Source organism: Helianthus annuus, chromosome 16 (genome assembly GCF_002127325.2).
Source record: "Helianthus annuus cultivar XRQ/B chromosome 16, HanXRQr2.0-SUNRISE, whole genome shotgun sequence".
NCBI classification, from domain to species: domain Eukaryota; kingdom Viridiplantae; phylum Streptophyta; class Magnoliopsida; order Asterales; family Asteraceae; genus Helianthus; species Helianthus annuus.
Genome location: NC_035448.2, coordinates 14,483,381 through 14,555,469, shown reverse-complemented (window position 1 = coordinate 14,555,469; position 72,089 = coordinate 14,483,381). Strand labels below are relative to the sequence as shown.

Here is a 72,089-nt window from a genome sequence, read left to right as displayed (position 1 = left end):
CCAGCCATACAGGCCAAAAGCTGCGGCCGAAAATTCCAAATTCGCCCCGCGAGTTGCCCACGCCCATGTTACCACAACAAAATTCCCATTCAATGTCGGGAAATACAACGGTTCATCCGACCCGAACGACCACATGAACGTTTTCATGGGCGCAGGGTGCAACGGCCTGTGGGACGAACCCACCTGGTGCAATTTTTTCCCCCAGACCCTCACGGGCCTGGCCAGGGCATGGTTCGATTCTTTGCCAGTGGGATCACTGGCCTCATTCGAGGACTTGCATGCAAAGTTACTCGCTCATTTCAGCCAGCAACGACGTCACGTACGTGACTCATTGGACGTCATGAATATCTGGCGAAGGGACGACGAATCTCTAGAAGCATTCGTCGTCCGGTACAATAAAGAGTGCCTAGAGATAGGTGACGTGCAAGACCAAATGGCACGGAACCATTTCATCAAGGCCGTTAGGGACAGGCAGATGGTCATGACCATCTCTGGCAAGGAGGGCTTGCCTAAAAAATGGGAAGATGTCATGGCCGCGATCAAGACATACGCCCAGACGCAACGGTCTCTCGAACCGCATGTGGCAAAGGCACAGCCCCAAGCCGACACCTCCCACCAAGGGTCCAAGCGTAACAATAAACGCAACCGGGACGTTGGAAATCCCGATATTTCCAAACCATACTTCCCACGGACCAACCCGTTTGACCCAACGAACTACAACCCCCAACGGGACAACCGGGCACCAAAGAAAGATTCTCGGGACCGCAACTGGACCGAGATCACTGTGTCGCCAAGCGAAGTCCTTCTTACAGACGCACAGCTCTTGCGACCGGCCCAACCGATGAAGTCCAAGAAAAATCAGGATCTCACACTCTATTGTGAGTATCACAAGGACTCGGGCCACACCACAAACAACTGCATCAGTCTCCGGTTGGAGATTGAGCGAGCCTTAAAAGAGGGGAAACTACAACATCTTTTGCCGGGTGGGCAGAAACCCACCAAGCGCATCACCCCTCATGGCAAAGGCACCTCCTCCGGGAAGAAGACCATGTACGTGGCCTCCACCCACATGATTAACGGAGGTAAAGGTAGGCCGCACAAAGCGGCGAGAAGGCCGGACAATGACTGGAAAGACGAGCAAGTCGTCTTTCCAAAAGTCCGAGGCGGACCGCGCGACAGGCGTGCCGTCGTTATTACAGGCCAACTGGCGCATTACTGCACCGAGCGTCTATTCATCGACCCGGGCAGTACTTCTGATATAATCTACGAACAATGCTTCAACCAGTTCGACCAGGAGGACAAAGATCGGTTGCAGGCAGTAGATTACCCGTTGGCCGGGTTCGCAGGGGAAATTGTCTTTCCCCTGGGCCAGATTACTTTTCCTGTGCATCTTACCAGCGGAAGGCACACAAGAACAGAAGAGGTAAACTTTATGGTTTTACCTCACACCTCCAGATATGACGTACTCCTTGGGAGGGAATCCCAAGGCGATTTCAATATGATTACGTCCGTCCCCCACTCTGCTGTCGGTTTTCCAACCGAATTGGGGGTCGCGATAATCTACGCATGTAGAGACGTCATGATGTCGGACGAAATACGTCCGACCAAGGTCGCAAGGCCCACCCCCAACAACCAACCAGAAAAATGGGTTCTCAACGCGAGATACCCAGAACAAAAGGTTACATTGGGTCACACCTTGTCCCCGACCACCAAAGCGCACCTGAAGCAGCTTCTCTTCAGGAACCAAGACATTTTCGCATGGACACCCGCAGACATGACAGGGGTCCCACGTGATATCGCGCAACATCACTTGAATACCTTGCCAGGTATCAAGCCGGTGATCCAAGGCCAACGCCACCTTAGATCCGCTAAAAACCAGGCGATGCAAGAGCAGGTCGAAGAACTGCTCTCCGCAGGCATCCTGCGGGAAGTTAAATACTAGACTTGGTTATCCAACCTAGTCATGGTAGAGAAACCATCCGGGGGCTGGCGCATGTGCGTCGATTACAAGGACCTCAACAAAGCCTGTCCCAAGGATTGTTACACACTTCCAGAAATCGACGAAAAGGTCGATAATCTCGCACCATTCAGGTGGAAGTTTTTCCTCAATTGCTACAAAGGTTACCATCAGGTACAAATGGCAATCGAGGATGAAGATAAAACGACATTCCGCACTCATACCGGGAATTACTGTTATACCAAAATGCCGTTTGGGTTGCGCAACGCGGGCGTAACCTACCAAAAACTGATGAACGACACTTTCCGCGGGCAAATAAGCAAAAGTGTCGAAATCTACATGGACGACCTAGTCGTCATGAGCATGGCGGAAGATACCATGCTCACAGATATCGAAAGAACATTCCAGACTCTGCGAAGCGTTAACATAAAGCTCAATCCAGGGAAATGCTCGTTTGGAATGGAAGAAGGCAAATTCCTTGGGTTCATCGTGACTAAAGATGGATTCAAGGTAAACCCGGAAAAAGTTCAGGCGATCGAGCGCATGCCATCGCCTTCAACAATGAAAGATATGCAGCGACTGGCCGGCAGGCTAGCCGCACTCAACAGATTCTTAGCCAACCATGCAGCTAAGTCTTACCCTTTCATCAAGACCCTGCGGAACTGTTTAAAGAAAGAACAATTCCAGTGGACCGCAGAGGCTGAGAACGCTTTCCGAGAAATGAAGGAGTGTTTGATACAACTCCCAACTTTAACCGCACCACGCAAGGATGAGCCACTCATATTATACCTATCTGCCGCGGACAACGCGGTAGGTGCGGTATTGATAGTGGAGCGGGAGGGGGTTCAAACACCCATCTATTACATCAGCAAGATGCTCAACGACCCAGAGACGAGATATTCAATAATGGAGAAGTTGGTATTAGCATTGGTGCACGCTTCACGACGGTTGCGACGCTACTTCGCAAATCATGGCATCACAGTGCTAACCAATTACAGGATCGGCCTGATCCTATCCAAACCTGACATCTCTGGGAGGTTAGCAGAATGGGCAATAGAGCTGGGCCCGCACACGCTGAACTATAAACCGCGCCCCGCGATTAAAGGCCAAATCTTAGCTGATTTCGCCGCCGAAGTACCAGTGAATCGCATCCAAGAATGCGAAGAAGCACAAAACCCTGCACCAACACCATCTTCCTCAGAAACATGGGCACTATTCACCGATGGTGCCTCCAATGAGGAAGGTGCAGGCGCAGGTCTGCGACTCGTCAGCCCTGATGGTCAAGAGCTTACATATGCAATCCGCCTCGATTTCAAAAGCACAAATAACGAGGCAGAATATGAGGCCCTACTGGCAGGACTACGTTTAGCAGTCAAACTCGGCGTGCAACATCTGGAAGCACACGTCGACTCTATGTTGGTTGCAGGACAGATACACGGCGACTATGCCGCAAAGGGGGATATCATGATCCTCTACCTCAAGCAAGCCCTGCAACTAACTTCAAAGTTCACTTCATTTAATATCCGACATATTAATAGAAGTGAAAACAAATCCGCGGATGCACTCTCAAAACTTGCATCCACCAGCTTCCAACACCTGGCAAAGGAGATACGCATCGAAATTCTACAAAATCCTTCAGTACCCCTGCGCCAGGTCAACGTCATCCAATACGGCACAACATCTTGGATGACACCAATTATTGCATATTTGCAATCAGGTGTGACTCCCGAAAGCAAGTCAGAGGCACGCAAGGTACAATACAAAGCATGCCATTATCAAATGGGAGACGGTATCTTATACCGCAAATCATACCTAGGGCCACTCCTACGATGCGTCAACCCCCAGGATGCCACATACCTCATCAGAGAGATACACGAGGGTATGTGCGGCATACACACAGGACCACGCATGGTAGTGGCCAAAATCATGAATGCTGGGTACTACTGGCCCGGCATGCACCTAGACGCCGTCAAAGAGTTGCGCAAATGTGTTAACTGTCAGCGACACGCTCCAAAAACATTGCGCCCCAATAACAACTTGATCCCGATCACCACCGCCTGGCCCTTTCAGAAATGGGCAATCGACGTGGTCGGACCCTTCCCAGACGCACCAGGCGCAGTCAAATTTATCATAGTAGCGGTTTATTACTTCACAAAATGGGTAGAGGCGAAACCGCTCGCCTCAACCACTGCTATGATAACACGGAAATTCATATGGGAACACATCATCTGCCGTTTCAGTCTACCAATGTGCATCGTTACCGATAATGACACTAACTTTGCTGCTGACGAATTTCAAAAATGGCTAGAAGAACTACACATTGAACATATATTCTCATCCGTGGCACATCCGCAAGGAAACGGCCAAGTTGAGAGTATCAACAAAAGTCTAGTCGAAGGCATCAAAGCAAGGTTGGGAACAGCCAGGCGTGGCTGGGTCGATGAACTCCCAAGTATCCTATGGGCTCACCGCACAAGCCCAAAAATGAGCAATGGGGAGACACCTTTCAGCCTAGTTTATGGCTCAGAAGCGGTGATCCCCGCGGAAGTAGGCCTCCCTTCACCCAGAATGTTGGCTATTGAAAAAATAGACAACAGTATAGAACGCAGGATTGACTTAGACCTCTTGGAAGAAAGGCGTGAAAACGCTGCCATCAATGAGGCTAAGTACAAATCCAAACTGGAAAAGTACTACAACTCGCGTGTCCGCGTTTGTACTTTCAACCCGGGAGACTACGTCCTCCGTGACAATGAAGCATCTAATGCTGAACGCCCAGGAAAACTTGCCCCCAAGTGGGAAGGACCCTACCTCATCAATGAGGTCTTGGGAAAAGGCGCGTACAAGTTGCAAACGTTAGAAGGCGAACCTATCGCACGTACATGGAATGCACAACAGCTTAGACGCTGTTACATGTAAGCCATGTTTTTACATTTTCATGTAACCTATCGGGCCGCAGGCCATTTGCAATTAAATAAACGAGCAATTCAATGCAATATTGTTTGTTACTACTATTACAAATGCGTGTTCCACTTTGCGGTATCCGCAAAAACAGATTGGCAAAATCTTCATTCGCGATACCCACACAAAGTGTCAACCACACACAAATATTGTAATAGGCCAGGAAAAGGTAGAATATTAAGTGTCTATCCGGCCGGATAGACAAGTTTTTACAAAAGTTACACAATTCCTAAACCCTAAAAAGGTAAACAATGGAATTGACGCGTACTCATACGACAAAGGTATGGAGTATACTTGACCCCATTCACAAATGGGTAGAGTTCCGGATATACAAGTTTTTACAAAACATACACAATTCTAAAACCCTAATGGAGCAAATGACGGAATTGACGCATACTTATACGACAAAGGTATAGAGTATACTCAACCCCATTCACAATGGGTAGAGTTCCGCATACATACGTTCAAACATGCAAGAAGTAAAAACACTTATACAAATTGAGCAGCAGTTAAACTTTATATTCAAAAAAATTCAGGCACCCACGCGGTGCACAACGGGTTTACATGAAGTTTCTAACATATACAAGAGGAAAACAAAAAAGGGGCACACAGGCCAACCTAAACCCTATTTTGAACCACTGGTACCCGCGCCATCTTGGCCGCCAACAGCAGGATTCTCCTCTTCTACATCGGCATACAGCATCCGTAACCGGTCTACGTAATCCGCAGCCTCTAAACATTCGTCCAACTTCTCCACGCAAGAGAGGGGCGTATCATAAAAGGAGGCAACAGCCGCGTTAAGGCGCGCTTTGGTGTCCACGTCACGAAACCCGGATCGCTCTTCAGTATAACCGCCTTCAGACATGACGTTTATGTGACCGATACAGCGGCTGTAACCAGCTTTAAAACCGGCATCGCGGGCACGTTCCTTGACCAAGTCCAAACCAGTTGCGGTTTCAGGTGCATCCATGATAGCCTGAACAATCTGCAATAAAAGAATGATAAGACTCGCATGCTAATCCAAGTAAACACAAAGGCATGGAGTACTTACACGTGCAATGCCGTGACACCGCATCCATTCACGATCAGCCTCAAGCTGGTTAAACGAAGAAGTCAGAGCATCTCTGGCTTCAACAGCAGCATTAGCCCGCTCTTCCGCTACAGTCACGCGGGCTGTGAGGTCTGTAACCGCGACCTCCCGGGTCTGAACTTCAGCCTTTCAAAGAGCAATAAACAGTTCACAAAATCAGTAAACATTCTCAAAAGGCGGAAAGAAAAATACAACAGGAATAACGAATCGTACATGAAGGCTGCTAACAACCTGCTTCAAACGGGTCTGCTCGGAATTCGCCTCTTGAAGAGCCTTCGAAGCATGGCTTTCCCTCTCTTTAGCCTCTTCAAGGGCCTTTGCAGCACGAGCCCCCGCTTCCTTGGCCTCTTCAAGCGCCTTTACAGCCCGGGCCTCCGCCTGCTGCGCTTTAACCGCAATCACCTCAGCTGCAGCCTTCTCTTTGCCCAAGGCAACGTTCGCTGCCTTGGCATTCGTCAACTCCTGACGAGCACGAAACAGATTGTCATTCTGCTTAGCCCAAGATTCATTCCACTTCTTGCGCTCATTGGAAAACTTTTCGTTCCAACTCTTGCGTTCATCAGAAAGTAACTTGGCAAGAGTACGAACCTGTTTCAGCTCAGCAGTTGCAGCCCACTCGGCAGTCTTTTTCTGCTTATCAAAAGCAGCGCTATCTCTTTCAAGCTGCTCCGTACCCGCACGTGCAGCCTTCACCAACTCTTCCGCTTCGGCCCGCAAACGAACAACTTCTTCTTCCCTGCGACCTAGCACCTTGTAATCTTCCAAAATGGCATTCGCCACAATGGAACTTCCTACTAACATCGTAGACAGTTGGTTGATGCGCAGCTCACGGGGTGCGGCACGGGCACGTTCAGTTTCAAATGGGGTGCCCAGACCACCCAGAATCTCCTTGCACGCTGAAGGATCGTTGGAAATATCATCCCCCTGCATAATCGTCCAGGGGGTCGGTGATAAACTGTACTTCGATCCTGTGTATAGGTGCGGTAATAATACTCCAATTCAGACTCCCCAGGCTGAATCGGAGGCCCATCATAACCCGCACCACCGGAAGAAGAACCGGTAACCTTCTCACCAGCAGAAGATTTCTGCGGCCCAGCATCAGTTTTCTGTTTCCCAGCATCCGAAAACATCAAGTCCAATCTATCGCCATCATTTGGCCTGATCAGATTGTTGGAGGAATCCACAGTATCAAATATCTGGGAAACAGTCTTCTCCACCGTCTTCTCCACTTGCACGGTGGGATCAGGGGTCACCTCAACAAAAGGTGTCGCGGGCTCCTTTGGCATCCCCGCATTCGCAGCAGCGGTACGCGAGGGAGACACAGGAAAATCAAAAAAAGAAAAACCTGCATCTTGTGGTTCTGCAATACAAAAAAAGGCAATAACTATCAATAAGCAAGTTGTGCTTACAAAACACTCGCAACAGTTATATACTTACCAGCAGCAACCGCAGGTTTCTTTTGCGCCGGAGCAGCCCTTTTAGACTGCAGCTTCCGACGTTTCAATTCACCACCACCAGCAGCCTTTTGCTCTGGTTCTCTCTTCTTACCAACAACGGGAGGCCCCGCAGCAGTCCCACTCGCAGCCGCACTACCTAGAACACCCAAACCCTCAAGGGTATCAGATACTACCACGTAATCGGTATATCTGCGATAACAAGATCGATAGGTACCTGCGGCCTGAGACACCGGAGGAGGGGCAACTGAGCCCTCAGCCTTCTCCTTACCACGACCCCGCGTGGTTTTCTTCACCTGCTTCCTCTCCACATGCTTCTTGGGGATGCGCTTTTCAAACTTCCCCAAGTCCGCAAGGACAGCCTCATTAGAGAAATCAAGCAAACAAATTACAAGGGTGAACTTGGAAAACAAATACAACTCAGAAAATACCTTTCTCTCCTTCTAGTACAGGTGCCCTCAACACATCACGTTTGGGTACACGGAAGTTGCCAACAATTTCTAGATTAAAACCTTCCCGTAACTCAACCGGAATCAGCTCAACTTTGCCCTCGAAATCGGGCTCAAACATCCTCCACAGACCAACCGCATCCACTGATACAACACATGCATGCATATTACTACAAGGATAATGAAGCAAGGAAAACAATGAAGAGTAACAGGCTTACCACCACTCTTTTCCCGCACAACGGGCCTTGCCTTCCTGTCCGGCCTAGTAAGCATCATCCGCAACACCCACAGCTGGTTGTTGTCTAACTTCTTGAGTTCAATAGGCCGCAGCCTAGAGAACCAGTCCACAGTCTTCGCAGTGGCAACAGGAATATCTTCATCAGTGACACCAATATTGACATCCCGAAAAGTCATATTGGCATATACTGCACAGGCTTTAACATAGAAGAATTTCTTCTTCCAGCGGTCACACCCTTAGGGGGTGTCATCAACTTCATACTCCCATGCCGTTGATTAAAAGAGAAAAATCCGGTGTTTACCGTCAACTGGTAAAACCGCCGGAAATTCTCAACAGTAATGGGCAACCCATGAGCACGAAAGGTATACTCAAAGTTCCTGATTCGGAACATCCCAAATGGACTAAGTTGGGAGATATGGAGATGATAGTACTCCAACACCTCCGCAACAAACACCGTCACCGGCAATCGAAGGTTGCCTTCGGTGAAAAAATCTGCCCACATGGTAATATAACCGGCCGGAGCATCGGCACCGGTGTCCCCCTCTTGTGGGTAAGTAGCCTTCCAGTCGTCGGCCATATGAATAGTGGTCATCAGGTTTTTAAAACCACTCTTTGACCACTTCAACACCGGTAACCCACCACCGGAAGCATCAACGTCATCATCTTCGTCTTCATCAGCCGCCACTACCGGCTGTTCAGGGTTCTCACCCTCCACATTGTGTGGATTCGATGGTTCAGCTATCAGAAATACAGAAAATGAGTTCGAAAAACTCAAAAAACCTCACCGGAAACTTCAAACAATTGATCGGAGAAGACAAAGTAACTTTCTTTCTCTCACCGGCAAATTTTTGAAATTTCGAATAAGTGAGGGGAAACCACGAACGATTTCCCCTTATATACCCATCGCAATTAATGCGGAGGGAGAAACTGAATCATCACGTTCAAAAAGAGCGAATTACGCGACACCACGTGTCAAGCGCCGTTTCCGCTGACGGTTACCACGCGCGCGTGGCCGCCCACGCGCCTGACAAGAGAGACCTTTACACTCCTTGCTACAGTGCATTTAATGCATCGGGCAGTGCAAATGTCCTTTCATTTCAGCACATGCCAGAATGATCTCACCAACTTCCACCAACTCACACGTGAGATCAGCCACGTATGCAACAAAAAGCGACTACATTATCTAATTATAAGCGGCATGCGGTTTCTCTGGTATACCGCACCATAACCCATACCGCATGTCGTTTTTTTACATACCCCATAAAATAGCCAAAAAATTATATCTTTCCATGGTTAAGGGGTATAAACATGTCCGCACATACCCACGAGCAAACGTGGAATATGCGGAGATGACACACACGAGCCCGTACAGGTGTGTCAGATACTCAGAACCAGCGTTGTTCTTTGGACTGAACCGCATCTCCGAAACAGGTAAACCGCATTGCCTTCATTCTCTTCAAGCTTCAAATCCCTCCTGTCCGGTTCACAACCACAGAGGGTGAATAAACAACTTCTTTAACGAGAAGAAGGAAGGGAATGTACGCGTACGCACATCAGCAACCCTGACTCCTGATCCTTCAAGAGCCATATCCGAGCAACACACCCGTTTCAAGCGAATATGGGGTGACAAAACCGCAGACACTCATGAGTCGCTGCGGACACAACCATAGCTTCCGCAAACGATTGCTACGGAAGAGCCACAACTAAGTCTTCACATTGAGGAACGAAACTACTTCAAGGAAAACTCCTCGGTATTGGAGCGTGAAGGAAGGTGCCTAAGGAAGAGATGCGGACGAGATCCTAATGATCATACGAGATCTTGTCGAACAACAAGCGATCGAATAAGCGGTAACAAGTCTGCTTATGACTTTGTTACCCTACTTGTAAGATGGATAGAATAAACAATGGTGGGCATCACCATACCTATGACCATGTTTATTTGACCATTATCCAGAATCACATTGTTCGACCAAACATGGCCAACAATGACGCAAGTACTCAACTTCCTCCCCACAACCGTGGCCAACAATGTCAAGCAACGAGGTAACCGCAAAGGACGTGCGGTTACTAGAGAGCTAATTGGAAGAACATGAACACCCCACAAAAGGGATCATCATTTGATGTCCAATCATGACATCAAGGAACTCTCTTCTTCATTCACCACTTCAAAGGTTGGTTCGAAGTTTGTGCATACGCCCAGCAAGGTCTCAGTTGGTTCGACACACCAACAGGTGTCACCCAACCCGAGGCTGAGAATTTCGCATCAGACGAATCATTCTCACTGGTACGGAAGAGGCATCAAATGACTCTTCCAGACCTCCAGCTTGATTTACAAAGAGCAAAGACCATCCACTTGGTCTAGAATCATCTCCAGACTCCAAACTACCTTCTAAACACCATAGTCCAGTACTCCTCCCACATGCAACTTGCATATGGCAGCAACACTAGACTGGGGGGACTTGAAGGGGTATGGTCCCAGATCTCGCGTCAGCATCGACCGCGAGTGACCATTACCCTTATCAAAACCCCCACTAGCTAACAACCTACTTGTGTCCGTGCGGGAACGCATCGACACAGTGGTTGAATCCAATCTGTCCAGTGATGGAGGAGGACTTACCTGGAATATGAAAACGGTATGGTGATGCGGCATAGCATCACATCTGGTGTATGAAAACGGAAGTATTCACAGCGATGCGGCCTGGCACCGCGTCCAGTGTCACGGCCCCCGTACCCGGTTTGACCCGGTCCAGGAGCCGCGGGACAGAAAACCCGTGGTATTCATGTTTACAGCGGAAGTCTTAACAGGCTCGTTTTAAACTTGAAAATGCCCGAGTATTATTTATTTACATTTCAGGATAAACCCTGTAAATTTCATAATTTCATTATTTTACAAACATGTTTATTTATTTATTTGAGCCACTACTTCAAGCTTGATAGTGCTCCGTAGCACGTGTACTTAATTCACAGTAGGTCACCTGAAACATGTTGTAAAAAGGTTTTGTCAGCGGGGAAATACTGAGTGAATCATTCATTTTGATAAAATGACACATAGTTATAAATTACAGCATAAGAGCGATTACTATGGCAGTATCTTATTTTATATCTGGCCTTGCCACCCGTGTGACGATGGTCATACCACTATTGGGTCCAGTCACCCAATTAGTGACGTTTTGTCACTGTTAGGTCTTATTAGCCTAACCCCTGTTAGGGCTTATTGCCTAACTGTGAAAAATTAGTAATGTGCACAATCACCACTAGCCAGCGGTCAAGATAACCACGACTTAATCCCTGTAATTATAACATTTTGAAAATAACTTGGGGTATTGTAAAACAGTTGATAAAAAGAGAATGACTCACATTGCAGATTAACGGGCAAGGTACAAGCCTACTGATTAGCCTTGATTACACCTAATTTGATAATAATGCACACACAATGGGTTAGTAACTTAATACAGCAGTTACGTCAATTCACGAGATCAAACCCTCACAATCGATTAACAAGTGCAATACTTAATAATTCAATCGGATTCACAACGAATAACAGAGCATAGTCCGAATTCGAACAGCACTCAAATATTCAAGTTGAAATCACGACGAATAATCAAAGTAGAAGCTCAATTTGAGCAGCACTCGGACAATCGTTGGATAGTTATAATCGATCGGACGTTGAATCGTAATAGCGATCGAGTTATTACCCTGACTGCGGCAGCACTTCGTGACCCGTGTGTGTTAATTTGAACGAATACTGATATAACTCGACGTAAAATCGGAATTTTAGCGTCGTTTTAACTTCCCAGATCAAGTCCCAAGGCCTGCTATTTATACACAAAATTGGCCATGCTTACGGACCATAAGCCTGACCCCTTACGGCCCGTTAGGGGTACGAACCGACTATAGGGTTGCCACGCGTGGGACTAGCCTAGCTGAGTCAACTGTTTTAACAAATAAGATTTCAACAACGGTTTATGTTGATAATCGTTTGCTAGGGTTTTACCCCCCTTGGGTTTTAGGGGCCCTGATCCTGATTCCGATGGTTCCAGAAATTTTAGGGTTTATGCCAAATCACTTGGGTGTCTCAATTAGGGTTTCCTATTGGGATAATTACCACCCTAATTATTGTTTTTAGTGAGAGTTGTTACATCCTCCCCACATTAAGAAAATCTCGTCCTCGAGATTTACTGGAGTAAATGAGAATATTTTGTCTGTATAATCTCAGGACCTGATAGTTGGCTTTCTCCTATTTCTGCCCAACAATTGGAGTTCTGTACTTGCGTCCGTACAGTGCTTCGAACGGGGCTGCTTGGATGCTTGAATGATAACGATTGTTATAGGAGAATTTGATTAAAGGTAAATGATCACCCTATTTTCCACCAAAATCTATTATACATGCTCTAAGCATGTCGTCCAAGGTTCTTTCTCTTTGTCCGTCCGTTTGGGGATGATAAGCTGTATTTAGATTTAGTCGGGTTCCCATTGCTTCCTGGAAACTAGTCCAGAAATGGGAAGTGGAGCGACTATCCCTATTTGATACAATGGAGAGTGGAACTCCATGTAAGGTTACGACTTCATCTACGTACAACTTTATTAACCTTTTCATGTTAAAGGTTTCTTTCATAGGTAGGAAATGAGCTGATTTGGTTAATCGATCCATAATTACCCAAATCGCATCATTGCCTTTTCTGGTTTTGGGTAACTTAGTAACAAAATCCATTGTTATGAGTTCCCGTTTCCATGCATTTCTAATTGTTGTAGTAGTCTTGAAGGCTTTTGGTGTTCTACCTTAATCTTGTGAACAAGTAAGACACTTAGATACATAACTAGTTATGTCCTTTTTCATTCTTATCCATCAGAAGTTATTTCTTAAATCCTATTGTTTCCGGGGTGCATGATATATCTAGATTTATGGGTTTCTTCTAAAATCTTATTTCTTAAATCTCCCTGTTTAGGTACCCGAATTCTTTTCTTGTGGAATCTCCAAATTCCCTCACTTCCTTGTTCCAATTCTTTTGTTCGTCCTTTCATTCCTTCAGCATTATCCTTAATTGGACTTAAGGTATCTGCAACTACATTTGCCTTTCCCTCGTGATATTGAATATCCTAGTCGTAATCACTTAGAGTTTCCATCCATCTTCTTTGTCTCATGTTCAATTCTTTTTGCCCAAATATGTACTTTAAGCTTTTTATGACCTGTATAGACTGTAAATTTTCTTCCATACAGATAATGTCTCCAAATCTTAAGGGCAAAAATTACTGTTCCTAATTCTAAGTTATGAGTCATATAGTTTTTCCTTATGCTTTTTCAATTGCCTTGAGGTATACGCAATTACCTTTTTGCGTTGCATTCGCACACATCCTAATCTTAGCTTAGAAGCATCACAATATACTTCAAAGTCTTCCGTTCCTTCTGGGAGTACTAATATTGGAGCATTGGTTAATCTTTGCTTTAGAATCCTAAAGGCTTCTTCTTGTCTAGGTCCCTACTTAACTGAACTGTTTTACATGTTAGCTTAGTTAATGGTACATCTATCTTAGAAAAATCTTTAATAAAATGCTTATAATATCCAACTAATCCTAGAAAACTCCTAATTTCTGCTGCTGATTGCGGGCCTTCCATTTGGTGATTGCTTCAATTTTGGAGGGATTTACGTGAATACCTTTATGATTCACTATGTGTCCTAAGAATTGCATTTCTTGAAGTCAGAATTCACATTTTGGTATGCAGCTTTTCTTTTCTTAACAAGGTTAAGAGTGCATGCAAATGCTTACAATAGTCCTCCTGATTTTTGGAGTAAATAAGTATATCGTCGATGAAACAATTACGAATTTATCCAAATACGGTTTACACATTCTATTTATCATGTCCATAAATACTGCTAGAGCATTTGTTAATTCGAAGGGCATGACTGTAAAGTCGTAATGTCCATACCTAGTCCTGAAAGCAGTTTTAGGTATGTCTTCTTCTTGTATCTTCAATTGATGATATCCGGAGCGCAAATCTATCTTAGAAAAATACCTAGCTTCCTGAAGTTGATCAAATAGATCATCAATCCTAGGTAATGGGTATCGATTCCTAATTGTAGCTTTGTTTAATTCCCTATAATCGATACACATTCTCATTGATCCGTCCTTCTTCTTTACAAACAACCCTGGAGCTCCCCATGGGGAGGAACTTGATCGTTTAAATCCTTTACTTAGTAGTTCACCTAATTATTTCTTTAATTCTATCATTTCAGTAGGTGCTAACTGATACGGTGTCTTAGCTATCGGTACAGTTTAGATGAATTTTAAATTCTATTTCTCTATTGGGTGATAATCCTGGTAGGTCTTGGGGGAAAATGTCAGGATATTCCGATACAATCGGAATGTCTTTTATTTTCTTATCTTTGGTATCAACAACTATCGATACCATATATGCTATTCCTTGAATAACTAGTCAACTTCATTACTGAAAAGAAATTGCAGTGACTTTTTGTGGTTTATCTCCGGTGATTATTACTAATTTTCTTGCGGGTGTATGGATTTCTATGAAACTTTTATCATAGAGAATTCGAGCATGGTTGGCCATTTTACCAATCCATTCCTAATACAACATCAAATCCGGCTAAATTCATTAGTAACAAGTTTGCCGAAAATTTATGTCCTAGTAGTTCTATCTTTGCTTCTCGCAAAATCTTATCTATCCTAACGGAATTCTCAGCTGCCGTTTCAACTGTAAAAGTCTGCCTAAGGTTAGTTAAAGGTAAATTAAGGGTTTGGCAGAATGAAGTGTTTATAAAACTTTGGTTTGCACCAGAGTCAAATAATATTTTTTTTTTTGCATAAACGTTTGTGAACTAAAACGTACCAGCTATGATGTCAGGAATTAGTTCAGCTTCCTGAGTAGTTAATTGGAAAGCTCTTGCGTTTTTCTTGGTAGTCCCTTCTGCAGGTTTCTTCTTTTCGTTTGCTGAGTTGCCTAAGTTCGGGCAGTTTGTTCTGAAATGTCCGGTTTCTCCACAATTGTAGCAGGTTATTGCCTTCTTTTTCCTGCAATCCTCTTCTCGATGTCCTGGAATTTTGCAGTAATTGCAGCATCCTTTGCATTTTCCAAAATGCTTTCCCTTGCAGGTATTGCAAAATGGGATAGTGGAAAATCGTCCGGTTCCTCTTTTTCTGAAATTGCTACCATTACCCATATGGAATTCTTGGTAGATTTTCTAGGCTAAATCCTTCCTTCTATTTTCTTCTCGAGTGCGTATCAGTCCGTCAGTTAGAGTGTTGGCTAACTCTACCGCATCGTCAATCATGCGGGGTCTCGCAACTTTGACAATGTCACGAATCTCGCTAATCAAACCCCAAATATAGCGAGAGATAAGTACCGGTTCCGGCGAAGCCAGAGTAGGTACAATTCTGGCATACTCAAAGAATTTTGAAGTATACCCTCGACAATCTACATCCACCATTCGGTGACTTAAAAACTTATTTGCCATTTGCTCTTTCTCATATTCGGGACAGAATTTTCTTTCTATTAATTGCTTAAATTCTTCCCAACTCATGGCATAGGCCACGTCACTTCCTTTAGCTTGTAACACTGTATTCCACCATTCTAACGCTTCTTCCTTGAAAAGGTGCGAAGCGTACATAACCTTATCTTCCTCAACACATTTACTTATTCTGATCACTGCCTCGGTTTTCTCTAACCAACGCAGTGCCGCAGTTGCCCCTTCATTGCCTGCGAACTCTACAGGTTTACAGGTAAGGAACTCCTTGTAAGTGCAACCAGGCGTTGCAGCTTTCCTTTTCTTAGGGAGGAGCTTGTCGTGGTTCCTCATCATGATTAACATGATCATTGCCTCCGTTTACGCTATTACTGAAGTTGTTTTCAGAAATACGTTTGCTAGGAACGATTTGTTGTGGTTCTATTGGATTTTTAACAGCAGCGACGATTGCTGGAATAGCGTTGGCGATCCCTTGAGCAATTATTGTTGGAATAGTGTTGGCTATTCCTTGAGCAACGATATTTTCTATATCCTGTCTAGTCATATATTGATCCCCTGATTGTTGCTCAGATTGGTTAACTTCGTTAACTGGTTCATTATTAGCGTTTTCCATCGGATAACTAATTTATAGATAAATAATTAGTATACTGGAAGTAATCCAATGTCACTCTTAATTGCACATAATTACGTAAACCAAAATTTGTAAATTTTCTAAAATTTTCATTATTTTATGCTTCTATATACAACCGTTTTATTATTTATTTCATAAATCCCCTATCCTTTTGTCAAATGGTATTCTAGTAACGGTGTTCCCTCTGATTGTATTTCCAGGAGATCTGTTTCTTGGATCCTATTCCCAACATTCATTAGTTCTTGGTCAAAGTGGCGAAGTTTAGCTATATTCTCGTTACTCATTGGTGGATTTGGTAAAGGTTCTAGATTGAACTTGAGGAAAAAGCTTATAGGGATTGTTTTGTAACTGTATTTCATTAGTCAACCATTCGTCTATTTCGAAAGGTCGCGAGTGGATTGAAGGGTTTGGAATAGCTGGTTCTAAGTTAATTGATAGTTGTGTTTCATTAACAGACTTAATAGTATTACAATCTATCAATATAAAATCTAACTCTTCCTGGGATGGTAACCCCTCAATTTGCCTAGAGCTTTCCCCAATTTCTATTTTCTTAGGCTTGGGTTTCTCGAGAGGTAAAGCGTTGAATTCTATAGGTTCCTTTATGTCTGGTATATATCTATTGAAATCTCTGGAAATCTCTATTCTTACTAGATAAAGATTTAAATTCTGAAGGGCGTCAGACAAGTCACTCATGCTGTTTAGCAAAATACACACAATTACTAAGTCAGAATTTATAACAAATTTGATAGGAAACTTTGAAATACTATTTCATACTGTTTAAATATCAAAACAACTGAAATTTAAAACACCCTAGATTTTATTTATAATTTTATTTATTTACTGAATAAGGCTTCTAGACTGTAGATAATAAAGGTACTAAAACTTTGGTCCAATTTATTTAAAAATTTGCATTTACTGGCTAGCATATAAAGATCTGTCTATACTGTACACAATTAGTCAGATAATAAAACATATATTCATAGAATGACAGTTAGAAAATTTAATTATTTTCTAAATACTTAATAGGTTTAAATCAGTGGCTTGATCAGTGGCTCTGATACCACCTTTTCCTGTCACGGCCCCCGTACCCGGTTTGACCCGGTCCAGGAGCCGCGGGACAGAAAACCCGTGGTATTCATGTTTACAGCGGAAGTCTTAACAGGCTCGTTTTAAACTTGAAAATGCCCGAGTATTATTTATTTACATTTCAGGATAAACCCCGTAAATTTCATAATTTCATTATTTTACAAACATGTTTATTTATTTATTTGAGCCACTACTTCAAGCTTGATAGTGCTCCGTAGCACGTGTACTTAATTCACATTAGGTCACCTGAAACATGTTGTAAAAAGGTTTTGTCAGCGGGGAAATACTGAGTGAATCATTCATTTTGATAAAATGACACATAGTTATAAATTACAGCATAAGAGCGATTACTATGGCAGTATCTTATTTTATATCTGGCCTTGCCACCCGTGTGACGATGGTCATACCACTATTGGGTCCAGTCACCCAATTAGTGACGTTTTGTCACTGTTAGGTCTTATTAGCCTAACCCCTGTTTGGGCTTATTGCCTAACTGTGAAAAATTAGTAATGTGCACAATACCCCACTAGCCAGCGGTCAAGATAACCACGACTTAATCCCTGTAATTATAACATTTTGAAAATAACTTGGGGTATTGTAAAACAGTTGATAAAAAGAGAATGACTCACATTGCAGATTAACGGGCAAGGTATAAGCCTACTGATTAGCCTTGATTACACCTAATTTGATAATAATGCACACACAATGGGTTAGTAACTTAATACAGCAGTTACGTCAATTCACGAGATCAAACCCTCACAATCGATTAACAAGTGCAATACTTAATAATTCAATCGAATTCACAACGAATAACAGAGCATAGTCCGAATTCGAACAGCACTCAAATATTCAAGTTGAAATCACGACGAATAATCAAAGTAGAAGCTCAATTTGAGCAGCACTCGGACAATCGTTGGATAGTTATAATCGATCGGACGTTGAATCGTAATAGCGATCGAGTTATTACCCTGATTGCGGCAGCACTTCGTGACCCGTGTGTGTTAATTTGAACGAATACTGATATAACTCGACGTAAAATCGGAATTTTAGCGTCGTTTTAACTTCCCAGATCAAGTCCCAAGGCCTGCTATTTATACACAAAATTGGCCATGCTTACGGACCATAAGCCTGACCCTTTACGGTCCGTAAGGGGTACGAACCGACTATAGGGTTGCCACGCGTGGGACTAGCCTAGCTGAGTCAACTGTTTTAACAAATAAGATTTCAACAACGGTTTATGTTGATAATCGTTGGCTAGGGTTTTACCCCCTTGGGTTTTAGGGGCCCTGATCCTGATTCCGATGGTTCCGGAAATTTTAAGGTTTATGCCAAATCACTTGGGTGTCTCAATTATGGTTTCCTATTGGGATGATTACCATACTAATTATTGTTTTTAGTGAGAGTTGTTACATCCAGTGAACACTTCTATCAATACAAGGAAGCTGCGACAGTCACCACAGGCGACGATGCGGCTGGCACCGCGTCTCGCGTATTTCTTGATCGCAAGCAAGGGACGCGGTAACATCAGATGTTACCGCAGGCAGTGATGCGGCTCGCACCGCATCCTATACGCCCAACAAGTGGGACTGACACCACAGTGCAAGTAGCACCGATGACAGTCATCTGTCAGGGCTACGTAAGTAACAGACTGACGTGGCGTAACCTCCACACCCGACAAGCCTGACACACCTGCAAAGGTGCAGCATGTCGTCAGTCTGTCCATCATCCTCCTCCTTCACTCCTCGGCTATAAATACCAACCCCAAACCAGTTTTGAGGTATCTCTTCACAACTCTCTCACTACTACTACTATCATACTTTGCTTCCCAAGTAGATTACTGATTCTCACGTCGGAGAGTGGTAACAAGGAGCACCCCCCACCCCATCCTCCTTGTTACGAGTCACGGTTTGTTCCGTTGTGCAGGAGATCAACCCACCGGTGATCCAGCCAGCGATCCTCGAGAGGTAGGGATTAACCCTTCTTGATGAGATCAGTGAGTTAACCCTGCATGGTTAACCATTGTTTCATCAACACCCCTTTGTATTACTCGGTTGCTAAGAGCATTCATAACATGCAAACCCTTCAAACCTCAATAAATCGCCAACTCAGCGACACATTGGATTCATAAACCTCACTAAAAAAACATTCATTTTTCCCATAATGTATAAACTCCACATCATCATACACTTTTTTATAACATATATCTTAACAAACCAATAAACTACATAAACTACAAAGATTGGTAATGGTGATATCAAGAGTCACACCTCAACTGATGGCGGAAACATCGGGGTGTGGCACTAGGTGAACCAGATTGCTCAAGAGAATTCATAACAACTATTAAATGACAATATTTAAAAGGTTAATTGTCCCATGCCAATCAACAAACATTCCACAAACAATTATTACAGACTGCGTGTTCTCAAAAGCAAAACAAGTCCGACAACCTAGATTTCTATTAGTGGAGTTTCTAGAATGCCTATCTTGATTTCCATCATAGCATAACATCAACCTGTCACATACGTTAAAATAAAGTCAATACATAGAATGTAAAGGTGAGTACACAAATTTGCATAGCATATAGTATAGAAAGCATTTTACGCATAACCAACATGTATCACGTAACGGGCGTAGCATGTAACTACCAAACAATGATTACAACTTAACCACGAGACTGCGTTGTAGAGTATGCGCGACACATGTTCAGTGAACACGTGAAGTAAAGTGATGTGATCCCTAGCAACCCCTGTCCACGACAGGTGCTGAGTCCAAACTATAGTACTATCGTTGCTAGAGGCGGCATAGTATAACACTGTATAAGCATAGTACAAGCATTCATAGATCACGTATAACATGCGGGAGTGGTTAGCGTTATAAAGTGTTTGCGTTGTGTGTTGTGTTTTGATATAGAACGTATGTAACACCCAAAAGTGCGTTAAAAGAAAATGGGTTCGAGTATACTCACTGTGAGTTCGTAGCTACTAAACACACACTGTATTGGATTGAAGGGAGCGCTTTGGGTTGGCCTGAGCATGGAACAATAGCGTAAGTCGTTGAACAGTGTGTTAACAAAGTGTCGGATGATTGAGTGTTCGAATGGTGATTCGAAGGGATGGCCATTCGAATGAGGTGTGTTGTTTGTAAATTTGTTAAAGTTTGAAGTTTAGTCAAATCGTTTAAACATTGGAAATTATAAAGGGGCAGGTCACCTGGTCGGATGGTCATTCGATCGGATGGCCATTCGAGTGGGCGATCTGTTATTTGAAAATTCTACAAGTTTTCCTGTAAAAATTTGAAGCTTAACTGAGACGGTGTGACGACGTGTCAAACAACGAAAACACACCAAGTCCAGCTCATTCGATCGAATGGTCTCAGCCCATTCGATCAGACTCACTGATCTTGATGGAATTTCATGTTCAACCCGTTAATCGGTTATCTCTCTGGTGGAAATTCGTTTTCAAGCCGGTTCTCAACTAAAGAATGAGTTGAGAGCCTGAATGAGTCTAGATTCCATTAATTTCAAGTAGAAAATTGAAGAAAAGTTGAAAACAGTTGAAAAGTGTTGAAATCTTGTTGAGATTTAGTTAAAAAGTGTGAAAATCCTTTAGATCTGGACCAATCTCGATTGAATGGAGTTCCATAACAGCTTGCCTAAGCAAACCGAGAGGAAAACCATCTTCAAGGGGTCCGAACCAGTGATTTCACAGAAAAGCAAGTGTTTGTGTGTGATTTTGATGGAGAAGATGATGTAGGAGTGATTTGTGATGAAGGTTGTACAAGATTTGAGGAGAAATACTTACGAAATAGCTTTGAATCGCGAGTAAAAGTGACTGAGAGCGACTTGAGTGCGTGTGATCGGATGGAGGTGTCAAATCAGTGAAAGGGAGGTGTACGGGTAGTATTTATAGGGTGAGAGGGAGAGTTAAGTCGGTGCGCGAAGTGCGATGTGTCGGATGGCCTTTCGGTCGAATGGCCATCCGGTCGGATGGTCATCCGAGCGGATGTCCATTCGATCGGATGTCCATTCGGACAGCCGTGTTATGCGAGTTAGTTTTCCCACTTTTGTTTCATTTGTTAAGCGTTGTGTTGCGTTTAATCGAGTTGCGAGTAAGCGTTGAGCGTGTAAGCGTTGCGTTGGTATAACCATATAACATTTTAACAAGTAATCACAAATAATAACTAAATTGCATAAAAGTAAATTAGCGTTTCGAGTTTGCGTTTGAGATTGCGTTGCGACAGCGTTTAGTCTAAATAAGCGATAAAATGCGTTAAGTAGTAAGCGTTGTAAACTACGTTTAAATGCGATAACTGCGTTTTGAATAAGCGTTGTTGACGTGTGTGCGTATATACATATTTTTACAATGAATTTTACACACGGTTCGGTTTTAAATTTATAAAAATGATTTATACTTCAACAAGAAAACACACACGAAAGGGCAAGTGTACCCCGTCATACATATAGTAAAGTATCGGTAAGAATCAAGTGTCGATCCAAGGACGTGGGCGGAGAAATAATACTAAACCTTTGTCATCAAATTACCGGTAGAAAGATAAGAGTGTGATTTTCTAAAAACTAAAATAAGCATAAACAAATATTTATAAAGACATAATAGACTCCAAATAAGAAAATAAATATATAGCCTTGCTTTATGCACAACCAAAGCATGTGAACTAAGTCGGTTTTGTCACTTAAAACATTTGGTCAATTCTCCATTTTCAAGACAATTAGTATCCCTTTCGGGAATCCTAACATGACAATCCTTCGGAAAGCTAAAACGATAAACACACTTTAACCACCTAAAATTGTTCTTTAACGCTCAAATGACAAATGTCTATGAAAATCCACTAAAGATAGGTTAGTCATCTGTTAAGAGTTTTCTAACCTCGCTTAATCAAGGAAAGTGACACCGATAAACATAATGCAACCACCGAGACAAGCATAAACTAGATTAAATCACAACCGAGTTCATTTTACAAATCTTGCACATAAATTCACCAAGATAGCATTTTGGCCTAAACTACTAACTAAGCTAACAATTCATGCCAAGAATTCATAACAACACCATTTAACCCGTTAAGGCCCTTTCATGAGGGAAAGCTTTCTTGATTAACAATAATTACCCCTTATTAAACCACTAACCATTTCTAATATCATGGTGCACACATTTGAAACAAGTTAAACTAGTTAAACAAGTTCAAAGTCTACTAATACATGATTAATTAAGCATCTTCTTGCAAATATCTCAACTAACCATATACTAATCATCCAAGATAATTAACTATGATAAAGAATTCAACATCAATAAACAAGACTGCAAACTAATCATCAAGGATTAACATAGAAAATGCTTCAAAGTGTCATTACAAACATAACTAACATACTAATGGTTGTTATTAAGCAAGGGATACTAGTGTTTTTGCCCTTAGGCTTATAATAATACATAATCATCAATCTAAATGCTTGAAACGTGAACAAAAACATGGAACAATTAAAGAATCAAACCATAAACAAGCACAAGATTGAGTATCCGAATAGTAATGGAGCTAAACGGCACGATGCAGCTTGATTCCGGGTGAAAGCTAGTGCCTTCGGAGCATGAATAATCGCCTGTGAAGCTCCCAAAAGTCCAGAATGTCGAAATGAAAGCTACCTTCTGTTTTTTATAACTTTTCAGATCGCACAGTCATGCAATTAAAGTGCACGGTCGTGCATTTTATTGGACTGTTTACCATACTGTGTGACATCAGCAAGTCTTGACCGATTCTTCGTATTGGAACGGTCGTGCATTGGGTCGCACGAGCGTGCATCTCCGAGGTTTGGATGGCATGAGCTTCTGCACTGGTGGTGCATCTCTGGGCTGGGGCTTGGTGTCGGGATTGCACGGGTGTTCCATGAGTCGCAGGGTCGTTCGTTTCCGAGATTAACTTGCACTCCTGATCGTACTGGCTGTGCAATGCCGAGGTGAGCCTGGATGTCGGATCCGCACGGGGGTGCCACCAGATGCACGACGCCCAGGTAAGAATTTCTTCACAGAAACTTCGCAGGTTTGCCCTGTTGCCCGGAAAATCCTCGTTTTCATCATCTTCTTGTTTGGCACGCTGTTTTAGGCCTGTAAAATAAAATATACATGATTAAGTATCTGATTCATGGTTTTACGGCCAAAAACGCGTAAAATGGGGGTAAAATGGGGGAATAAAACATAGGTAATTTGGTGAATATCAGTTGTAATAAGCGTTTAAAATGCGTGTTGAAAAATATACTTTAAACCCTTTAGCGTTAATCGAAATCTCGGGAGTACAAGCGATTAAGAGGGAAATGATAGCAACAGGTAATGACCCGAAAAGTCGGGTTGTTACATCAAGAAACTCTAGAAAATTCTCAAAAAAAAAAAACCCAAGAAATCATCAGCCACAAGATCAAAAGATCAAAATGTCCAGCGTCGGATGAAACCACCGAAAACGAAGATGAAACCAAGAAACCAGCAGCCACAAGTTAAGAAACACTAGAAATTTCTTTGCAAAATTACAACGATGCAAGTGAAACCAACATAGAAGATAATGAAACCTGCTAAAAGACCCACAAAAAGAAGTCCATTGGAGGTCCGCATGTCTGGATCTAAGACAAACTGGACGAGTGCCACAATGTGGCCGAACAAGGGAAGAAGTCTGCTTGGGTGACACGCTGGAAACGGGAGAGCAAAAACACCACATTGTGGGTGCTTTAAATGCTAACACCATCTTTACCAGCGTGGTGGTGCTATGCCAGCTGATGGTGGTATTTTGTCTGAGGATAGTTGCTTAGGGTATGAGGTGAATTAATGTTGATTACCTCATCTATTAAAAGTAAATTTTAAATAAAATAATAACAAGTTATATGTTAACTAGATGATGTAACATCCGACATCTCGTGCCACCAATTTTGCCAGATTTGCCCACGAAGACATCATAATTTGATTTTGGTTGCTCAAATGGAGACTTATCAAGAGGTCACCCATCCTGCTATTACTCTCAGTTGAGCACACTTAACTATTGAGTTTTCTCCTTATCCACTAACATTAAGCCCAAAACGCGTAGGTGATTTAAGAAGTGGGACATTCCTTATGAGCCAAGAATCTTTCGTGTCCATGACCAATGTGAGATTTGCTAAGGGTGTTACAATCACCCTCCTATAACAAAATAAAGTGATAAATATAATCCTATAATAAAAACTTAAATAGCCACATGAAAAGATGTAATTTAGAAGCTTACTATTCATCCAGGTTATATTACAAGTTAAGGCAATGTGTATGAAGCGTAAGAGGGGGCGCCAAAGGAGCCATGTGGGCCAGGCATGACTCACGAATAATGCCTCACCAAGTTGTGGTTAGGTGTGTGGGGCGGGGACTTAGGGAGAAACATGGGGGTGGGTGAAGAGGAAGTAGACATTGGAATTATTTTAGGAACCCCTCTAACCGTTTGAAACTTAAAAATTCCTACACCACACACACATTTCATTCCATTCTAAAAAAAAACGATACTCTCCAGTTTTTCTAAACTACTCTAAATTTCGACAAAATTTTTCTACACTAAACCATTTTTTAAAATGGATTTATCATTGCTGTAGTCCGATTCGGAGGAAGAAGGGCATTTCATGGAGACATGCAAATTATCAATCAAGTTTTTAACTAACATTGCCGAAAGTAGTTAGTTCTCAGCCGTTTGAACGAGAGCATGAGACGGCTAATGAACGTTTAGACGTAGATTTTTAAAAATCTGATTTATGATGCAACTCTTTTTAGACAACGTTTTCACATGAATTAGCAACTTTTTTGTATGAATAATTGGAGATTTGAGGCAAGCGTATGATTTTTTCCAACAAAGAAATGACGTTAAAGGGAAAATCGATTTCAAGGCGTTATAAAAGTGTAAGTTCACTATTCGTAATAAATAAGTATAAAATAAAAACAACGAATGATTAAATAATGACTGATACAACCCCAACGGTGGCCATCCACAACGTCCCTCTTGATAGTGTAAGGATGAAAAAAATTGCGTCTACGTAACATTTAAATAGAATTTTTTTGTATTATTTAGTTTGGTGTGCGACTATAAAGTCTTGTTAATATTAGTTCGTTTAATACATAAATGAACGTCGCTCCATTTGTAAGCATTAATTATAGTATACTAGAAGCGTATTCGGTATAAGACCATACGTAGTCGTTAGATGAATAATGCCCCCACTCTGAGGTGTTTTCTGCTATGTGGCAGTCCAGTCAGCATGGAGGCATTATTGGGCGTTATTGCAAAAGTGACGTTGTGGGAATAATGCCCAATAACGCCCCTTCCAATCATTACACAATTATTATTTTTTTAATTAAAAACTTAAAAATACTTCATTAAATTAAAAAAAAATACAATACTAGAAATAAAAAAAAAAACGGAAAAAAGTATAAAAAAATTACATTGCAAAATTTTTGGTTTTAATAAACAAAACTTTAGGCACTGATATAGCGTTTTTGAAACTTGAAATATTATAGGTTTTGAAGTTTAAATCCTTTTTTTAAATACAATCAAAGTGCAGGGACTGAAATGCAAAATCACCTTCTTCTTCCTTTCTCACCCACAACAACCTGCAACTTAAACCTTCAAAAAAACCTTTGCCAAAATCTAACTAAAACTAATTAAAACTAATTTCTTTTGTTTTTTATAATTATAACTAAGTATACACACATGGCAAGATCTTATTGGGCAAACAAATGAAGTTTCGGTGTGTTTCAAATCATGCCAACGTCCTTTTTTTCGCGAATAACGCCGGAAAACGCCTAGGAGGCGGCACCGGGGCGTGATCGGTCGTGTTTGGGCAATTTTTTTTTTAATGAAAAACGCCCGGTTACGGGTGGTCTAATGATAACCTTAAAAGATAGTTGTGTATTAAGAAGCTAAAAGGCTATAGTTGTACATTAAATTATAAAGCAACCACACCAAATAGATTCCACGATGAGGTGGATGTTCTATCAAACTTCAACATCAATATGTACACAATTCATTTGGAAACATGCATCCAACTTTTATCGTTTATACATACACATTTCCCTTCATTCTTATATGATTAATGTTTATTGAAGATACACAAAGAACGATTATTATGTCCATGTTTTATTATTATAGTTATAACTTTGTAGCCATGTTTATGAATTTTTAAACAAGTTGAGAGATTTATTGATAATAATGTGTTTATAAAAAAACCTTGCAGAAAACATGGGTCATGATTCATGAAACACCAAATTAGATTCTACACAAATTTCTAAAACAAAAACTAATCCATCGTGGGACCCACACTTGTTGTGCATGGACCTGATCAAACGATATCAAGTATGGGTCCCACATGCATGTGGGGTCAGCAATTTCCATCGTTCATTTTTCTTTTCATTTTTTAGTGATGCTGTGTATCATTATTATTAACTAGTTGATTTTCCGCCCGCGCGTTGCGGCGGGGACCCAATGACTGCAAAACGCGTGTCAACAATGGCAAGCAAATACCGAATATCAAAACATAAATAAAAATGACGTGGTAAGGATAGTCACTCCGTCCTAAAAAAACGATTTTAAATAACCTAATATATAATAAAAGGACCCACACGTCTTACACGTTGGAAATTCGGTTGTTTTCAGTTTAGTTATTACGGTGCTAACACATTAAAATATGGATGAGCTCGGTACCGGTAACGGCACCGAAATTACCGATCCTGAAAATCTTGAAATTAGGTACCGGTACCGAAAATACTCGGTACAATACGGTATGGTATTTAAAGGGTAAGATCATTAAATACAGGTACGGTGCTAGACCGGTGTCGAACCAAAAGTAACGATTCTGAAAACGCCAAAAGGTGGATACCAAATTAGTACCGAAAATGATTTGGTATAGTAAATTTGGTACCGATACGATACCGGTTTGATTACAGGATTTGATTCGATTTGCTCATAAATAATCTAAATATCCAAGCTAGTTTTACATGCTACAATTCATTCATTAAAAAAGACAAAAAAGAAAACAAAATAAGTTGTTGTCTATATAAAACCTCATTCAAACGAAATGCAGTTTACTTACTGTGTGTATGAAAAGTAATCTAAACGGTGCAATTACTTGCATTGCTACAGGATTTGATGAGCTCGGTACCAACCGGTACCGAAAATATTGTTACCGAAATCCCCCAAAAGTGGGTACAGGTACCGAATATACCTGGTACGGTACGGTTTGGTATCGGTCGGTACTGGTACCACACCGATATTTGAGGGCAAAAACCGGTGAATACCGGTGCGAAACCGGTACCGAAAATACACCCGATTGAATAAATTTAATACTGGTACCGGTACCCGATACCATTTGATCATCACTTAGTAATCCTACTATTCAATTGTATTTTGAATATGTTATTATTATATTATCATATGTTACTGTTCATTCAGTTTAAGTTTTAATATAGGGTAATATAGGGTAATTGTATTATCTGAAAATAAATATGATACTCTATGGTTTAATTTCAATTAAAAATGTATTATGAGTTGTGCTGCGTTCATAAACATGGTTAGTGTAATGTTCTTTTTTGATACTTGTTAAACTTTAATCATATTTCATGACTTCTACTATGGTCCACATGTTTTTATTAGTTGTATATATAACTAAAAATTCCTTAAATATTTTGGTGCATATAATTAATTTAAATTTATTTTTTTTAAAACTAAGAGGGTGTGTGATTAATAAATTTTATAAAGAATTAGAATTTCATTCAATGAACTGAAATTATAATATCTCAAAGTATGTTAGATATGTGAAATTGAATTTATTAAAACGTCTAGTGTAACATGTATCTACACGTTATCTCTTACACATATCAAAGTTCGCAAGTTTATTCTTCGGGGTTTTTAGACGCTATTTTACAGTGCGCCAAAGCCGTATGTTTTGTATAACATTTGAAATTTGAAGTACAATTGTTGTTTTGAAAACTAAGTCAATAACTTGTAAGTTATCACTTGCAAGTTCTCTCCAACTCTACCAAGGTCCACTAGGTCGCTTTGTTGACTAAGTTCCTTTCAAAAGTCTTATGTCTGTACCGATATTTTGTTAACACACGTATGTATATGTTGGGATTTTTTTTTGAGTCATAGGAAGACTGAAAGGAATGAATTTTGACAAAAGTTTGGTTGTTTCACATAGGAGAAATTTAGAACCCCACAAGAGCTCAATAGGGTGCAATTCACCCTTTTACACGTGATTCATTACTGTGAGCGATGAGTGTAATGTGGTGATTTGGTAGCTCGCTTTTGGTGAAACAGTACGTATATAGTTGCATGCACTGGTGCGTAGACACAAAGATACACCGGGTTCCCGTCTGCAGTGTCACACCCTGAAAATCACAGCAGAAGGCAAACGTGACGGTGACAGAGGTTGATACCCATTAGTATTTAATGAATGTTATGTTATTTCATTTTTGGACAGTTTTTATTTTTATGATGTCCTTATTCATCATAGTTTAGAAAAGAGCAAACACAACATAGTTGTTTTGATCTATCAAGGATCTTAATATATAGGTTCAAAGTTTAAACATTATCCAAAACAAAAGTTTATTATGAAGTACATTCACTACGCACACAATGTGACACTTGTGCCTCTGCGACCATCAAACAAATACCAAATTAATGAAATATTGTGTTTCATACTTGGGATTTGTAAAAATATGTGTATCGCTTGCACATATCAATTCTTGTTCGATTTCAAACTTTAAATCGCTTTCTGGAAGGTTATACGCGCACTGATGCGTAAATATAACAATTTTAATGCAAAAAACACTCCGGAATAGTGACATAGGCTTAACATACCTTAAAAAACCTTTACATAGCTTAGAAATAAGTTTTGGAGGGTTGGTGTGGCGAAATCAAGTTTATTCGCTTACAGGGACTAATTTCGACAAACTGCGAGAGTATGCCGATTTGTACTGTAACGGACATTCTGGAACTTGATCATAAGTTAAACATACCTCAAATATCCTTCAAATAGCTTAGAAATAGGCTTTGAGGGGTTCGGTATGCTAAAATGAATTTATTTGACCAATAGAGACTAAAAGCGTCAAAAGTGCATAAGTTTGCATTTTCGTGCATATCTTACGTCCTGAATATATCCGGATATCCAAAAATTTATGTAGTCATTAAAATATTTTATTTTAGTGATTGGCATGATAAAATTCCATTCGTCGCGTAATTTGGATCGTTTTTGCGTTCATTACGATTTCCGTCGTAATTAACCGAACAACGCAACCGTACGACCAAACGAACCGACATCCGAGATGTTTTTGAGCATATTTTAAGTTTCCTATACTTTAACTTTATTTTAGAGCCTTGAAATGGGGTTAACGGGCTTAAAAGTGCAAAAAAAAAATCAAGTTTTACAAGTGCAGGGACCATTTTTGAAATTTATGACCAGATTCAATGAACCTAATCCAATTTTGAAGTGTTGATGGTTTTAACCCATGGTTTTGCAAAACCATGGGCTGGTATTTAATGGTTTTTATGATACTATGGACTCATATTAGGGGCTCCCATGGTTTTAGAAAACTATGGGCACACATGTAAGGTCCAGATCAAAGCTCAGTTTTCGATGAACGATCTTAACGGCTCTATGAAATCTCTAAATACCCACCCATTCATTGTTGCAACCCACACTTTTGATCTGATTTGGCTCTCTAAGTTGGAATATTCACTTCATACCTGAGAGTAATCGGATCAAAACTTCCGTTCTTGGACCCGTTGTAAGTCCTCTTTCGTTCTTTTATGTGTTTTCAGCACGAAAGTCAAACTTTGTTTGACTTTCTGCATTGACCAGTTTATGGTCAACATGAAGTTCGTTTGAACTTCATAACGTGAGCATAATCACGATGGTTATAGTCCCTAGTGACTATACCTACTGATTACCACGTTGTTTAGGTATAGTGACGAGTCGTAGTTTCGGCCAAAATGCGTATTCTTGCGTATTTTGTAACCAAACTACTTCTAGGTATCAAGACCCTTTGTCTTGATATCAAACCTGTTTTCTAAATTCGTTAAACATGTTTTAACATGTTTAGCTCGTCACTTTAGGTTTTGTGCTTATGTAGGGTCGTAAGGTAAGCGATCTAATCAACCGCTTATACTTTCGAATCCGACCCGTTTGGTCGATCATTAGGATCCGACCAAGCATATTATGTGACCATATTTTCATAGGGAATAACCTTCCGAGGTTATACCTTATGGTCACTTCGTTTAAGTAGTTATATGATAGGTAGTTTATATGCCTTAGGTAAATGACCAAAATGCCCTTTTTACGCATAAATTCATTTTAAGCATATGTAACCTAAATTTTGATATCTAAATTGATTACGTAACATTATTAGACATGTTAAGGCATATATTACTTGTCATAGGACTAGTTAGGCGGTCCGAACGCGTTTTACACGAACGACGCGTTAAAGTAGCATAAGCTACCTAAACGGGTCGTAATGGGTCGTAAGCACTTAGGATAGGTTTCCTTTTAGAAAGTAGGCTTTGTTAAACCATATTACATGAGTTCCTATACTCATTTGGTTTACGAAACCTCATTCTATTCGATCTTCCGATTTAGGTCCGGTTTATTTACATAGTTACCTATATTAGGTGCCTTTTGATTCTGTGATCCCTCTAGCTTTGCTTGGTTGTTGTTCAAGACTTCTAAGCACCCTCAAGTGAGTACATAGTCCCCTCTTTTACTGTTTTCAAATTGTTTTGGGGTGGAACACATGTGCCTACTTGTTACTTCCATGTTTTCCATGTTTTCATATCATATACTTGCTATGTTCATTAGTACACTATCAGTACATGATTTCATTATGTTTTGCTATGTATCTTCTCTCAGCATGCTAGCCCATTGTTTTACATTTTGAACTGTTTGAACCATTTGTAACCTTTGATTTATGAGAACCATTTGTAACCTTTGATTTATGAGAACCATTTGTAACCACTCGATGTATGTGAACCATTTGTAACCATTCGATGTATGGGAACCATTTGAAATCATGGGATGTATGAGAACCATTTGTAATCGTTGGATGTATGTGAACCATTTGTAATCATTTGATTGATGTGAACCATTTGTAACCATTTGATATATGTGAACCATTTGTAACTGTCTGAACCGTTGGGTTAGGGAAGTGATTAGGTAACGGGGCGGGTGTAATGTGTTAAAAGCATGGTGGATACGCCGCTGGTACTTCCTTTGTATAAGTGCTTTTAACACATTATAGATCGTTGCGTTATCTAGATCACTTGGGTAAACGATTTTGAAACAATGTCACACAAGGATGTTTTCTGAATATTATAAACCATACGAGTTTTACTAACGAGTTTTCTACAATATGTTTTACAATTTGATTTCATAAAACTAATGTTTTGGAGTTAAGAATTATGGCTACGAGATTTTATAAATATAACCAACTTGATTTGAGTTGGTTAATTATGTCGCAATACTATACTTTTCAAAACAAGGTTTTTAATAAGTATTGCAACATGTAAAACGAGCCATGAATCTGACACTCATATAAAACCTATGTACTCGCCGGCATTTTTATGCTGACGTATTTTCACATGTGTTTCAGGTACCATAGTTGATGATGTTTGATGATGATATTTGTGTACGCTCACATAGGAATGGACGAGGCCTTAGTGACTTAATAACAATGAAAGACTATTTGTTCATGTTTTGTTTCTAATTCCAATGTAATGTAATACATTTAATTCAATAAAACGAAACTGTTTAATCCATGGTTGTGAAACAATGATTCTGTTACAACACTCCCCGACGTTTCCGCCACGTTTTGTTGTTTTACGTGGTCGGGGTGTGACAGAAAAGTTGGTATCAGAGCCAATGGTTATAGGGAATTAGGTTATTAGTAATGCTTTGACCTAGACTATAACCTTCCTTGGACCCTAACACAAGTTATCTTGTGTTTAGATCTTAAAACAATACCGTCACTTATCCTTAGGTGACAACCACAACAAGAACATAAATTTTGAATCTGCTTTGAAAACTAATCATCTGTTCTAGGATGATTGATTACTAGGTTTTGAACCTTCTAAGTTTTCAAAATCTCGTCAAATTTTGGTCTAAATAATGTGAACACATGCAAACTGGAAGGGTGGTTGCCTGTACCCTGGGTCTTCTGTCTAAGGCTAAAGTGTTCGTACAAATCCACAGTATCGGACCAGTCACTCTTACCTGGGAACTCTTGGAGTGAGTGTCCACTTATAGGCGAGCATGTCTTCGCGATACATTATATTGACCCACTTACTTTGATTAGTCACCGTCTCATTTGTTTGCCTTTGGTAACAAACAAATGGTCACAATCTTCATGCGTTGTCATTCTCTTTTGACTAGCTTTCGTTTGTTTCCTCCTATGCCTTCCATTATCTTCAAGATGCCTCTTCATCGCAACAACACTCAAATGTCCGAACCAGGTGCTGCAATTACCTAGTGAATAGGCGTCATACTCCAGAGGACCGTTGATTAGCTATTACCATAACTCGCCTCAGGGATAAAGCCGTATAAGGGAACTGCTCCTTGGTGCAATCAATGCCACCGTCATCATCCGAATCAAATACTCTGTTTCAAATGTACCCACGGTGTACGATGGGGACATTTGGTTAACATGTGCCGCTTTGCAATCCAAAGTTGTTACAAATCCTGCTGCTGCTCAACCTTCAAATTCTGCTTCATATGTCGCCTTGGCATATCTAGTGCCTCAACCTCATGAACTTTCTACCTTGTGTGTCGACTTAAGCACGCCTAGTGCAAGGTGTCGAAACACCTCTCGTTACACAAATTCCAAAATCCATATAGGATCTTTGATGCGTGTGTAGTGTGTATATAATTTAGATGTATATTTAAGCCCCTTTTTACACTTTTAGCCAAGTTTTAAATTTATAAAACACGATATTTACTAACACTAAACACACATATGGGCAAGTGCACCCATCGTGGACGTAGTATAGTGTTGGTAAGATACCGAGGTCGTCCAAGGACACAAGAGCTTTTAGTACCGGTTTATCCTCAACGTCTAATCAAATCAAAAAGTGAGAAAAATATTTTAAACTAAGAAAAATAAAAACTAACTAAATGCTGAAAAATAAAATAAAATAAAAACAGATAGACAAGATGAATCACTTGGATCCGACACGTGTATTAGTATAACCTTTGATTATTTTCGCACTTTTGCACTTATTTAAGAGATTATCTTAGTTATTGTAGTAGGCCCCTCTTTTGAAGGCGACGTTACCCTCAACCCAGTAGTTTGAGTCAGCAAGGATACAATCCTAAAGGGTCGGATTATTGAAAGATAATGAATTAAGTTATTAATGCAAATTGTGGTAGGCCCCGCTTTCGGCGGTGACGTTACCCTCGGCTAAGTAGTCTGAGTCAGCAGGGATACAGTCCTAAATAGCCGGGTTATAGTATTAATAGTAGTTAACTTATGAGGGGGTCAAAGAGTTTGGATCCCCGCCATCCAATACCTATGGGCATTGAAGGAGATCCTACTAAATTTGACCCAGGTCCCAAGCAGGACCTCTAAACGCTGAACAAGGGCAAGACCCTTACCAAACCGTTCCCTTAACCCCCGACCAGGTAGCCAACATACCTCCATATAGACCGTGGAGATATGAATGGTGAAAATCTTTTATTTTATATAGACAGTAAAATAACGCCAAGACACCACGGACAAACGATAAGGAAAGATCACCTTCAACATAAGTAACTAGTTATTAAAGTCATTAATACAAAACCAAATAAAAAGTGCAAAAGATTAAAAATAAAAAGTATTATACTAAACACTTGTCTTCACCAAGTGATGTAAGAGACTTAGGCAAACATGGCCTTGATTGTCAAGAACTCTTACGATCAATCTTGGATCCCGAGACGACTCACACACTCTACGATGGACAATGGATGATGGTGGTGGATGATGGTATTATGGTGGTGGTGGGTGGTGGATGAGGTGTGAGAGAGGTGGTGTGCCAAGGGATGAAATGGAATGAAGCCAAGCACCCCTATTTATAGGCTGAACAGAAGGCTGGGCACGGCCCCGTGTCCGCTGGACACGGCCCCGTGCCCGTCTGACATTCTCTCTCTTCATTAATTGTAATTCGCAATTACAATTAATGCGCCTGCTGTACTTTCACCACGCCCCCGTGCCCGCTGGACACGGCCCCGTGGTGGGCAATGGAAGCTTCTACTGGTTTGTCTTTTCTGCTGCTTCCTGGGCACGCCCCCGTGTTCGCTGGACACGGGGCGTGTTCAGTCTCTGTTTTCTCTTCTTTGCCTTGGGAGGTGCCGTTGAGGGTCCGGGCAGTCTACTTTTGTTCCTTTTCTTGTATTTGTGCTAGAATTAGTTGTCTTTTTGCTTCTTTTGTGATTTTGAGCTCATTTCATCCTGAAAATACAAAAGGAAGACAAAAACACTCTTTTTCCAACATTAGTACTTAAAAAGGGTTAGTTTTATGCCTTAGTTGATGTGATTTATATGTTGCATTTTACACACATCAAATACCCCCACACTTGAACTTTTGCTTGTCCTCAAGCAAAACTCTTTAAATGTGGCTTACACTCCCATATGGAATAGGTAGAAGAGAAAGTTTTTAGCTTATCCTAGAGTGTCGGGAATCCAAGGTCTTTGTAAGTTTTATTTTTATTTATTTACAATCCTATTCGTTATGATTTATTTTGAACGTTTCGTAAGATAAATTACTTATTTGGGCATAGCATGCCTTATTAAAATTCCATTTATATACAAGTTCACATACCTCACGGGGGATCACTCAACACTCGGCCGAAGGTGTATATTTTTAGTGAATCACTCGAGAGCGGCATGGAACTTACGCCTTCCATAGGCTTGCCAAGCAATCAATCCTCCTCCTTTTTAACTTTTTACCTTTGTAAATATCAAGAGGACTTTTGGGGTGAAGGGTTAGGCTTGGGTTAAAGGTGGGTGGTTGGGTTAGTGGTTAGTAAAAAGGGCGAAAAATCGTAAAAAGCGTCGGTTTTCGTAAAATACCTTGTCTTTAGCGACTTTTTATTTTGAAGTATTTCTCCAAACAAGCTTTTATATAGCTTTTGTTTGTTTTTGACTTCATCATATTTTTTTTTTTTTAAGGAAATGCGAGTTTAACGAAAAACCGAGCTTGTTACTAAAATAAAGGGTGAAAAATAAAAAATGGTTTTTGGTGGGTAAAAAGGGTTTTGGGGTAATGAAATGAAAGGTTTAGGCTCAAAGGGGCTATCTAGGGGGATTTTGGGTAGGTGATAAAAAAAATGAAAAATAAAGGTTTTGAAAGAAAAATGGTTAGTCCTAATGCCTCCATCATTTACTTACTTGGGTTTAAGTTGGTAAGGACCGGGAATGTATTGTTGTGGCAAGTTCTAGATTTGTAAGAACCAAGCGGCTATTCACACAAGAAACGAAAATGAGCATTTAGTCTAAATATGTATATTTTTATGCTCAATAAAGGCTCAAAACTCACTTTTGTGGGAATGGGTTTTTAATGTGATCAAGTATATATAATCGAATTTTTAACTAGACTTGTTATGCCGTTTCATAATTTTCTTATGTTGGTTCTTTGTTATCACGACGCTATCGGTTGTAAACTTGTAAAAATATAACCTTTTTAGAACTTGTTATTCCCAACTTAAACTAAGACAAGTAAATAAAAATTAAAAATGAAAAAATTTTTGAAAAAATTTGGGGTGTTTAGCGGTTCCAATAGAGTTTTGTGTAAGGCTTGTGTTTAGGATTTGCAAAATTCAAGGTTTTAGCATCCCCCCCCCCCACACTTAAATTACACATTGTCCTCAATGTGTCCAAAAATAAGGTTTTTGGTTGATTAGAATGTGTAAAAGTGGTTTAAAAAGCAAAGATTTTTGTTACTGGCATCCTCGACACGGCCCCGTGGTGACCGGGCACGGCCCCGTGGTCAAGTGCCAGTAACAAAAATTAAAGAATTGAAACAGAAGCCTGGACACGGGGGCGTGTCCGCTGAACACGGCCCGTGTCCAGTTACCTGAACTGGGTGATTTTCTGCAGGTGGCTCAGCACGGGGGCGTGTTGGTTGGGCACGGCCCGTGTTGAGCCTTCTGTGATGGAGATTTGTGTCGGGTTGCTCTGTTCTTTGTGCATGGTTCCATTTTTCTCGTTCCCTTTTTCATCCATTACCACCATGAGTGTGTTTTATTCGCAAAACAACCATCAATCTTAAAAACCATCATAATATTGCAAACATAGAGAGACGTTACATTAAGTTAGCTAAATAACTAGGGGATACATGAGGTTATCATAAGGGTTCTACTTATTTAGGAAAATTTCGGGAATAGCTTCCCGATGTAGTAACACTCTCTAGCCGATGGCTCCTCGGTTGTCATTCAAAGCCATTCTTCTATCTCCCTTGGGAGGTAGAAGGTAGCTTCATTCTCTTCTGTGTGTTGAGGAGGAAGGCTCACCGGGACTCCTTGCACCACCCTTGGTTGAGGCACTTGGTGCATGGCGTGCCATTCGGCTGGAATGATGACCTTGGGTACTACATTCCACGCCCTTTGGGTTATCACCGGAACCAAAGGCGGGGAAGCGAGAAAGTTTAACCTCTGGTGCAGGAGGTTTACTTCTCGCAGGCAGCCCTCCAAACCTACCGTCAGATGATTAATACGGTCCACCAATGCTTCCTCTACTCCCGTCATTTCGTCTATGGCTTCCCTCAGAGCGTAAACGTAGTTCACTAGGGAATCTTCCGCCGTGGACGACCTTCTTCCATTTCGGTTATTTCTCGAAGATGTTCCGCTATTTCTGCTGGCCATTTTCTGCGAAAGAAGCCGAAGATAACTAAACTTTTGCAGAACAGTACCTCGAACACGGCCCCGTGCTCAGTGAGCACGGCCCCGTGTTCAGCTGTCTGCAGGATTTTTGTCTAACGCTTCTAGGTTTTTAAATTATTTTAATATACTTTATCGTGTTCTAAGCTCAGATAATTTAAAACAAAGTTATAGAACTAACTTTAGACAAGAATCCGTAGCCAAAAATCCTACAAACCTTACATAGAAGATTGGAATCATGGGTTTCCAAGCTTCCATGGAGGGGATGTTTGCAAAATTTTGGAAGAAGGAGAAATAAACAAAAGTGGAAAAGACAAGAGGGCCCTTATGAACCTTCTTTTAGCACTTACCTAGGATGGTATATGTGAAGATCCCAGGAATCTCTGCTTGGTGAAGTGGTCAAAAATGAGCGATTCAGGCTGCATTTAAAGAAAACGACAGCACACTGGACACGGCCCCGTGTTCGCTGGACACGGCCCCGTGTGCAGAGAAAATCCTGACACATTTTGTCCGTATTCTGACAGAATCAGCAGAGAATCTTCTGAGTGAACACGGGGGCGTGTTGACCGGACACGGCCCCGTGTCGGTAGGCTGTTTCATGGAGTTTTGTTGCTACTAAGGAGTTTATTTATATCGGGTGGTTCTTGATTTGTTGGAACAACCCCAAAGTGCCTAAGATACCTTAATTGTCCTATACTAAGGCGAGAACGCAAGAGGTTATCGGTGAGGGTAATTCCTATTTTCATTCTAGGTGGACAAGTCCAACCCTTTTCCGGACTCTCATTAAAGAAGGTGTATGCCGAATCGCTCAGGTCTATGTATGCACCGAACGAAGTCGATGGGGAGTCCTTCACGGCACAATCGACACAGGGACGACTATCGTCCACGTCTTTTCTAGGTATGAAGGTATTTTCGGGAGCAACGAGGTTGTCGGAATGCGGTTCCAACATTTCCTCATGGTCATCATCTTGGGATGGATCTATAAAATCCTTCCTAAGTTCTTTTGACCAATTGAGAATTAGTTCTTCTAGTTGAAATAACTCGTCAAGGAGCATTTCGCCTAGAATATCTGGCTGGGCGCATTCGAGGGAGAGATAGTGCTTATTTTTACTTTCGCCCCTCTTAAGGTTACAAGGAATCGGTGGGTCTATATAGTGGGGCCTATAATTGAGAAAATAACATTTTAATTCCTCATGTTCGCCTCCACATAATCGACACCACAAACCATAAGAGTGCCGAAAGTAAAAAGAATTACTATCACTCATGTTTGTGTCAGAAATTACCAACCGCCGGGATCTAACGGTTCTGTTTTCAGTAACTGAATCTTGGGCACGGGGGCGTGTTGAGTGGACACGGCCCCGTGTTCAGCTTACTGTCTGACTTAAAACAGGATTGCCAGTTCCAATGATTGAGCACGGGGGCGTGTTCAGCAGGCACGGCCCCGTGTTGAGCTCTGCAGAAGCTGAAAATCTAAGAAAAAAATCCTAAAAAATTAAAGAAAAATAAAAATATGATTAGGCCGTTGATTCCTAACTTTCTTAAAATCCTTGTGTCCCCGGCAGCGGCGCCAAAAACTTGATGCGTGTGTAGTGTGTATATAATTTAGATGTATATTTAAGCCCCTTTTTACACTTTTAGCCAAGTTTTAAATTTATAAAACACGATATTTACTAACACTAAACACACATATGGGCAAGTGCACCCATCGTGGACGTAGTATAGTGTTGGTAAGATACCGAGGTCGTCCAAGGACACAAGAGCTTTTAGTACCGGTTTATCCTCAACGTCTAATCAAATCAAAAAGTGAGAAAAATATTTTAAACTAAGAAAAATAAAAACTAACTAAATGCTGAAAAATAAAATAAAATAAAAACAGATAGACAAGATGAATCACTTGGATCCGACACGTGTATTAGTATAACCTTTGATTATTTTCGCACTTTTGCACTTATTTAAGAGATTATCTTAGTTATTGTAGTAGGCCCCTCTTTTGAAGGCGACGTTACCCTCAACCCAGTAGTTTGAGTCAGCAAGGATACAATCCTAAAGGGTCGGATTATTGAAAGATAATGAATTAAGTTATTAATGCAAATTGTGGTAGGCCCCGCTTTCGGCGGTGACGTTACCCTCGGCTAAGTAGTCTGAGTCAGCAGGGATACAGTCCTAAATAGCCGGGTTATAGTATTAATAGTAGTTAACTTATGAGGGGGTCAAAGAGTTTGGATCCCCGCCATCCAATACCTATGGGCATTGAAGGAGATCCTACTAAATTTGACCCAGGTCCCAAGCAGGACCTCTAAACGCTGAACAAGGGCAAGACCCTTACCAAACCGTTCCCTTAACCCCCGACCAGGTAGCCAACATACCTCCATATAGACCGTGGAGATATGAATGGTGAAAATCTTTTATTTTATATAGACAGTAAAATAACGCCAAGACACCACGGACAAACGATAAGGAAAGATCACCTTCAACATAAGTAACTAGTTATTAAAGTCATTAATACAAAACCAAATAAAAAGTGCAAAAGATTAAAAATAAAAAGTATTATACTAAACACTTGTCTTCACCAAGTGATGTAAGAGACTTAGGCAAACATGGCCTTGTGTAACAACCCTCACAAATAAATTAATATTTAGTATGATAATTATGCAATAAGGAAACCCTAATTAAGTTTAGTATGATTAATTAATCAGTTAATCAATATTAATTAAGCTAACAAGATTAATTAAGCTAAGTAAGGTCTATTAAAAATAGATATATATGAGGTCGTATAAGAACGTTTAATATTAATAATAAAATATATTATTTTTTTTCCTTACTCCGTTTTTAATGAAACTTAGGTTAAAACGTAGATAAAAATATGCTCGTTCTAAAGACATATTCGTCGTTTTATAAAACGTTATATTTTAAAAGTTATACAAGAAAAACGATTTAAGCAGCTGAAATAAAATAACTAAGCTAGCTAGCTAGCACGTCAAGCTAGCTAGCAAGCACGTCACTTGAATCCCACATCGAACAGAAAAGGAATTGAGCTGCCTGCTTGCTTGCTATAAATAAGAAGCTTAGGATTCATTTTTCTTTGCTCATTTCTCTTCTTCTTCTTCTCTCTATACGTTGGTGTTCTAACCAATAATCACTCGATCGCTATTACGATTCAGTTTCCGAGCGATCAATGTATCCAAAGAATGTTTAAGTGCCGCTCACATTGGGTTATGCTTTGTCGTTGTCGATAATTCGATAATGAGTTGAAGCATTGTACTTTGTCGTTGTCGATAATTCGATAATGAGTTGAAGTACTATACTTTGTCGTTTGTCGTTAATACGATAAATGAGTTGAAGTATTGCACTTTGTCATTCATTGTGAGAATTTGATCTCGTGAATTATCGTAAAAGCTGTATTGACCATTAACCCGGTTTTTATGAAATTCGTTATGGTTCGAATCTCATGACTACCGTTAAGGTTTGATTTGGGTTTTACACCAATACGTATTCTATTCTGTTAAACTACCAAAAACACTCTCAACTACACCCTTACAATCAAACAAACTATTAAATCATCAGAAGATCCAGAATAATAAAGTACATGCTTAATTATCGGGAAAAGTAGAATCAAGAAGTTTGTTAATTCAATCCTGCATGCTGATTTGTGAGTTATTCTCTTTTTGTTAACTATTTTACAATACTCCAAATTATTTTCCGAATTATAACTTACAGTGATTAAGTTTATGTGAATCACCAAGTTACAGCCGGTATGTGGGGTATTGTGCACATTACTTGATAATCTTCACCATTGGGGCAGCCATTGGGTGATATGACCATAATCACAGACACCATTGGACGTATGGGCCAATGGGTCGAGTGGTAAAGTACTGTGGGTAGATTGTTTGATATCAGAAACATTGTAAAAGATCTTAACACTGTGAATTATAAAAATGTGTCGTTTTCAGTAAAATGAATAATTCACTCAGTATTTCCCGCTGACAAAACCTTTTTAAAACGCGTTTCAAGTAATTACAATAGATTGGAGTAAGGATTGGATCCGACACTGAAGGACTTCAAGAAGTGGCTTATTTTCAAATTAAGAAATATTGTTTTTATTTAAAAGCTACCTTTGTAAAACATGGAATTTATTCCATCTTTTTAAATAAAATCCGGTGTTTCTAAACTCTGATATTTTTCCTAACTCACGGTCCTGATGAAATTTCCGCTGCAATGTTTTTAAAATAATCACCGGTACCACTGGACTGCTCACGGCACCGATTCCGGCTAGATGGGGTCGGGGGTCATGACAGAAGGTGGTATCAGAGCTAAGCCACTGCTTTAAGCCTATAAGTGTTGTGATAACAATACTTAAGCTTAAATATAAGAGTTAGGAAATTGCTATTAACTTAACTGGTAGCACATCTGATAGTACTTAGACTTGAACATAAGAAAAGATGCCTTAGTATAAGCTAAGCCACTTGTTTACGCAAATAGGTGTTATAATAATACCTAAGCTTAAACGGAAAGTTAGAAACTTAATATTATCTGATAGCACTCTGAATGATATTTAGACTCGAACTTAAAAATTTTGTCTTAATATAAGCTTCAAGATAAAATTACTTATATAAGTATAAATAAGTATAATTGGTATTCAATAAGAATAACGACTAGCAGGCAATAACATTTAATTGCTATTTATTCTTGTTTATTGGTATTACTTGGTCAAGAATAAAGATATATTATGGAAATACAAATTTCCTTGATTCTGGATAAAAGCCCTAATAAAAAAAGAGGCACTTTTTGAAAAGATACTGTTTATGGGAAATAGGAAATTTTCTCAGGCAAAACTGGGTATAGAGTAGCAGACTCTCCAGCTTGTCCGGATATACTGAAATTACCGCTCCGGCGCGAACCGGATAAGACGGGATAAATGGTATGTCAAACCAGTAACAAGATTTCCCTAAATAGTATCATGACCAAATATCTGACTGGTTTTTGGAAATATGAATCTATTATATACATTTAACCCTATGAAAGGTATGTATATTACAACATGTGAAATATATAATATAGATATGTATATCTATAAGGAATTCCAAAAGTCAATTAAGAATAAAGCACAAGCATATGTATATAGATTTCTTTATCAGGAATCTTTCGCATATATCTTTAATTTTGATGTCAAACATTCTTTCGTTTGATCATCTACCTCGTAACTCGTGCAACAAAATAATACTGGAAACCCATTAAGTTGGGACACCATCAAAAATATAAGAATTTCCAATACGTTACCATAAACTACTAACGCTAGTAAGAAGCCGGTAAAGTTGTGCTAATGCACAAGAAAACACATGAAACTTAAATTATACATCCACAGATATCGAAGTTTATCACACACGACTTACAAAGGCAAGATCTTTGAAAAATATAAATTAGGCACGATGATACCTACACTAATTCCATCAGTAAAAGAACTCCTCAATCAAAAATCGGCACTTTGCCACATGATCTTATAAACGATCAAAATATCGCTGAGGTACGTTGGAACAATATTTCACAAACATCGGTGCATAGTCTAACATGAGTCATAATTATTAGCACTACAAAAGAAGTCATATATTTTTGCAAATCCCTGATTTCATTTCACTTCATTCGACATTCTCTGATAATGTCATTTAACAAATAGTTATCACACGAAATTTCAGATAAGAAGTTCTTATATTTCTTTCGTTGCAATTCTAACTTCTGCTTATAATAAGTTGACTTTCGTGTTCTTTTAATGGTCATCATACCATAAAGAATTCTTTCATAATTGCAAATATTGATCCATTTCGTTCTTGTGTAAATCCACACGATACACATGCACTATTTGTTGCGCATGTGGTTCATTTGAGTTATAAGACCCTAGGGAGGCATCCTTTCAATTTGTTGTTTTATCAAAAGTTCAAATATCGTTCTGCTATACTTGATCTTTGCATTGTAAACCGCGTTTTTACAAAGCAATGACTCTTTAATATCGAATCAATGAATTTATTGAAAAACTCGATTTTCTTTTGAAAGGGAAACATGGTTTCTTTGTGATCATGTTTGAACTTTCTTATTAAAACTCGTTTTATCCAAACCCAGTTAACTTGCTCGCAATACGTACTCAATTCGAAGTCCCATATGATGGATTGAAACCATCATATTCAAAATAGTCCTAACAAGCACTTCAATTCTCTTAAACCATAATATGCTTGTTTAGTCTTCGAATTCATCAAATCATCTCTTTGATCACGATCACTTTGTGATGACATTTTCACAAAATTAAAGATTACGCTAATCTAAGATTTAATTATTTATTTATATTGAATCCGCTTTATTGATTTATTTTATAAAAGCAATCTTAACACAATTATGTGCTATAATAATGCTCCACCATTTCATGTCCTAAATTCCGTAGTCCTTACAACCAATCGAGCCTTTCGTGATATTTCTTACCTTTCATTAATCGAAAAACATTGTATAAACTTAATTGATTATATATAGAAACTTACAATATAGTATTTCTGTAATTAAAAAATTTTTGTTAAAACCATTAAGGTAAAGAAATTATATTTTTACGTATAAAATTTTGTTTAAAGTATATTCTCATTTAAGTTTATGCATTTATTATTGGTAATTAATATTAGTTTTATTATTAGTAATAATATATTAATAATAATAGTGTTAGTATTATTTTCAGATACTAAAGTTATTATCAGGGGCATGTATTGAATAGCCTAGCCTTAGTTAGGCATGGACTGGCCACCTATGCTTAAACAAGGCAGCACTAACCAATATCCGCCGTGATAATGACTAGTTAATTAAGTCATCATACTTATTTAATAAATTTTAATTATATATAAAAATATTTTACTTTGTACTAAAAAGAAAAGACATATTTTTATAAAACAATACCAGAATTAGAGGGACGAATAAAAATATACAAATAATTACGTATCACATATTTTGTGATAACTATGTACTATAACACTCTAGCAAGAAAATAACCATGTAAGAATAATATAGTAGTCAGCGACTACATTGGGTTAGAAGAACATTGTAATACATAAAGAATCGTCACCATAACATTTGTAACTACATTTTACAACGCTATATGGTTTCAAAATAAAAATAAGTAATCACATAGAATTGACCCAGTGTTATATAAAATATTTTACAAATACTTTTACCCCTTTTATTCACAACTTTCATTTAAAAGTTATAAATAATAGTGATTCTTTTACAAAATCATAATACTAAAATATTTTGTAAATGTAATAACTTCACTACAGTATTTTGTAATCTATATTACATAATAAATATAAGTTATTTTACATAGTATAATAAATACTAAAATAATATTTATTTGAAAGTAGTAACCATTTACATATAGTAAAAAAATGCGAAACAAATAATATATATTACATTAGCTTTACAAAATATAATATAATGGTTAGTCATGTCAAAACAACTTATTTTTATTATATTTCCATCTCTAGGACATAGCATGAAAAATATAGTCACTAATAGTAGGTACTATCACATTATTTCACCATTTAAAACAATTTGGAACTCTAATACACTAACTCTATTGTCCTTTGGTGTATCTTTGCAATTCACTCATCTCAACACATAGAATTTCTCATATCATAATTTACTGTTTGACAAATCATTTTTATGCTTTTATTTCCTTTTGAACCCGTCAATTCTAAGTCTTCCTTAGGTACCAATCAAGGTAAGTCTTCTTTTGACAAAGAATTTTACCAATTCCAAAAAAAAAAAAAAAAAAAAATCTTCACATTCATTTTAAGAATCTATAGATCATATATCTTTTGGCTTAAACCCAATCACCTTGAAAAAACTATACCATTTCATCTCATTCGTTTGAACATCTCATCTTTTGAAATATCTAGATTCGCTTCCTTGAAACTCACAATTTCGAAAACGGTGAATTTATTCGGTCATCATTATTGAATTCTTTCAAATCATTACAAACACCTTGTAGCATCCGAATAGAGCTGTAGCCTGTGTTAAACCCTATTCATGAGTCATTCGTTTGATTTGTCATATTCTTGGTACAATTATGTACTCAGATTACAATACACTAAATCCTGTTATCTATTACCATTTAAGTAAACAATATTGATTTTCGGATAATCATTAACAAATCATTTTTATTTTTAAAATGTCTATACCCCTCAAAATATCTTTTGATTCCATTCAACGCTACATTATTCCTCTTAATTAAAAGAAGAAACATAACCCCAAGAAAATATCATAGTTCAAATCTCGAGGACGAGATTTTTATTAAGGTGGGGAGGATGTAACAACCCTCACAAAAAATTAATATTTAGTATGATAATTATGCAATAAGGAAACACTAATTAAGTTTAGTATGATTAATTAATCAGTTAATCAATATTAATTAAGCTAACAAGATTAATTAAGCTAAGTAAGGTCTATTAAAAATAGATATATATGAGGTCGTATAAGAACGTTTAATATTAATAATAAAATATATTATTTTTTTTCCTTACTCCGTTTTTAATGAAACTTAGGTTAAAACGTAGATAAAAATATGCTCGTTCTAAAGACATATTCGTCGTTTTATAAAACGTTATATTTTAAAAGTTATACAAGAAAACGAGTTAAGCAGCTGAAATAAAATAACTAAGCTAGCTAGCTAGCACGTCAAGCTAGCTAGCAAGCACGTCACTTGAATCCCACATCGAACAGAAAAGTAATTGAGCTGCCTGCTTGCTTGCTATAAATAAGAAGCTTAGGATTCATTTTTCTTTGCTCATTTCTCTTCTTCTTCTCTCTATATGTTGGTGTTCTAACCAATAATCACTCGATCGCTATTACGATTCAGTTTCCGAGCGATCAATGTATCCAAAGAATGTTTAAGTGCCGCCCACATTGGGTTATGCTTTGTCGTTGTCGATAATTCGATAATGAGTTGAAGCATTGTACTTTGTCGTTGTCGATAATTCGATAATGAGTTGAAGTACTATACTTTGTCGTTTGTCGTTAATACGATAAATGAGTTGAAGTATTGCACTTGTCATTCATTGTGAGAATTTGATCTCGTGAATTATCGTAAAAGCTGTATTGATCATTAACCCGGTTTTTATGAAATTCGTTAAGGTTCGAATCTCATGACTACCGTTAAGGTTTGATTTGGGTTTTACACCAATACGTATTCTATTCTGTTAAACTACCAAAAACACTCTCAACTACACCCTTACAATCAAACAAACTATTAAATCATCAGAAGATCCAGAATAATAAAGTACATGCTTAATTATCGGGAAAAGTAGAATCAAGAAGTTTGTTAATTCAATCCTGCATGCTGATTTGTGAGTTATTCTCTTTTTGTTAACTATTTTACAATACTCCAAATTATTTTCCGAATTATAACTTACAGTGATTAAGTTTATGTGAATCACCAAGTTACAGCCGGTATGTGGGGTATTGTGCACATTACTTGATAATCTTCACCATTGGGGCAGCCATTGGGTGATATGACCATAATCACAGACACCATTGGACGTATGGGCCAATGGGTCGAGTGGTAAAGTACTGTGGGTAGATTGGTTGATATCAGAAACATTGTAAAAGATCTTAACACTGTGAATTATAACAAATGTGTCGTTTTCAGTAAAATGAATAATTCACTCAGTATTTCCCGCTGACAAAACCTTTTTAAAACGCGTTTCAGGTAATTACAATAGATTGGAGTAAGGATTGGATCCGACACTGAAGGACTTCAAGAAGTGGCTTATTTTCAAATTAAGAAATATTGTTTTTATTTAAAAGCTACCTTTGTAAAACATGGAATTTATTCCATCTTTTTAAATAAAATCCGGTGTTTCTAAACTCTGATATTTTTCCTAACTCACGGTCCTGATGAAATTTCCGCTGCAATGTTTTTAAAATAATCACCGGTACCACTGGACTGCTCACGGCACCGATTCCGGCTAGATGGGGTCGGGGGTCGTGACACCTTGATTGTCAAGAACTCTTACGATCAATCTTGGATCCCGAGACGACTCACACACTCTACGATGGACAATGGATGATGGTGGTGGATGATGGTATTATGGTGGTGGTGGGTGGTGGATGAGGTGTGAGAGAGGTGGTGTGCCAAGGGATGAAATGGAATGAAGCCAAGCACCCCTATTTATAGGCTGAACAGAAGGCTGGGCACGGCCCCGTGCCCGTCTGACATTCTCTCTCTTCATTAATTGTAATTCACAATTACAATTAATGCGCCTGCTGTACTTTCACCACGCCCCCGTGCCCGCTGGACACGGCCCCGTGGTGGGCAATGGAAGCTTCTACTGGTTTGTCTTTTCTGCTGCTTCCTGGGCACGCCCCCGTGTTCGCTGGACACGGGGCGTGTTCAGTCTCTGTTTTCTCTTCTTTGCCTTGGGAGGTGCCGTTGAGGGTCCGGGCAGTCTACTTTTGTTCCTTTTCTTGTATTTGTGCTAGAATTAGTTGTCTTTTTGCTTCTTTTGTGATTTTGAGCTCATTTCATCCTGAAAATACAAAAGGAAGACAAAAACACTCTTTTTCCAACATTAGTACTTAAAAAGGGTTAGTTTTATGCCTTAGTTGATGTGATTTATATGTTGCATTTTACACACATCAATCTTTCTATCCTCATAATTAGATCCTTGTGGATGGGTAACGTTTATCGGAGCCCTTAATTGGATTCTTTGTATGATTCAATACGTACATTACAATTCAATAAGGACAAAGCCGAATTCCTATTAAGATTTTCCTATCTTCATAGATAGATTCTTGAAAATGATTAAAGTGCCAAATGAAAACCACGGATTGGATTCCTGGTGTCCTTTAAATATCCGTGTCCAAAGATAACAAATTAAAGGTCAAGTTAAACAATTATGTGATTATGTGCTTATGTGTTCCCCTTTATGTTTTTGTGTGATCCAAATTTTTGTTATCCAAATCCTGGTAGAATCTTCCATATCTTCGTATGAGGGATTCATAATAGGATATCCAAAGGTACTACCTTAAATCCTTAATGGGCTTCTATGTAATAGTTAAGACCCTTGGATTATAAAGTACTATTCCATAATTAGACCCCTTGAGTGGTCTAGTTAAACAGACTGATCCAAAAATCTGGTTAGGAATATCATGTGATGATATAGCTGAAAAGACTCCTTGGTGGTCTAATTAAAGAGATCATTTGTCCCTATGGTAGTCTAGTCACACTCATCACAGGTTTGATTTTCTTCCCCTACACATTATGAAATGCACTGTGCGGACTATGCAAGGAATTACGTAATTATGGACGCGTACATAATTATGGAATTTAGGGCACAGAAACCATAGCAAGTTTTGTCATGTGTCTAGAGTTAACCCTATTCATTTCCGTTTCTGAAGAATACCCATTGAGGAAAATGACTCATTCCGTGCATTTTCGTTTCTGAAGAATACCCATCGAGGGAAATGAATATCCTTTTGTTTAATCCTTCATTTCCGTTTCTGAAGAATACCTATTGAGGAAAATGACTCATTCCGTGCATTTTCGTTTCTGAAGAATACCCATCGAGGGAAATTAATATCCTTTTGTTTAATCCTTCATTTCCGTTTCTGAAGAATACCCATTGAGGAAAATGACTCATTCCGTGCATTTTCATTTCTGAAGAATACCCATCGAGGGAAATGAATATCCTTTTGTTTAATCCTTCATTTTCGTTTCTGAAGAATACCCATTGAGGAAAATGACTCATTCCGTGCATTTTCGTTTTTGAAGAATACCCATCGAGGGAAATGAATATCCTTTTGTTTAATCCTTCATTTCCGTTTCTGAAGAATACCAATTGAGGAAAATGACTCATTCCGTGCATTTTCATTTCTGAAAAATACCCATCGAGGGAAATGAATATCCTTTTGTTTAATCCTTCATTTCCATTTCTGAAGAATACCCATTGAGGAAAATGACTCATTCCGTGCATTTTTGTTTCTAAAGAATACCCATCGAGGGAAATGAATATCCTTTTGTTTAATCCTTCATTTCCGTTTCTGAAGAATACCCATTGAGGAAAATGACTCATTCCGTGCATTTTCGTTTCTGAAGAATACCCGTCGAGGGAAATGAGTATCCTTTTGTTTAATCGTTCATTTCTGTTTCTGAAGAATACCCATTGAGGAAAATGACTCATTCTGTTCATTTTCGTTTCTGAAGAATATCCATCGAGGGAAATGAATATCCTTTGTTTATTCCTTCATTTTCCATTTTCTGAAGAATGCCTGTTGAAAATAACTCCGTTCATTTTTCGTTTCTGAAGAATGTCCGTTGAGAGAAATAACAGGATTGTGCCTTGCATATCTTTGATGGGTTATTCTACGCAAATAGATAAAAACCTAGATTCCATGCAAGAAAATTGTTTAACACAGCGTCACAGACAGACTCCTACAAATAAATTTCGGGACGAAATTTTCTAAAGTAGGGGAGACTGTGACACCTGTGCCTCTGCGACCATAAAACAAATACCAAATTAATGAAATATTGTGTTTCATACTTGGGATTTGTCAAAATATGTATATCGTTTGCACATATCAATTTTTGTTCGATTTCAAGCTTTAAATCGCTTTCTGGAAGGTTATACGCGCACTGATGCGTAAATATAACCAGTTTAATGCAACAAACACTCCGGAATAGTGACATAGGCTTAACATACCTTAAATAACCTTTACATAGCTTAGAAATAAGTTTTGGAGGGTTTGGTGTGGCGAAATCAAGTTTATTCGCTTAAAGGGACTAATTTCGACAAACTGCGAAAGTATGCCGATTTGTACTGTAACGGACATTCCGAAACTTGATCATAAGTTAAACATACCCCAAATATCCTTCACATAGCTTAGAAATAGGCTTTGAGGGGTTCGGTATGCTAAAATGAACTTATTTGATCAATAGAGACTAAAAGCGTCAAAAGTGCATAAGTTTGCATTTTCGCGCATATCTTACGTCCTGAATATATTCGGATATCCAAAAATTTATGTAATCATTAAAATATTTTATTTTAGTGATTGGCATGATAAAATTCCATTCGTCGCGTAATTTGGATCGTTTTTGCGTTCATTACGATTTCCGTCGTAATTAACCGAACAACGCAACCGTACCACCAAACGAACCGACATCCGAGATGTTTTTGAGCATATTTTAAGTTCCCTATATTTTAACTTTATTTTAGAGCCTTGAAATCGGGTTAACAGGGCTTAAAAGTGCAAAAAAAATAATCAAGTTTTACAAGTGCAGAGACCATTTTTTAAATTTCTGACCAGATTCAATGAACCTAGTCCAATTTTGAAGTGTTGATGGTTTTAACACATGGTTTTGCAAAGGGCTGGTATTTAATGGTTTTTATGATACTATGGACTCATATTAGGGGCTCCCATGGTTTTAGAAAACCATGGGCACACATGTAAGGTCCAGATCAAAGCTCAGTTTTCGATGAACGATCTTAACGGTTCTATGAAATCTATAAATACCCCACCCATTCATTGTTGCAACCCACACTTTTGATCTGATTTGGCTCTCTAAGTTGGAGTATTCACTTCATACCTGAGAGTAATCGGATCAAAACTTCCGTTCTTGGACCCGTTGTAAGTCCTCTTTCGTTCTTTTATGCGTTTTTAGCACGAAAGTCAAACTTTGTTCGACTTTCTGCATTGACCAGTTTATGGTCAACACGAAGTTCGTTTGAACTTCATAACGTGAGCGTAATCACGATGGTCGATCATTAGGATCCGACCAATGATGTGCGTCAAATGTGTTATACTTTAGGTATATATTTTAAGCCATTTTTACACTTTTTAGCTAAGTTTTAAATTTATAAAACACGATATTTACTAACACTAAACACACATATGGACAAGTGCACCCATCGTGGACGTAGTATAGTGTTGGTAAGATACCGAGGTCGTCCAAGGACACAAGAGCTTTTAGTACCGGTTTATCCTCAACGTCTAATCTAATCAAAATGTTAGAAAAAGGTTTTAAACTAAGAAAATAAAACTAACTAAAATGCTGAAAAATAAAATAAAAGTAAAAACAGATAGACAAGATGAATCACTTAGATCCGAATCGTGTGTAGTGTAACCTTTGATTATTTTTGCACTTTTGCACTTGTATAAGAGATTATCTTAGTTATTGTAGTAGGCCCCTCTTTTGAAGGCGACGTTACCCTCAACCCAGTAGTTTGAGTCAGCAAGGATACAATCCTAAAGGGTCGGATTATTGAAAGATAATTAATTAAGTTATTAATGCATAATGTGGTAGGCCCCTCTTTTGAAGGCGACGTTACCCTCAGCTAAGTAGTCTGAGTCAGCAGGGATACAGTCATAAGTAGCCGGGTTAAAGTTTTAATAGCAGTTTAACTTATGAGGGGATCAAAGAGTCTGGACCCCTGCCATCCAATACCTTTTGGGCATTGAAGGAGGTCCTACTAAATTTGACCCAGGTCCTTTGCAGGATCTATAAACTGAACAATGGCAAGACTCTTACCAAACCGTTCCCTTAACCCCCGACCAGGTAGCCAACATACCTCCATATGGACCGTGGAGATATGAATGGTGAAAATCTTTTATTTTATATAGACAGTTTAATAATGCCAAGACACCACGGACAAATGATAATGAAGAATCATCTTCAACATAAGAAACTAGTAATTAAAGTCATTAATACAAAACCAATTAAAAAGTGCAAAAGATTAAAAATAAAAAGTATTACACTAAACACTTGTCCTCACCAAGTGATGTAAGAGACTTAGGCAAACATGGCCTTTGATTGTCAAGAACTCTTACGATCAATCTTGGATCCCGAGACGACTCACACACTCTATGATGGACAATGGATGATGGTGGTGGATGATGGTGTTGTGATGGTGGTGGGTGAAGTGTGAGAGAGGTCGTGTGCCAAGGGATGAGTTGCAAGAGCTCCAAACACTCCTATTTATAGGCTGAACAGAAGCTCGGGCACGGCCCCGTGTCCATCTGACTCTCTCTCTTCATTAATTGTAATTCGCAATTACAATAAATGCGCCTGTAGGGGTTTGACCACGCCCCCGTGTCCGCTGGGCACGACCCCATGGCGGGCAGTAGAAGCTTCTATGGGTTTGTCTTTTCTGCTGCTTCTTGGGCACGGCCCCGTGCTTGCTGAGCACGGGGCGTGTTCAGTCTTCTGTCTTCTTTGTTTTGCTTGGGAAGATGCTGTCGGGGGTTCGGGCATATCACTTTTGTTTCCTTTCTTGTATTTATGTTAGATTTTGCTGTCTTTTTGCTTCTTTTGTTATTTTGAGCTCATTTAATCCTGAAAATACAAAAGGAAGACAAAAGCACACTTTTTCCAACATTAGTACTAAAAAAGGGTTAGTTTTAAGCCACAATTGATGTAATTTATATGTTGCATTTTGTGCACATCAACCAAGCATATTATGTGACCATATTTGCATAGGGAATAACCTTCCGAGGTTATACCTTATGGTCACTTCGTTTAAGTAGTTATATGATAGGTAGTTTATATGCCTTAGGTAAATGACCAAAATGCCCTTTTTACGCATAAATTCATTTTAAGCATATGTAACCTAAATTTTGACATCTAAATTGATTAGGTAACATTATTAGATATGTTAAGGCATATATTACTTGTCATAGGACTAGTTAGGCGGTCCGAACGCGTTTTACGCGAATGACGCGTTAAAGTAGCGTAAGCTACCTAAACTGGTCGTAATGGGTCGTAAGCACTTAGGATAGGTTTCCTTTTAGAATGTAGGCTTTGTTAAACCATATTACATGAGTTCCTATACTCATACGAAACCTCATTCTATTCGATCTTCCGATTTAGGTCCGGTTTATTTACATAGTTACCTATATTAGGTGCCGTTTGATTCTGTGATCCCTCTAGCTTTGCTTGGTTGTTGTTCAAGACTTCTAAGCACCCTCAAGGGAGTACATAGTCCCCTCTTTTACTGTTTTCAAACTGTTTTGGGGTGGAACACATGTGCCTACTTGTTACTTCCGTGTTTTCCATGTTTTCATATCATATACTTGCTATGTTCATTAGCACGCTATTAGTACATGATTTCATTATGTTTTGCTATGTATGTTCTCTCAGCATGCTAGCCCATTGTTTTACATTTTGAACTGTTTGAACCATTTGTAACCTTTGATTTATGAGAACCATTTGTAACCACTCGATGTATGTGAACCATTTATAACCATTCGATGTATGGGAACCATCTGAAATCATGGGATGTATGAGAACCATTTGTAATCGTTGGATGTATGTGAACCATTTGTAATCATTTGATTGATGTGAACCATTTGTAACCATTTGATATATGTGAACCATTTGTAACTGTCTGAACCGTTGGGTTAGGGAAGTGATTAGGTAACGGGGCGGGTGTAATGTGTTAAAAGCATGGTGGATACGCCACTGGTACTTCCTATATATAAGTGCTTTTAACACATTATATATCGTTGCGTTATCTAGATCACTTGGGTAAACGATTTTGAAACAATGTCACACAAGGATGTTTTCTGAATATTATAAACCATACGAGTTTTACTAATGAGTTTTCTACAATATGTTTTACAATTTGATTTCATAAAACAAATGTTTTGGACTTAAGAATCATGGCTACGAGATTTTATAAATTATAACCAACTTGATTTGAGTTGGTTAATTATGTCGCAATACTATACTTTTCAAAACAAGGATTTTAATTATGTATTGCAACATGTAAAACGAGCCACGAATCTTACACTCATATAAAACCTATGTACTCGCTGGCATTTTTATGCTGACGTATTTTCACATGTGTTTCAGGTACTATAGTTGATGATGTTTGATGATGATATTTGTGTACGCTCACATAGGAATGGACGAGGCCTTAGTGACTTAATAACAATGAAAGACTATTTGTTCATGTTTTGTTTCTAATTCCAAGACAATAATTTCCAAAGTAATTCACCACCATATGACCAGAGCAACTGATCGACGGCTGGGTTGTCAAACTGATAGATCTATCAACACTCCTTCACCCTATACAAGGCTAATGCTTATGGCGGTTGTGGGATTCCATGGAGAGAAAACGGGTATCACAAGATACCACTGGTGCCATCGTTATGTGCAATATATATTACTACTTTGTCGTAAATTTAATCCTATCTCTTTTCAAATCAGTGATTCTTCCCATAAAAATATGCACAAAAACTTTTATTTTTGTTTGATCACGAAGACTCGCATAAGTAACTAATTTAAACTTGATAAATCATTTTCAACATGCCCCCCCCCCCCCCAAAAAAAAAATTATAAAAATAATAAAAAGTGAGGCAGTGAACCTCATCTTCGGTAGCATTTAGTTCTAGCAATTATTTAGCCCCTTATCTTTTTACGCTCAAATCCCTGAGTTTTAACATTGTGAATGCATTATGTCTATTGCTTCCGTCAATCATGTCTATAATTGTCAATGTATCGAGTCACAATTAATTGTATAGGATTTCGTGTTAGAAAAGATGGGATTATAATGTAAGTTCCCAGTCGCACAAATGGCCAATTCGTGCGAAAGGGACATCCCAGTCGTCCCAGGCCTATTCGCACATAAAGTCCTAGTCTTCTTTACTTGTTTAGACGAGTGGGCTTGCCTATAAATAAGAGTGTCGGGTCTTGTCATTTAGAACTTTTGGTGGACTTGAGAGGGGAAACTTTGTCCATTTGGTTTCACGGTTTTGTACCTTCATATAATCAATAGAAACCAGTTTAATTAGATTGTTCTTGTGTGTCACCTTCATACTCGGATTCCGCACGAGATATGAAGACTTGTTGACCGGTCGGAGCATTCGGGAACCCGAAATGTTACTCACAAGTGGTATCAGAGCTTGGAGACCGGTTTCAACGACTGATAGCACAAGATACCAGCAAAATCGAGGAGAATTTGATCAGATTTCATCATCTTTCTCATCACATCTCTTCGACTCCTATTCTTTCTACTTAAAACTCAAAATTGAAGCTGAATTTATGGGCAAATTTTTCTGATTTTTTAGTATAACGTGCGAAAACATGAACTAATCAATCGTTGAAAAAATCAGATCAAAATTCAAACTAATTCATTGAAAAATCTTGAAAAAACCATGGAAAACACAACCTGGGTTTCGAACAACTGGACTACTCATCCGAATCGTCCTAATCGCTTTCGTACGAATCGACATACCCATTCGGACGGAAGAGTTAAAATCTGTTTCTTGATAAATTTGTCCATCTCGCACGGAAAGGATTTATCCCTTCCGCGCGAAAGAGCTTAGTCATTACCAGCTAATTCAAATTAGTCTCATTCGCACGAGTGGCATTCCCTCTCGCACGAAAGCAGTTTATTTCTTTCGTTTCAAAGTTGGTTTGAACATTTATTGATTTTTGCAGGTACTTTTTGGGTAATTCAAAATTGTTGAACATGGATTCCGAGTTTTACAATGCTTTTGCAACAATGCCTAATTGGGTGGCTCAGACTTTAAAGTATGAAAACGAACATGGAACGCAATCAAAACCACCTAAGTTGATGAATATAGATGAATAAAAAAATGGGAAGAATGGTTTGCCAACTGGATTCAAGGCTATCATATGGGATGTTGGTATGCGATTTTAATTGAATATGATGAACCAGTAGGGAATGATGGTCAAAAGAAATCATTGATGGAATATGATGAAGAGGAAAACTCAAAAATTCAAGAATGAAAAGAAAATGATAAGTTTTTTTACAGCAACCAATGAAAGACAGTATTCTATCCTTATTACAACACAACGGAACTGCTTATTTAATTCGGAATGCATTAAAACATAAATATGAAGGTAATGAGCAGACGATGAAAAGTAAGGGAGTATTAATGAAAAAGGAATTTGAAAAATTTACAAGTTTAAAAGGCAAAACAGTAAAATAACTAATAGAAAGATTTTGTTATCTAATTAAACAATTGAAGATGTTAAGGATTAATAATAATAGAGAGGAGTTGGTGGATAAACTCGTGGACGCACTTCCGAATGAGAATGATTGGTCTACTTTTATATTGATCATGAAAAATAGTCTAGAATATGAGACCATTGGTTTTAACAGATTAATTCAGAAACTGGAAGCACACGGGTTAGAGTTGAGAAAAACATCAAAGATACAGAATGAACAGCAAGATGTGAGTCTGTATTACAAAAGTGGTAGTTCATCAGATATTCAGAGTCCAAAAGTACAGACCGCATATAGTGCAGAAAGTTCGACATGATTTTCTGGTTTTTCAACAAACAACAACTCAAGCAGCAGTGGTTTGCAACATTCTCGAGCTATGAATCTAATTCCTCAACTCCAAATTCAAAATCGTCGCAAGGTTCAAACTCACATTCGAATAAAAGAAATAATCAGTCTCATGTGCTACAATACAATGTGTCTGTAAATCTGCAAAACACTCAAGGTTTGAATGAATCCACAGTAAAACAACAGATGACATTTCTAGCATTAGTTATTGAGTCATATGACAGTCTTATTGCCGGAAAAATTGGAAAGTGCAATATTACAAAAGAGGACTATGATCAGGTAGATCCTGAGGAATTAGAACTGATGGATATTATGTGGAATATGGCGAGTATTTTGAGACAAGCACAGAAATTTGCTGGAATTACAGGGAGACAGTGCTTGTTTGTATCAGATACTAAATTGGGTTTTGACAAGTCAAAAGTAACTTGTTTTAGAAGCAAACGGAAATGACACTTTAAACGAGAGTGCACAAATCAAGAAAATCAAGATAACATCAATCCTTTCAGTGATTACTATAAACAAGCAATATATCACAAGCAGCAAAGGCCACAAATTGAAGCTGGACCTTCAAAATTGAAAAACAAAGCATTAGTTGTCATACAAGAAGATGAGGGTTTTAAGTGGAATAACATGTTTTTTCAAACTGGTGGACGAGCAATGCTTGCTGAAATTACTAAAGAATCTAAACAGACGGTTGAAGAAGTTGAAGAAGAATGTTGTTTTGATAAAGTTTCTAAAACTCTAATGTTTCTGTAGCTGATGAAATTTATAATAATTTTGCAGAAATGTACTACAACAGCGTTGGAATTAGCAGGGAGTAGAGAGTGAAGGAAAAGGTAATAAAAGAAGACCAGGCGATAACAGTTCAGATTATTGAAGAAGATGGAAAGAAAGGTGAAACTGAGAGTAAGTTTGATATTATACCATGTGAAGTCTATGCTGAAAATGAAGAATTTTTCAAACAAAGACGCACAATTCTTGATAAAAAGGAAGATTTTCTAAATAAAACTTATGTAGGGTTTCTTAAAAGAAAGAATTTCTTGAATAAAAATGCAATGAAACAGTTGAATATGAAGAGTTTTTAAATCAAACTCACTCAGAGTTTGAGAAAAAAAGAACTGTTTCTAAGACAAAAATGCAAAGAAATTCTTGAAAAAGAAAAGGTTTTGAATCAAAAGGAAGAGTGTTTGATACAAAAATGCAATGAACTTGAAAAATAAAATGAAATGATAAAGCAAAAATGTTTAGAAAAACGCAAAGATTGTGTTCAAAAAGACAAAAATTTTCAAGAATTGCAAAAACACAATGATCTGTTAAAATTTGATTGTTTTAAAATGAAAGAAACGTAAGATGAAATGAGTAAGAAAATTAAACCATTTGTTGAAGCATTCAAAAAAGATACGAATACTATAAGATATCTTGAAGGTAATTTGAAAAGCAAACAAGAGACAGTAAATTTCTATCTTGATCAAATTGCTTTACTCAAGCATGAATTGGCTAAAACAGATAAGAAGAATAAAAAATTAATGAGTTACATAGCCTCATCATATATTCTTGAACGTATTTTTAAAATCCCAGCAGAAGAGAATAAATCTGAAAACAAAGTTGCTGAAAATGAGAAAAAGGCTGGATATTATCAGGTTCCACCTCCAATGATGGAAAATTATTGTCAACGAGATTATGAGGGCGTAGAAAAGGCGCTGAATATCAAACTAAAATCTGTTTCAAATGAAGTTGATCAACTGCCTGATAATATTGATGTGACTTATACCAAATCTGATGTTGGTGAATCAGAGTTGGTAAATGATGTTGTTGAAAAGGTTTTTAAAGGTGAAAACCAAAATGATTCCACTAAAAATGAAAATTCCAAATCACAAGTTAAAGATGAAGAGAGTTTTCACAAGAATTATCTGAACAATTCAAAATCTGATTCAAAAACAAATGATGATCCAATAATGTTGGTGTATCATATGGTTGGATCTGACAAATTATTTTCAGATATTGAATTTCCGATTAAAAATGTGATTGTGGAAAAGATCGAGAAAGTGTTTAAACTGGTGGAAATTGAAATGTCTGAAGTTGAGAATCTTGCAAGTAAAACAAGAAATTTGAAGAAAGGAAAATCTGTTTGTAACAAACCACGAAATTCGCATCATCAAAAGAAAAATGAAAGAGCTGGTTTGGGTTATAAAAAGAAGAAAAGTCAAAATAAAAAATTTCAAAAGCCAAGTTTTCAGAAAAAGATAAACTTTGTTCATGGAACAAGTTCAGAAAAAGAGAAAGAATTCCAATTTAGTTGACAGACTAATGAAGAATTCTATACTCAAAAGACACTACTAGAAAACTAAGCAATTGACAAAAAAAAATTGCTACCAAAATAATACGGTAGCAAATTAGCTACCCATTTCCCACATAAATCTAAAGTCAACATATTTTTTTATATATTTACTACGATATCGTAGCTAGATGGTCACAAATTTTGTGACCGTTTATTTTCGGTCTCAAATTCGTGAGAAATATAAAACTACGTGATAAAAATACTAAATTGCCACCGTTCTTAGTGGTACCAACAACAAATTTTAAGTTTTTATCGTGGGCGGCCTAATTGAGCGCAGGCCAAACTTTTGAAAAAAACAAAGAACTTTTTAGCCTTTCCAGCGTAGGTTATGTACCACTCCCCTAAATAATGACACAGTTCCCCCTCAACACATAAGCCCTAATCGCCTTCTTCTCCTGTATACGATCTTTTCCAAATTGATCTACTGTTACCAGCATCAACTGATGCTTCTTCAGTCATTCGTCATCGACCATCGTATCTTCAACAGTTTTGGCATTTACAAACTCGGTTCTTTTCAATTACGGTAAGCAAATCCCATCTCAATTTCCAGTTCAAGTTACATTTTTTTTTCTAAATTGCTTCATTAATTTGCAATACCTTAATCACACGTTCACAAAAATGGGTTCGAGATTGAGCAGAAAGTGCCAAAGTTTTAACACACAATTTATTAATTTTGAGAATTATGTCGAAAAGAATGATTTTAGCAACAATGGTCTTTCAACTGCTTAATGGAATGCTTGTGTGCAGATATTAGGTAATGAGTGGAGAGGTGTTATTCATATGTGGTTAAATTATGTCTCTGGCTCAGGTAATAAAAGGAATTGCTACCATTATAAAACCATATTTCATTAGTCATGATTAGAATTTATATATAAACTGTTAGGAGTCTAGGACAATTGGTAAATTAGTGAATTATCACTTTATGATAATTTAAATGTGCAGGTTTCTCTCAAACGTTGGCATTTATGTAAGGTCTAAATAGTCGATTCAGGTGGCGTGTTATTTCTTATCATGTTTGCACAATATTTTTATTAGTTCCAGTTTCTAAACGTGTGTATATATTTGATCTTTTTTTAGACTATCGGATGGCTATTGACCGTGCTCACAAAACATTGATGGATTGGGTCAAGGATAATAATACTAATGTGATTTGTTATTGTTTACATCGGTTATACCAACCAGGGCCGTCTCCGAAAATCACAAAAAAAATTTTGGCCCTGTTCGAGATAAAAAATTTGGGCCCTATTCGCAAATCTTCATATAACATAAACTCATTAATCATTCAATCATATATATATAAATACTAAAAATTCATAATACTACGATAATTGTTATGAAATAGATAAAACAAATTAACAAAAATAGTGTAGCAAAAATGATCAAAGTATCGAACTTACTTGCTAAGCAAACAGTGTGGTTCTCCTAGCGTTTTTTGAAGCAAAGCTCTCGATCAACTCCTTGTAATCCATAGTATCTAATATTTCACTTTCAATAGATATTGTCGCCAACCCGTTTAGCCTTTCTTGTGACATTGTAGAACATAAATAGGTCTTCAACAACTTCAACTTTGAGAAACTTCTTTCTGCCGATGCCACGGTTACCGGAATTGTCAACAACACTTTATATGCATTTATAGTAACTTTAACAATTGATGAATTACACTTCTTGCCATCTCTTTTAGATTGTGTTACTTTATTTTTTTTATTTTTTTTGTGCTACAGGTTTACCAAACTCATTGTTATCTTCTCACAACCCTTGACTTAGTTATATTATTTTGATTTATTAAATTTATATTCTTTACATTTATCTAATTCTAAATCTCAAATCTTAAAGTTACTGTATTTTCTTTATCTAAGTCTAGATAAATTTTATAGAAAAGTTTTTATATTAGGTATAAGAAAGTGTTTTTTTATTTATTTGTTTATCTTTTTTATTCCTTTGATCCAAAAATACTCTAGCTTTGGGTTTTTTCTTTCGATTACCATAACAAGTGTCGGTATCTTAAAGGAGTGAAACGATACCAATCGAATTTCCGTCGCGAAGCACGGAATACCTCTACTAGTTATTAACAAATAGCAATATAGCATTCATGAATCATGATTCATTTAATATTTCAATTTCAAACTAACAGAAACATACAGCAAAGTGCAAACTAACATTCATGGAATCAAGCAATATATATTAACTGTTAACATATGAAATCAAAAACGAATCAGCATCAGCGACAGATATTAAGTTATTAACATACCTCTGATATAAAAAAATGTGAATCGAACGAATCAAAAACGTCTCAGCACGAAACGCATGAAATCAAAAAGCGAAACGCGTCAGCGATTCAGCGTTGCGTCGTTTTGTTTCCCAGCCAGTTCTTTCGTCTTTTTGTTTCCCAGTTCCTCGTCCCCTCATTATCCTCATATCAGGCCTTATTGTTTGTAATTGGTTATTGGGCCTATTTCAAAATTTAATCACTACAACCGTTTGGAACTATGGGCTTTAGTATACATTTGAAACTAATCTAGTAATTCTGTAATTGGGCCTATTATATAAAGGAATTTTTGCTTTTTTTTGGGCCCCATGCTGGTTTGGGCCCTGTGCACAGGCCCAGCCTGCACATGGGCTTAACCGGCCCTGATACCAACTTACCATTTCATAATGTGAATGTGCACATATAATTTTAGTTTGGACCTTTCAAAATTGAATATATTTATTTTCATTTTAAAGTTAAAACGCTTATAAAAGTAGGGGCACAAATTTGAATATAAGAGCAATGCCAAAATGGGGCATGCCTGCTCCTCCTGTTCAGACAGACACCTGGTGCGTTTCTATGGGCATGGTGGCGACAAGATCTTATCACTTTCATGGCCTAAATATGAGGTTTGTATTATAAAACTTTTCATTAACTTTATTTACAAAAACACACAGTTCATATTGTTGAATAACCGTTCATAAATATGCAAATCCCAGTTATAGTTATGCTTAATTATAGGGTATCTCTTTCTTAATGCAGGTATTTTATGTGATAATGATAGTCTGGCAGCGCTGTTAGCCATGGAATTGAAGCCAGATCTTGCGTTGTTGAGTGATATAGTCTGGGTATAGGAATTTGCCCCAATCTCTATTCTCGCCTTGTGAATGTCAACGGATAGGCCCAATGTAGTAGGTATCACACGAACCCAAGTTCATGAACAAGTCGATTATTCTAAGTTTGATTAACTAATGTTTTAGGTCATAACAGAGTTTGAGCGTATGACATGGCATATACGGAAGAATCAATGACTCCTGTATTTGCCTCCCTTCTTAAGTCTGGCATTCAGATTTTTATTTTCTGGTGAGTTGCCCTTTTTATGTATGTTTTTATGTATTTTCTGGTGAGTTGCCCTTTTAAGTGTTCAAGATTCTTTAGTTAATGATTAAAATTATTATTTTGTGATTTGTGTTGTTTTTTTTTTGTTAAGTTTGCAAGTATAGATGGTTAAGTTAATGTGGGGTTGGGTTTGATTATGTTTCTGATTGATAAGTTTTTATTTTTATTTGATATTGTTTGTGTTATTGTTGAATTTAGGCATGGGTTGGATTATGAGAAGAGCAAGGTGGACCATGAGGGTCTGAAACTAAAAATGAAATCCTCAAAGATACAGGTCAATAGTTGAAAGATCTTTTTTTTTTTACAAAAAGAGTGAAAGCTGAATATGGTATCATTGTTTTCCCATGTTTTTGCCTCACAGTTTGAAGTGGAACTACTGGAGATGCAAATACCATTGCAAAGAGATTACAAAGAAAGTGATGAAAAACACGGGATTCTTCGAAAGAGGCTGTCTGATGATCATTCTAAGATTGTTTATTGCATTGATGAATTGGGTCTTCTATGTGCTTATGAGGTCTGTTTTTAAGATTAAATTAAGGATCTTGTTTATTTTTGGCGCTTTCGAGCTGGGGGTCTTGACATTATTTGGGTTCGGGTTATTTGTGTTCGCTTATTGACATTATTTGGGTTCGGGTTATTTGGATTTGGGTTCCTTGTAATCGAGTTCGGGTTTGGGTTAAAAATCTCACCCCTAGTCATATATTTAGATATGGATCAGTAGGAGTTATAATTAGTAGGATAGTAACTAAAAATTTAAATGCTTGCATCTATTACTTTGTACATTATTGTTAACTTCTAAATTCCTCATTTGTAGGATAAAATAATTGGGCATGAATTGTTAGCTCATTCGATGCGGAAGCAATCACATTGTAGGAAAGGAAGCACGCCATTAAATAGGTCAACGATGGCCATAAGTGCCTTATTTCTCACCAATACTTGACTTCTTTCGTCCGGTTGTGAATTTGTATGTTTTCTTTGATTCTGACTTCTTGATTTTGTTCATTGTTTGTTTTGTAGATTGAAAAGTCGAACTTGGTTATCAAGGAAATCGTTAAGGAAAATGATGAAGAAAAAGAAAGGTTAAATAGATCTATTGCGGGCTTGTTGGCTGAAAAAGAAGAAAATAAGGTGGACAAAGATGTCGTGCTCAATAGGATGTCACAAATTGAAGTTATGTTAACCGATATGGTTCGAAGATAAGCTATAAACACTTGGTTTTGAATGTTTTGATGTTTATCATATTAGGATAATTTCGGTAATTTGATGTTTTAGTTGGCATTTATATTAGAATGTTTGATAATTTTATATATTTTTGGGATTTTGTAATTTTAGTTGATTATTTTATATAAATTTGTAATATTATAGAAATGTATTATGATGAAAAAAGCATGGAAAATGGAAAATCTGGAAATAGAGAAACCGCTATGGTAGCAAATTTTTTAATGAAATGGTGGCAAATATGTCATTAAACGGTAGCAAATTTTTAATGAAAACGGTGGCTGAATGGAGGCAACACCGATGGCTAAATGGTACCAAAACGGTGGCAAAAAAAACCGTCACAACTTGGTAGCAAACAAGGCCATCGAGTAGAGAGTGGTCACAAATAATTTGAGCGTTTTTGTGGTGGCAAAAATTTGGTATCAAAGTATAAAAGTGGTGCCTATTTGGTGGCAATAGGGCAATTGACTTGGGTGTTTTTGCCACTGTATTTTCGGTTACAAAATGGTGGCAACAGGGTAATTGCTACCGTTTTGCTACCGAATATGCGGTGTCAACAGCCATATTTTCTAGTAGTGAGAAGCAACAGCAACAGGCTAAGGAAGCTTCAAAGAAAACATGTTTTAAATGCAAACAAGTTGGACACATTGGTCGCAAATGTCCACAAATTTCAAAGCCTGTTTATGTTGAGATGAAGGAGAAATCAGATGTTGATAAACAGAAAACACCTAGATTTGTGCCAAATCAAATTTGAAAACAAAAGAATGAATCGTTAAAAAGAAACATTCAAAATAACTCAAAATTTTATGTAAAGAGCAACTCGACGGTGGTAGGAATTTATTCGCAATACCCTAAAACTTTCCAAAGAGTTGTACGACTTGAGTAACCAAAGTTGGAGCCGAGTTAGCTAGGAACACTAGCTTACAGGAGACAAGTCCTTTCACATTTTTCCACACCAGTTGACTAGTTATAAGATATTAATAGTAAATAAGAAACCTTATCCAAGAGGACGTCATGTACTAACCTACTTATATATATATATATAACCGACCAGACAACAAGTAAGGGATGAGTAGGGGAAGTCGTGTCCTTTGATCGATACTTGGTTCTTATCTAAACTATATCCGATTGCCTACTTTGTGTATTTTAGTTCAAAATAATAATTATAAATTTAAAAGCTTAGTAAAGTAAAAATGTTCAAAGTATCACCTAAAGATTACTACTAAAACATGCACATAAATAGTATTTCAACATCTCTTGCTCAAACACACACATGGTATCACATTTCTTATGGTGCTTACATTAAACTTTGACTTGGTTGATATCATTGTTTCAAAGTCATTTTGAGTTCTTTGTCAATAACGGCAACGGGCTCCTCTCAGTAGGTCAATGTCTCATCAATCATGAATCATTCAACGGTACTAACGCAAACTAATTTGCATGACATTTCGTCATATATGAAACATGCACCATATTATATGTCCCTTAAAGATCCCAAGTATTCCAAGCGTTGTGTTGCAATTCCGACCCTTATAGTAATCTTGAAACGTCCAACAAACATTTCGTATCACTGAATCTTTCCAAAGGACTTGTTAAATATATCAAAAAATTTTAAAAAAAATATATATAGAACATTTTAAAGTGTAAGATAGGAATGATAGTTTTTATTTTGTATCATGACAAATGTTTCTCCTCTAGAAACGCTCTTATATGATATGATATTATTTATATATGTTGGAATAGTATATGTATATTATAGTGGTTAAGTGGCAGTGCCAGCGATGGATAGAATTATATAAAGAAGGAAGAATGATCAAAGCTTGTTCCCCTGCTCTGATAAAAGCTAACTTTGATTTTAGAGGGTTTGGATCCCACCAACTGACCCCAATACCTGGACTGATAAGGTTTGGGTCCCACTCTCATTCATATATCTTTTAATAATATAACAAATTTATTTTATTTATTTAATTTAATTCCCATACATTGACGATTGTCACAGAACTTATTTATTTATTTATTTTTATTATAACTTTCTTGTCCAATACTCATTTTTCTATATTACCGTATATTCATTGTTCAAACTTAAATATAAAACTACACATGTTTACCAGAAATTAAAATGATTGTTATGTTAGATTTATTCAGACTTTTAATCAATATTGTTAAAATCATAACGGACTAGGAACCCGATTTTAAACCGATTTAATCGGCATAGGTTGAACTGGCACCAGTTAGACATGTCAGTTCTTTTACTAGTCATGTTGAATCGGTTTAGTTTTCTTTAAACATTTTTTTTTTTTGAATTTGAATTAAAAGATTTAGACTTGTGATCTATTGTACATATGCACGTGTTTCCCGATCAACCTAGCAAAATATGGGTGTTGAATTTCTCGGTAATTGATTGATATATTTCTTCATTTAAAAAAAATCCTCTTCAATAATTTTTTTTTTTCTAAAATAAAGAGTAAATTACAAGTTTTGTTCTTTATGTTTGTAGCAAATTGCAGACGGTGTCATTTGTCATCAAAACAGACTGATTTTGTACTTAATGTTTCAAAATCTTACACGTTTTGTCCTTTATGCCAAACCTAGTTAGAAATTTCAGTTAAAAGATGTCACGAGCACCGCACACGAAGGTAGAATAGTCTTTTTTCCCCTGATGTCACGTGCACCGCACATGAGGGTAGAATAGTCTTTTCCCCTGACAACGATTGAGGGTTTTAAATGGGGGAAATAGAATGGGCAGGGGAAAAGACTATTTTACCCTCGTGTGCGGTGCACGTGACATCATTTAATAGAAATTTCTAACTGGGTTTGGCTTAAAGGACAAAACGTGTAAATTTTTGAAACATTAAGTACAAAACCAGTCAGTTTTGAAGATAAAGAACACCCTCTGTAATTTGCTACAAACATAAAAGAAAAAACTTATAATTTAGTCTAACATAAATAACTTGTAAACTTATAATTTAGTCTAACATAAATAACTTTTTTTAACGTCAAACTAATCTATTGAGTAACAAAAATACTCTTATATTTGCACCATGTAGAATATAAACACTCCACCTTTAAAAAAATCGATACATTTATTTTATACACACAAGATAACATAACGATATGCTATTTAAATTTAAGGTAAAATACATAATAAAAAAAATGTATTATGCTATGCAATCAGGTTTTTGAGTCAGATTTATTTTAAAAAAATTGCTGTACTTTTATTTAAGTATTTGAATAAAGTTAAAAAGTGACGTCATTTCAGATTTTCACCGTTAGGTAATATCCCTTTCAAACGTCACGAGAACGACACGGAATTTCATCCGCGGTAGATCCAAGAAGTTACCATTTCATTTCCTACACGCTTTTCAAGATATCGTTGAATTAAATCATTAAAGTGAAAAATATGATATTCACATTAATCATAATTTTTAAATAAAAAAATAAATAAATTCATATATGGGACCTTTTCTTTTTCTTTGTAATCATTAAAACCAACAATACACACTGTTAAAAATTCTCTCTCCAAACACTTTGCAGATCCTCATAAATAATCACACAATTAAAAAAAAAACTTCAAAAAAAAAAATGAAAAAAATCAGCATAATTATTTTTTTTCCAAAATTTTTGTAGCAAATCAAAATCAAACCTTGTGTGCTTACACATCTACTTTAACCGAAACCCGAAAACCCTTACGAGTGGTGGCTAGTGCTATCATGCTGGTCATCGCCACCGCCACCATGATGAGACTGAGATCCACTCGCTTGTTGATCCGATGACCCGGGCCCGAATATCGGCCGGTAATGATTTAACCCGGCAAGCATATTCAACTGCCCTTCTGTAAAACCGCCACTGCCGCCACCACCACCACCACTGCCAATTCCTGCCGACAATTGCTGACTCGGCAAAACAGCGACCGGTGTCGGAAAATTCATAAAATGCAACCCGGTCGAAACTGGGCCTCTATACAAACCCGAATTATTAACCGCTGGAAAAGTCCAAACCGGGTCGCCACCAACACTCATTTGTTGATTAGAATTCGCTACCATCCAAAAGTTCGCAGGTACGGACGCATGATTCCCCGACATAGAACCCGAACTCGACTGCAACATATAATTCCCCATCTGTTGTTGTGCGTGGGCGTGTGCGTGTGCGGGTAACTCCGGATCACCCGGAACCCGACGTTTTCTTCCTAAACCCTCTTCGGGTTCGGATAACTCAACCGAATTATCCCGATTCTCTTGTTTCGCTTGCAATATCTGATTCAGATTCGTTGATGACCCGAAATTCAGAAGATTTGACGAACTGTTTTCAGAAGACGCCAACCCAATACCCGGAAAAAGACTCCGGTTATGTGGGAGAGCAAAATTCGGGTTGAAATAACCCGATCGGAGCTGAGAAGGGACCTGCATAGTGGACCCGGAGCTCCGAAGAGAGATATTAAGTGAAGTAAAGTTAGCTGGAATAGTACCAGTGCCAGTGGCTGCAATAACAGCTGGCTCGGCTTGTTGAAGTAGCCACTCGATGGTTTCGCCATCGGTTTTGTGGCCGAGCTCGCGGGTTAGCTGGAAGACCCGCGCGGCGCATAGGGCGGGCATGCGGATGCGGCGACCACGCCCGTCCACTTTTGTGTGGCGGTCTTTTGTGGAGGTTCGTTTTGGTGGGAGTTTTTTTGAGATGTCGGTGTCGGCAGCAGCGGCGGTGGTGGTGGTGATGGTGAGTTGGCGGGATGGGTAGGCGGAAGCTGCGGCGGCGGAGGAGGAGCAGGCTTCGTCGTCTTTTTTTTCGAGGAGTTGGAAGGGGAAGTTGGGACGATGGTGGAAGTGATCATCACCACCATCCATGTTTTAGAGAGAGAGAGAGGGGGGTTATATATATATATATGTATATATAACCTTAATTCTCTCACTAAACTTATAGATATGGAGGAGTGAATCTATGAATGTGTGATGTGGGTCTGGTTTTTCTTTCTCTTTCAAGACCATATAAACAGTCTCACTCTCTTGAGATGTTTTATTTTAGAGAGAGAGAGAGAGGAGGGCAAACTTTAAGCAACAAAGATAATGAGTGGGAATTATATGTGTGAGCTTTAAAAGGCAAAATGAAATGAAATGAAAATATAAATGAATAAATGTTAATAATTGAAATTGAAATTGAAGGAAAGGGAGAGGAAGAGGGAGAGGGAGAAGGAAAGGAAAATTATATGGTTTGCATTATATTTGGGGGACTTTAGAAAGAGAGTGTGAATCAATATCAATATATACTCTTAATATAGACAATTAAGGTAGAATTAATGATTATTAGTATTAAGTGATTGACTTTAGTTAATCAACTTTTGCTTTTACCTTTCTGTTTTAGGTAATAATTTGCCAGGACATTTATAGGCTAATCACTTTGTTACTTGTTGCAAGGGTCAAGAGTTTTACATATGATTGAAGATATGGTAAATGACATTGTTAGTTTTATTATGATGGTTAGAACGCGTGATCAAGCTCTCCTCGTGGTCTTTAGTTAAGTTATAGAAAATAATATAAAGGAGCTGATGTAAATACTCTTAGCCATGGTTTAGACTGAGGTTTGCTTCTACACCTAAACAATGCTAATATTTATGTGACACATGCTTGGTACTGTGACATGTTGTACTCTTTCTAGTCTTGACCAGAGCATGAGGATGGTTATTCATATGAGAGCAGATCTCTGGATGATAAATGCATATGATTATCCTTCATTAATTAATTTGCTCCTATCTTTTGCACTCATTCATAAGTTTTTTAAGCAATTGATATATAGTTTTGAAAATATTCAGGTTACAAGGATGAAGAGAATGTTTAAAATTTCCCTTGTTGGATTTAATGGAGTTTTCATGCCTATGTTGTATAACGGGTTTCAGGTATCTACCCACGACTGCATTTCTCATGATATTTCACCGACAACAATTATTGTTAACTCTGAAAGTCTTCTAACTTATAGTGAGCAAATGGTTTTAGACGCACTTTTATAATGAGTTGGAGGCATAATTGTAATGTTAGATGCATTGTTGTAAATGGGGTTTGTCACACCATTGTAAAATGTGTGTGTACATGCTAAATTGCTAATGTTACACTCAATTCAAAGAGAATAAGATAATAGATTTTATGATATATATTTTTTTAGATATAATGAAGTATACAAAGTTATTTGAGTATTTAAAAATTGATAGAACTATGCGTAAATAACAAAGTCAACATATGTGGGTGATTCACCATTTCAACCATGTTTTAAATTTTATTATTAGTTAAATCTTGTCACCACACCAATTTTAACCATTAAAAAGATTTATCAACAATTCAAATTCCTTGTTACGCTTTATATGAAAATTTTATTTTGTATTTGATCTGCTATATTTCCCATAAGAAGTTGAAAGTGTAAGAAACGTAAGAAGTTGCTTCCAACCATTTATGAAAAAAATGCAATTACAATTTTGTAAATAGCGTGAAAAGTAAAAACGAATTGAAAAATCTGATTAATGGATGGAAGAGTATTTCTATCAACTGCATTATATACAATGCATCCTTGTAATCACTGAAGATTTCGTAGTGGTTTTGAAAAGTAAGAACCCTTGCGAACAAACAAAACTATCATCTTTTTGCTTCCTAGTGTAAATTCTATCGAAAAACTTCGAAAATTTGATCCTCCCTATTTAATAATCAAGTGATGAAGGTGAATGTTATGTGCCCACTAACTCATTCCATCTTCCAGTAGTTGTCAAGTTTTATTTTAGTATGTAGTTTATTTATTAATTAAGCATGTTTTGAGTTATAGATAGTGGGTCAAGATAGTTGATTAGTGGGTAGTTATTTATCTTTTTAAGTATTTATAGTGTAAGCCATTTGATGTTTATGAGTATGAATGAAAAATATTGATCTAAGTTGCTCTCTAATTTCTATCCGGTTTCCGTCTTGTTTCTTTGGCCAATCGATTATCGGTTGGAACCACAACAGTGGTATCAGAGCTGTCGTGATCCCCCCGGACATGGTTGCTCACGCTCTCTCCGAAGCCGAGTTTTATCAATGGATGAGTGAATCCCTTGTAAAGCTCGAATCTCAGTTGCAAACCGTCTTCAACGAGTTCAGATCGTTCCGAACCGCATGGGAAGCCCAATCTCCTACACTCCCACAACCCGTTTCCTCTACCGCACCATATGTCCCGCTTCCGCCGCAACACCATCACCTACCTCTCCACCACCGAAAAAAGTCCCCTTAACCGCCAAGTCAGCATCGAAACTTACACCCACACCATCAACAAAATATGTGGTTAGAAATTCTACACTTGCCAGCCCTATGATTCTTCAAAGTTCTACAAAACATGATCCTAAAAATAGTTCACGAACTTCCTTTGGGTTATTCTTAGCGAAGTATGGGCCAACAAGACAACATATCTCATCAGATGCATTTTTTGGATATCATGTTACAAGGGTGTTGAATAATTTTGTTGATGATCAACCTTCTGTTCAATATTCAACTTTCTGTTCAATGTCCTCGAAAGAAGCAGATTTAAAAGATCCATCAAGGGATGACTTGTTTAATATTATCAGTGCAACTGGGAAACGCGAGTGGCATCCACCATGGCGCCCCATTGAGATGGCTCCTAATGCCACTAACCGAATCGAGTGGCGGCCACCATGGTCCTTATTTTTGTCCTTGAGGACAAGGACGCTTTCAACCGGGCGGGAATGTTATGTGCCCACTAACTCATTCCATCTTCCAGTAGTTGTCAAGTTTTATTTTAGTATGTAGTTTATTTATTAATTAAGTATGTTTTGAGTTATAGATAGTGGGTCAAGATAGTTGGTTAGTGGGTAGTTATTTATCTTTTTAAGTATTTATAGTGTAAGCCATTTGATGTTTATGAGTATGAATGAAAAATATTGATCTAAGTTGCTCTCTAATTTCTATCCGGTTTCCGTCTTGTTTCTTTGGCCAATCGATTATCGGTTGGAACCACAACAGTGAAACACGATCATAATGTAAGAATAAATAAATAATATATTTATTTATATATGGCCATTATAATCATTTACATTATATGGATCAAAATATATAACAATCCATTAAATAATTAGTTGGTAATTGTTGATGGGCCTTATTACCATTATTAACTAATTAGAGTTTCCTCCTGGGTGCATATATAAGGAGATAATTAGAGGGTTAAAGGGTTAGACTCTAATCACAATAACATCACTCATGAAATCGCCCCTCTCTCCTAACCGATTACCCTTTATCGGTTTCTCTTACCACCATCATTAGATTGCACCCTAAGAAGGAACCAGATCAAGCTGACAATCATGTCAAACACTGTTGCTGCGTCTCCATCTGGATTCTCTGTTGGCCTGTGCTGATGCAATCAAAGGTATGTTTTCATGTTTTCCATTATGTCTAAACAGAACTAATTCAACATGTGGTATCAGAGCATATGTTGATTAGTCAGTTCTGTTTTCGTATCCATTATTCTGGGATTGAAATCTGGAAAACAGAGTTTTGAAAACTTAATAAAATTTAAAAGTTTGTTTCGAGACCAAGTATCTCGAAATCACTGTTTCGGGAAAAACATAAATTCGAAACCCT

The 72,089-nt window shown here is 38.1% G+C and overlaps 2 protein-coding genes and 1 long non-coding RNA gene across 3 annotated transcripts; 2 read left to right on the top strand and 1 right to left on the bottom strand.

The window, feature by feature from the left end:
• Positions 1 to 59,251: 59,251 nt before the first annotated feature.
• LOC118488460 lies at positions 59,252 to 60,662 on the top strand. The gene is made up of 4 exons (XR_004884896.1): positions 59,252 to 59,433; positions 59,658 to 59,718; positions 59,853 to 59,901; positions 59,988 to 60,662. It is a non-coding gene; the product is annotated as an uncharacterized LOC118488460 (long non-coding RNA).
• A 150-nt stretch (positions 60,663 to 60,812) lies between these two features.
• Positions 60,813 to 63,556, top strand: LOC118488459. The gene is made up of 7 exons (XM_035986074.1): positions 60,813 to 61,784; positions 61,918 to 62,070; positions 62,146 to 62,238; positions 62,473 to 62,548; positions 62,636 to 62,788; positions 63,089 to 63,171; positions 63,292 to 63,556. The coding sequence occupies exons 3-7, from the start codon at positions 62,162 to 62,164 to the stop codon at positions 63,356 to 63,358; spliced, it is 456 nt and encodes a 151-aa protein (XP_035841967.1). The 5' UTR covers positions 60,813 to 61,784; positions 61,918 to 62,070; positions 62,146 to 62,161; the 3' UTR covers positions 63,359 to 63,556.
• A 3,374-nt stretch (positions 63,557 to 66,930) lies between these two features.
• On the bottom strand, positions 66,931 to 68,634 carry LOC110916024 (transcription factor TCP14). Its single transcript, XM_022160780.2, has one exon. It carries the CDS (start codon positions 68,328 to 68,330, stop codon positions 67,179 to 67,181), a length of 1,152 nt encoding a protein of 383 aa, XP_022016472.1. The 5' UTR covers positions 68,331 to 68,634; the 3' UTR covers positions 66,931 to 67,178.
• Positions 68,635 to 72,089: the final 3,455 nt, after the last annotated feature.

Excerpts from the sequence above, each read along its gene's own strand:
- LOC118488459 (XM_035986074.1), top strand. The coding sequence starts at position 62,162 with ATGGCATATACGGAAGAATCAATGACTCCTGTATTTGCCTCCCTTCTT. Across the intron at positions 62,239-62,472 it reads ATTCAGATTTTTATTTTCTG|GCATGGGTTGGATTATGAGA; the intron begins GTGAGTTGCCCT and ends TGTTGAATTTAG. Across the intron at positions 62,789-63,088 it reads GTCTTCTATGTGCTTATGAG|GATAAAATAATTGGGCATGA; the intron begins GTCTGTTTTTAA and ends CCTCATTTGTAG.
- LOC110916024 (XM_022160780.2), bottom strand. The coding sequence starts at position 68,330 with ATGGATGGTGGTGATGATCACTTCCACCATCGTCCCAACTTCCCCTTC.